The 72089-nt window shown below is 33.0% G+C and overlaps 1 protein-coding gene across 1 annotated transcript; it reads right to left on the reverse strand.

Annotated features, from left to right (window-relative positions):
* Positions 1 to 2584: 2584 nt before the first annotated feature.
* LOC129219390 (putative defense protein 3) lies at positions 2585 to 40440 on the reverse strand. Its single transcript, XM_054853777.1, has 3 exons — positions 40238 to 40440; positions 12391 to 12610; positions 2585 to 2681 (listed from the first exon to the last, which is right to left on the reverse strand). The coding sequence occupies exons 1-3, from the start codon at positions 40434 to 40436 to the stop codon at positions 2603 to 2605; spliced, it is 498 nt and encodes a 165-aa protein (XP_054709752.1). The 5' UTR covers positions 40437 to 40440; the 3' UTR covers positions 2585 to 2602.
* Between the last annotated feature and the right edge of the window lie 31649 nt (positions 40441 to 72089).

A 72089-nucleotide genomic window follows, 5' to 3' on the forward strand; every position in this document is an offset into this window, starting at 1 on the left:
TTAGATCAAAAATTTTGAACATTTGGATTTTTATAAATTATTTGAAAATTTACCATTTTTAACCTTTTTTTTCAAATTTTGCAGCTAATGCGCGATCTGAAGACATAAATATTAAACTTTTAAATATTTTCCCCCATGTTTAGGATGGCAATACACAACGTTTTTTTTTGCTATTAGAAGTTGCTTATCAAAAATTTCCTTTTTTTGGCGCACCCTAATATACAGTCGACTTTTGTTAACTCGAAGCAGTACAAATCGAAAATTCCTTTATCTTGAAGTTTTCATTCGGTACGTCCCAAAACAGTTCAATGTTTTCAATATAAAGTTGTTTCTATGTCTCGAATATACTCCTTTTAAGTCGAAGTTTTAACGTAAGTTTCGTTTTCATTTTATACATAAAAATGCACATAAAATACGAAAAAAAAAGAAGTGTTTTACTTTAACACATTGCTTTGCTGATCACCTTGTGTTACGAGTGTTATTTATTTACAATAGTTATTTGTTAGTGCTCTTGCAAGTTTTTGTGAAAAGTAGCTGATTCTGCTAATTTTTGACGAGACGGATGACCTAAAATTCTATTAATGGCTTAATCTTTGTGAGACTTAACGTTTGGGCAGAAATTGAAAAAGTATTCTTTATTTTCTGGATGCCTCAAATAATCATACATTTAGGATAGAAGACCTTTAAATGCAATGAGAATGAAGTAAAAAGAAAATAAATTTTGCTTACAATAGAAACAGTAGCTAAAACCGATTTAAGAGCTATGGTTTCATAAACAGCAATGATAACGTAGTTAAAGTGACCAACGAACGGGATCATTTTTGAAATCGTTGTTGATGTGGCTTGGGCGGATAGAAAGATAACTGGAATATTGTGGAAAATGTAGCTACGTGTAAATCCTTGTTCTACGAAGCGACAGTGTAAGCTATTCGTGGAGAGTCTGTTTGAGCAGATTCTGAAAAAGATAATGATGAAGAATCTTTACCACCTCCAACAAATTAGCTAGTTACAGATTTTGCAAATATTTCAGTGCAGTACCTGGAAAATTCTGAAAGCGTGGAAAGGTTGAATCGTGTTTACAAACTTTATGAGGCATTAAGATACAATAAAAATAAATAAATAAATAAATAAAAAATGAAAGTAGAAAAAAATAACTTCCTTTTTCGAAGTATCTTAATAAAATGTACTCTCTGAAAAAATATTTTTATGCAGCACTAGTAGTTCATTTTATCCAATTATAATTTATCTATTATGCACTGTTCCTGAAAAAGAAAATACTATAAATTATTTTTGCGAAGACTGGGTAAGGAACTTCCTATAACATGAAGGTTCTAACCCGTCTTTTGCGTCTTCGAGTTATCGAAAGTTATCTGTATATTTGTATATGCATAGGGAAAAGGGGACATATGTGAACAATTTCTTTAATTTCTTATTTTCTCAAAAAATATTATCAATTTCTCAGAGGAAAAGTGTCTTTTCTTTGTGCCCTGGAATTTGTTCTGATAGTTAAAAAAAAATTTTTTCTTTACTTTATGAAACTTTTTAAAAAAATGTTTTTAACTGTTCACATGTGCCCCTATGGGGGGGGGGGGCACGTTTGGACATGCCTGTGGCACATATGAACACGATTATCACGCAGGATAAGCACTATATTTCAATGAAAAGCTCATTCAACGAATATTTGTATAAATCAAGTCTTTGGGTCCTTGCAGCGAATTTTTCTTTACATTTAGAATCGCATTTTTCCTTTTCTTTTCAATGTGCTAATAATGTTTTTTCAATGGATAGTAACGAAAGGTTATTTAAGCGATTTTCACTTTGAATTGATATTTTATACTTCTATACTCTTTTGAGGGCAGGAAAACTACGTTTCACTGATGCTGTCCGTTGCAGGTATAGATAATATCAATGTCGCTTGTCGAAAAAAACTTTCTTTAAAGGTTCACATCAGTTTTTTTACTAAAGAAATTGACTATACTTCGTTGGCAGATTTTCCATAAATCGCATTTGTTCTCACTATTTGCATCGCAACAACTCTGGTTTTAAAAAACACTTGCTCACATGTTAGAAAATGCTATTTGAAGCACGGAAAAATGATTTAAAAAACTGGAACAAATAATTACAAATTTGGCTAAGTTCTTGTAAACAATGTTGGCATTTTTCTACTGATTTGGCAAAAGCTTTGAGCTTGAGAGATCTGTTCTCTGCTCGCCAAGAGAATTCGATATTGTAATTCCGAGTATACCGTTCTCGAATTTGAGCTGACTGACTGTTCTAAAGAGATGTCGGGATCGAGAGATGGATAAGCACTAACTATTATGATTTAGATATGTAGCACAATCGATTATGAATAGTTTTGTATGTAGTGTAAATCTTCCTAACTCTTTTTTTATCTTGGTTTTTAAAGAAAACTCTTGTTGTTGATAGACATTTGAAGAAATAAAACACAATATAGGAATTAAAATTTTACATTGCATTGCTACTCAAATGTACAACAAAACTTCAATAAATCAACCTCCTTTAATAGCATGAATGTGTTTACAGATACAAGTATGGTTTTTTTTCTAAAACAGAATTTTGTCCTTAGCAATACTGCTGCTTTTCAATACTGGTTTCTCACTGGCTCCAAACGTGATACGAGTCCTTCATAGTATTTCGTCTTTCTTTCGAGAATAGTACCTCTAGAAATGAAATATAGTTCATTGCATAAACTATTTAACTTTTAATACAAAATGAAACAACATTACACTACATTACACTGTAAAAAAAATGTGTAACTTTACTCCATAAAATCGGTGGCAGCATAGCCGCCTCACTTCTCTGTAGTAACTTGACTGATATAACTGGTGTAAAGTCACACATCGCTTCTGAAAGGTTACACCATGGTAAAGTAACTATAGCGTAAAGACTCGCTAATTTCTGCGTAAGGTTACACCAGAATTTTCTGACATGTTACATCAGAATTTTCTCTTATGCTTACAGAGAAACTGCTTGAAAGGTTACACATTAGCAAAAATAAGCTTTCATCTCACTTTCTTGAACGGGTACTCATTTTTAACTGTAAGTAGACTTATACTTCAAGTTCACTATTTGATGGTTTAAATTTTCCAGGTATATTAAATGATCAATTAATAATTTCTTTCAGGTTACAATACTTGAAATATCATTATAACAGCATTAAAAAAATCATGATAGAAACCCCTTGTTGTTTGCTTTATTTACAGCTTTTGATTTCAATCATCCGTTTATGCAATATTTATCACGTTCATGTTTTTTCACAACCAATATACACCAACTATTTTTTTATTTTACACTGTGAGTTAGAAAAAATCCTGGACAAGCAATTTTTCATTCAACTTCATTGAAAATAAATAAATTAACGAAACAACCAATAGTAATATGAGTAGACCTTATGTAATCAATAAATTTAATTGTTTTCAAACAGGCCGCCGTTTGCAATTATGCAGAAGTGCAACCGCTTATTGAAACTTCCAGCCATTGGCCGCAAATCAATCTATCCTATTTCCTCCAAGGAAATTGATTTAGACAGTCCAAACTTTTGTGTGATTTAGGACAGACCCCCATAATCCATGGGATTGAGATCCATCCAGTAGGGTGCCCGCTCTACAGATATCATATCAGGAAATCATGTAGGGATCACCATGCACTTTTTTGCACTTTTTGGCTTGCACTCTTGTCTTTCTGGAAAAGTAAACTGGTGCAGAGTTTCTCAAAGGAGTGTTCAGTCTAGATTGCCAAAGAGCTTATTGGCTCACAAAATTACAACATCTTCTAAAATGTTCCACTGGTACACTTTTTGATTCATTTTAACGCCCTCATCCCCCAAAACCAGAGGTTTTTTTTTTTTTTTTGCAGCATGTGCACACACGCCACACACCAAGACTATGGTCCCTATAGGGGTTCTAACCAAGATCAACTTCGGATTTTGTCGATGTTCAGCATTCGTCAAGGTGCATGGAGACCAGTGGTTGGAAGTAGCGCACTGCAAGTAGCGACGACATTTTTTAATAGTTTGTAGTGTAGAGCACTATTTTATATAAGAAAATGTAATGTAGTGAGTAGTTCGATACAAAAAAATGTAGTTTATAGTGATTTCTAAAACCACTTTAAATAAAGTTAAAAAAAAGAAGGTTCAAACGAATCTGACTGGTGCAAATTTTACGCAAGTAATACATCAGCGGATGCAATGCGAAGTAAGACTCATAAAAATGCGAGTTGACCTCAGACATATCATTTTGACAATATACGTTCTATCTCTTTGACGTCATTAGTTTCTTTGACATCGTAATTTTCATATTTCGCAAATACTTGCATTGAATAGAACATGGCTTTGAAGGAAAAGTGCATGAATAAGCGATAACCGCTAATATTGTAATTCGTTAGTTTTCTGGTTGACGAGAATGTCCCGTGCTTGAACGTTTTTGATTTCAATGAGATTATTGTTTCAATACAGTAAAAGCACTTATTATCTGATTCATATTATTATCTGAAAATGAAGATATCAGTGATTTCGCGTGTTGAAAATATCGTGAATTTTATATGAACAGACCGAAAATTGAAAAACGGAAATATTTCACGAGGCTTAAATTTTCGTGATTACGATGGGCACGCAAAAATCGCGAAAATTAAGTGCCTTGCGAAAGTTTTGCGAAAGAAAGTGCATTTACAGTATTCACCAGACATAGAAGCTATTCTGTAAATATTATACGTAGAAGAAGATGATATTGAATTGCTCTGTTCGCCTTACAATAAATACGAGTATTACATAGTGTTATACAAGAGTATGGTAGTGGAAATTAAAATATGAAGAAAAAAAAACAAAGAATAGATAATTTTTAGTAACATTACATGTTCAAAATGTGCATGTACTTTAAATTCTAGGGAGTTTACTCAAACCATAGTGTAAGGTTCCTCCAACAATTTGAGTTTTTTAAACAATGATACTACACACTCCAGAATTCGTGTAACGTTACACCCATTAATACTGGTAACCTTACGCAAATATTTTGCAGTGTACCAAAACTACAAACATTTCCTTTGAAAGATGCTGAAGATGAAAGTATGATACAAATTAGACATTTTATTTTTTGCCATATTGAGTTAAAACTTGCATGTAATGTTGATTTCTATTGCTCATTTATGGAACAAGACATTCTTCTGAGTGTTTCTGTAAGTAGAATTTCTTGTGTGCTGAATGATTAAAAATGCAAAACAAGATGCAAAATTTCTTTATTTATAATTATTATTTTTATGCTGAAAAACTTTTTTTATTTTTAAAAAGAATGAAAAAAAAAAGAGAAAGGACAATGCATGATTTCTTACTGATATAAGTTTAAAAACAGCGGACGAATTTATTTGCGAACTTTGAATGACAGTTGAAGAGTTTAGGAAATAAATAAATAGTTCATGTTTACATTTAAATCCTTTAAATATTAATTACAAATTCAAAAAGGATGTTTCAAACTCACAGTTTTTAAAAGTTTAATGTCATTACATGTGCGGAGTTAGACTTTTGTTTTTAGTAGGGCTAAGCTCCAGGGCCCTCATTTGGGGAATCAGGGGCTGCTAATTATCCCCCCACCCGGATTTCATGGACATATTGAACATTTGTTTATGTATTTTGTTGCTTTCTTTTTCTGATATGTATGAGCATGTACCATATAGTCCAGTTGCAAACTTAGGTTAAAAGACCCTCCGTGGGAAATTTCGTGAGGAAATTGTGAGACCAATTCTAATGCATTCCTTATGGCCTATATAACTATGCCTCACCGGGTGTTTTGCTTGAATTTGTGTCAGACGGCCTGTGTGACGTCATTAATCCAAGATGGCGGCTGCACTAGATATTGATGAAAATTTTCGGTTTTGACTCATTTTTAAGGCATATTATGAAATGTTTTCAATTTTTATTATATATTTAATATTTTAATACTATTATATTCAAATTTAAAAACAAATTATCTTTATAAAATAAATTATTTATTTTGTTATTTTTGATTTTCGATACAGATTTTATGAACTTTTTTTAGTAAACAATAGCAGTTAAAAATACTTTGGAAAGCTTGTACGATAAAAATCAAATTTATTGTTCCAAAAAACCTGTAAAATTATTTGCATACACGTGTTTTTGGGGTTATAAGAAGCATTTTTTTTTTTGTGTAGAAAAAATTTACAACTTCCGTTATTTAATATCGGAAGCAATGGCAATTTTATTATTTACATTTTTGTGCTCTAAGAAATGAATAAATTATTTAAACTCTAATTTTAATTCAAAAATATAGATTTAAAAGTAAACAAACAGGTCTTACTTAAAGTGTCATCAATATCGCTTTGTTGGCTGTGCTTTTCACATCAGTCCTCATCACCTCCACGCATACAAAGTTTAGTGCATGCAATGTTTTAAGATTTGCATTTGCATGAAACAATGCATTTGCCGTTTTCGCAGCTGCAGCGAACTAATATCAAGATGGATTCAGGTGCACAAGGAAGTACAGATAACTGAAGCATAGAAGTTGTATTTCTTTTCCCATCCGAAGTATAACGGTAATCAGGGGCGGATATAGAAAAATCTTTTGGAGGGGGCACGGGAAATTGAATACACCTCCACCCCACCGCCTTCGATGTTTCATAACAGAGTTTTGACGACTTCATTTTTAAATGTGCGTGTTTTTTTTTTTTTATTATTTTTTCCCCTAGGATTCCTTAAGGTCAATGAATCTACTTCTAAGTAAATGAATATTATGCACTAATATACTTTGAATGTGGACGGAATACATCTTTAACATTTCAAGCCATTTAAATACTAAACGCAATATAATGTCACCAAGATGCTAGACAATGAGCGGCTTTACCTAGGAATATTGTCATAATGATTATAACACGAGGGCAAGGTTATTAAATAAACTCATACCTCTCTTGAGTTTTTTAAAATTAATTAAATCATAACTTCATAACATATATAATTTTTACCGAAGAATTCAGAAACTATTTCTGTGTGAATTTCAAAACAATTGCTGATTTGTTCTTAAAGCCATGATACAGTTGAGATAATATATTGATACTACATGCCGTTTCTATTAAAAATCATGGTTTTTCTAAGAATCTACCACACGATTTCTTTCATTTTGCATCTTTTATTAGCTGAAAAAGAAATCTATTATTTCGCAAATAGGTTCCTAGATCAAAATGACTCTTTTAGGTGCGCCTACACATTAAAAAAAATGTTAATTATTGATTACATCAAAGAAGAATCAATGGACGAATCGCGATAATGCGGTCTCTTGAATTTGAAGCCAATGAGTTAAATGTATTCTGCAACTCTGGGCCTCTGACTCCAGTAATAATTCTTTAGCAAACAAAAATGCTTTTATTCAAAATATGCTGTGTGTGTGTTTTGTGTTCTTTTTAATTAGCTACGTAAAAAAAAAAAACGAAGGAAAGGTCAGTTGAAAAGTAATAAATAAAATAGTGAAATTAATTAATCCATTTGGGGGGGGGGGGGCACGTGCCCCCTATGCCCCCCTAAAATCCGCTACTGACGGTGATGGTGAATTCGGGTGCTGCTGGTCAGCAAGACGCCACTAATACCTGATAATGCGCTCTTCAAATATATGGGGACAAAGATGCTCTTGTAGGAGGCAAAATTTCATTTTGAGCCTACTGCTTGGAAAACATGAACCAACGAAGTTCTCTATTATCTGAAATCTTGGCCAGCGGCATGTACAAAGAGCAAATAAATACTTCAATAGCAACTTTATCATTTGCATTAAATTCTTCGGTTGACCCCAGATGACACTGAGCATCAAGAGTATTTTTGTCTGCCGTCTTATAAATTTTTCAAAAAGATGGTTTCCCTTCTTAGCAAGTGAACCTGTTGTATCACATCCTGATAGAGCATGGAGTCCTAATATTTCTTGAGTTTTTTCTGGTCCTAATGCTGTCATAATGCCTTTAATATCTCTCTTTGTGTTTTCTTATCTTTTAATGCTTCCCCTATGCTGATCATTTGGGCTTACTTGTCTTTGCAATTTTATAGGACGTTATTTCAGTCAGGGTCTGAGGTAATGTCGAAAGGGAACGGGATGCTGAAGGTATGCTTTAGCATAATCAATCGAAACACCTAGTTTATGTAAAAAATCAATTATATGTATGCTTCGGGTAACAGAGTACATAGTAAGGCCAACACCAACTTGCAAAGGCATATTTCGGGCATGTCGATGAACAGTTTCTTTCGAAGCTTGGTACGGAGACAGTATTTTATACATGAATATGTGTGACAATCTTTTAGCTTTATTCAGCACGATATTGTCGTGCACCTCAGAAATAGAATTAATTTCGAATCTTCCGTTGCAGCACCATTTAGAAAACTGATCAACTTCGATTGGAACGACATCAACTATCTGATTCTGTTCAAAAGATCTTGTAAATGTCCATTTCTGATCAGATAAAACTTTGCGTAAAATGTTTGCAGCTTCAAAGATAGTTCTCATGTTTTTTCCAATGTCTATAAAATAATCTTATGCATTAGATAGGGTAATATCTGCAGTTTCCTTTAAAGAAACGCGTTGCAACTCATTTACACTTTTTGGGTTACTAAATATAGCGTCATCAATTTCTTCTTGAATAATATTTTTAAAAAAATTTCGCGTTTTATTTTTTCCTAAATTTTTATTTGCAATTGACTGATAATTCATTTCAAGGTCTGCTATTGTATTAACATTTCCCTGAACAAGAAAATCATTTAATGCACACAGGAATTCTACGTCTGTTGCTTTATTAGAAATAATGTCTTGTGACTTTGTTAATACATCAAGATTGCAATTTTTTCATAAAACATTAAATACATGCTTTGCTCAGCAATATTTATGGTGTAAAATGTTCTTTACATGAGGGTTTCCTGGATCTGTGCAGTCACTGAGTTTAATTTTGAAAGATTCATTTTTGTAAATTTCAATGGCTTTTTTTTAATTGCTAACCTGCAGAATCTGTTTTTATCGCCATTAATGGTTTTCTTACACCGCCTTTCCGAGGCAGAAAAACCACTTATTTTTGTCACCAACGACAATTTTGGATCTCGTTGTTGTATACTACAACATTGTCTTCATGAATGGAAGTAGAACAATATATTCAGTAAGTTACCGCCCTATAGCCAGGGCTAAGGCAGAAATATATGAAATACACCGCCAGCTCAGTCAATTCCAGCCGAGGACTGCAGTTTCGTGCTTATTAGCACTCATCAGCCCGGCATAGGAGTGACTGAGCTGGAGGTGGAAAACCTCTTAAGAAAGCCAAGAGTGCCAAACAAACTGGTAGCTAATACAGAATTAGCACTGACCAGACGAGTGACCGAAACAATGGTTCGGTTCGACTCGAATTTTGAAGGCAAAGGCTAGGAATGCAGTCCTCGGCTGGAATTGACTGAGCTGACGGTGTATTTCATATAGAACAATATAGTTTATTCTTATCTATTTCGTTAAATCTCTTACTTCTGTCCATGCTTGCTTTATGAGTGTACTTCTCTTAGCATCCAGCATGCCGTGATGCGGTTTTCATTTTTCAATTCTTCTACGGTCACATTCGTTAATCGTTCTGTAAATAATGCATATACTCTTTGTCATTCCATTCTACTCTCTTCTTGATACATTCTAACACTTTATCATAACCTATGGGTTTAACTAATGGGCACTTCTTAATCTGACAAAAATACATAGTTTATAATTAATTTGTAGCCTTGCTTTTTTCGAAGATGGAAGCAAAAATACTTGTATATGAGTTTCTGGGAGAGAAGACATCGTGAATAAAATATCAGTGATAAGTTAAGGAAAAAATAACCGCACTTGAAGATTTGCAGACTATTAAACAATGAACCGACAAACAATACTTTCTCTCCCTGCAAAGTCCTTAAGAGCACCCCCCAATGTAAGATATTCATATCCGGTCAAAGAGTTTAGAAGGGGGGGTATACAGGTTATTAGAATGCTGTCAAACGATTATACAGTCAAACCTCGAAAACGAACTCAAAGGGACCTTCAAAGTGAATTTGTCTCAAGAGTAGCTCGTTTTATCCGAAAAACAATAGTGTTAGGTGTGTTAAGTGATTTGCAACAGAAGAACGGGGAAAGAACAAATGTAGTTCGCTTTAGCAGTAGTTCGTTATAATCGTGTTCGAATTAACGAGGCTCGACTGTACTAATGTTTAGTGATTTTAGCCTGAAAATTAAAAGTATTTTTAACTGCGAAAGTTCACCCGAGGTACTTTTAAAACAGCTAATTCTATGAGCCAAAATGAAAAAAGAAGATTTGTCAGAATTTTTTTTTAAATGAGTTAATAAACAAAAAAAAAATAAATATTTTGTTTTTAATTTATAATAAGAAGATGGATTGAATATTAATCAAGTAAATTCACCAGGAAATTATCACAAAATACCCAAAAATCAACTCATAATTGCAAAAACTCATTAAAGTCGCCATCTTGGATTGATGACGTCATACAGGCCGTCTGACACAAATTCAAGCAAAACACCCGGTGAGGCATAGTTACACAGACCATAAGGAATAGATTAAAGTTGGTCTCAATTTCCTCACGAAATTTCCCACGGAATGTAGTATGCCCCCCTACTAATAGAAATCTTTGAAATAACAGGCCTGCTAAGACCCCCGCTAAAAATAACGCTAAAGTTAAAAAGATGAAACGAATGTGTATGTGGCAAGTTTGATAGGACAATTAAAACTTGTAAACATTGAAACTGCCACCGTTATCCATCTTCCTTCAAGTTTTACATCAAGGTTTTTTACAGAAAAAAAAAATCGGGTGAATTTATAAAAAGTAAGATATACGAAATTTTTATGTGCAATTTATTGCTTTAAAGGAAGGATATAGTTAGTGACTTCAAAGACAGAATGGAAGGCGTGTTAGATCCCTCGATACTCCTTGGAAATTTTTCAAAACTGAAATCCTAAAATTGCAGTTGTAATCAATCTTCGGTGGCGCTAGAAGAAGAGGGGTCATTGTGTGTCGAAAGAGGGGGATTCAGGAAAAATTCAAAATTTACATTAGAAATCACACTTTCAGGCACCTTTTGGTAATATTAGGGGGTATCCTTGTAAATTTTTTTTTTCATAATTAAAGTCAATTTTAAGCTATCTTTGGTGACTTAAGGAAGCTGGGGCTTCTCCTGAAAATTTTCCGCTATAGGAATAGATCTAAAAACTGTAGACTGTGGGCTATCATTGGGGACACATTATGCTAGTTGGAATAGAGTGGGAGGTAGTGATGCAACGAATAGTGAATTGACTGAACACCGAAAATTCGGCTATAATCAAAGCCAAATAGTCGATAATCTTCATTTTTGTCAAGAAGGAAAACACAGGTTGCATTTAAAACAGTTTTGGTATGGTTAATGGTTAAATATGCATTATAAAAGATTAATAACAAGGATTTGGAGCAAGTTTTTAAAAATTATTACTATAAAATAACACTAAACAAAAAACCAACAGAAATCAAACTTTGAAAATTAAACGAATACCTAAGGTTTTGTCCTTTTTTTCAATTATTCTTCAGTTTTAACATCAATGAATTCTTAAAAAAATAATAATAATTACTCTTAAGAGAGCCTAATATGTTTTTAAACAAAAAGTTAACTGGATACATGACTAGTATGGCTCTCTATGAATCATGATGACTTCAATTTAAATGAAAATTGAAACCTTTAACGAAATTAACCCATTACAAAAAATAAAAATTAAGGTCGATTTTTGAGTGAAAATTTCTTCGCGAATACAATACTTCCTTTTTTGTAAAAGGAAGTAAAAATGGATGGCTCTGAAGAGCATAGTGGTTGACTTTTTTCCAGTATCTCGTATTGTTTCTGAGATAAGAAATCTAATTCCATATTTTGCCCCCAAGTGGGATTGTAAGCGGCTGCATGAGTAGCGCGTGACCCAACAAAAGACCTTACTTTTATGTCGTTCAGAAGTTTTTGGGACGATAACGGAACTCAGCTGGCACACATTGAAATAATTTATTATAAGCAGTTATCAACGCAAGATTATATGCTGTAAATCTTGTGTTAATAACTTTTTAAGCGTTACTGATTTCGTAAAGACATTTGCAGAAATTTTGAGAATTACTCGTATTAAAAATTAATTAGAATTCTTTTGTTTATATACTTAACAAGAAAACAGTTTTCACTTGCATCATACAGAATAACTAGAATATCAACAAAATTTTTACATTTCTATACAAAATTTATACTTAATATTATAAACTTTTGCAAAGACACTTATCAAGAGTTTTAGTAACTCCGAATCAAATCTCTCTCTCTTTGTACTTTTTCACGAACAAAACACTTTTCAAATGCTTATATTTTTTACCTGAAGACAACATCTCCTCTTTGACTTAATGGAGCAACCCAAGCCAGTTGTATTGATGTCTTGGGCTTATTATCTTTATGAGTGACAGCTGAACATTCATCCATGGGATGCAGCCCATCTGCATCTAAAAACCTGCCAATATATCTTCCAGAAATTTTGTCTACTGCTTGCACCATGAAACCTTCAAAAGTTGAATGCGTCGTCAACCTTTGAATGCTAACTACAAAAGAAACAAAGACATAAATATCTAAATAAAAAATGGGGAAATATGTTGAACTGATGTGAAATGTTTCACTAAAATGACATAAACGATGACGTTAGAGAAAAATCACAATTACTTATTGTCCACTTTTGTTTTGATAAGTTGAAAAAGTTTTAAAATACGTACTAATAAAATTACAAATAACATTTGAGAATTTGAGCAGTGGAACATGCTTCTATTGTGGGATACTTTATTTTATTTATTTATTTTTAGCAGCAAACTTTAAAAACGTCTCTCTGTATTATAACATTACGCATACCTCATATTGCAACGTTGTGCCTATATGTGCACATTTGTTATCAATTGCTGAAGACGTGTGCTGATTGCTGCTTAATGCTCGTTAAATTGACGTAAATTAGCGTATTAATGAAATACTATTTACGCAAATTGTTTTGGTATATTAACGTTACAAAGAATAGCTATAATTCGGCCCAATTTATTTCAGGAAAACGAAAAAGAAAGTATTGTTTCAGGTTACTATATAGGTAGGGGCAGCGGCGTGCACAAAAATTTTGGAGTCTGCCACAAATCACTTTTCCGAGTCTCCCTCCATAATATGTACCCCTATATTTCATGCCTAGTTTTAAAAATATTAGGCCCTCTTCAGGCTTGGGCCTGGGCCAACAGGTGTCCCTTCCCCCCCTGTGCACGCCCCTGGGTAGGGGTAATAAGTTTTGTTGAAACTGTCAATTTTTATAAGTATAGACGTTGGTTCTTCTTTTGAGGCACTTACGACTATGCATTAAGAATACTCGCACATCTTCCGTATATCATTGCACTGCACTCATTTTGATGTATCGTAGTCATAAATGCGCGCCATTTTCCATTTTGGACACATAAGACTGTAATGCAACAAGAATTATCTTCCATAAAGCATTTCTTCATTACATGGCAAAAACTGAGTTCCGTTGAATATTGTACAAGTAAAAAATTAAAGTAGCATTTTTAGCTAATCTTCTTCACTACCAGTTAGAGTGCTTAGATTTGCAATTTTTATTTACAGCAAAAGCATATAAATATTAGCTAGTAATATTTTACTAACTTTTGTGTTGATTTTGAACCTACTTTGTACAATAAGCACTTCAATTCAATATAAGTACAAATAAGATTTTAAACGCGACTGGTACCCAAAGAACCAAATTCAAGATTAAATAAATACGTCGTGTCGTTTCTAACGAGGTTTGCAAACAACTCATGTGAGACTTTTGCTGTTAATTGTTTTAAGCCATCAAAGATCAGGGTATTTTTTCAGAGTGTGTTTAATTTAATTGAATAAATGGCAAATGAATGAAAAAAGGGGATCAATTTTGAAAAGAAAAAAAAAAGAGAAAAAGAAAAGTCAACAGTCGGCAGTTCCTAACGTTTCAACAATTTCAACGACTCCAATTACCCCAAAGCTTAAATGGGAATCGTAATTAACGGATCATAATAAGTAAATTATCTGGTAAAAGATGAATGAGGTGGATTAAAAGTAATTTCTTTCATCACACGTTTACTGAAAGGAAGCTAAGCTCATTAACTTATTATTTAAAGCGTTTGACATAAAAAGCAAAGGCATTTGCGCTATATTTCTCCCTTAGATCCGATTCAGCAGCTTGATTTTCTAAACGAATTAACTGAAATTAACAGGATATTAATTAAGAGATTTTTTTTATTTCTGTAAATCGTTAATGATTCAATACTGAGAAAGTAAGCCAAGATTAGTGACCAGTAATTTCTGCCACTTTTTGAAATTACAGTCATGAGCCAAATACGATGCAACTGTAACAACCTCAACTGTGACGTCATATGTGATGACAGTAACATTAACGACCTGGTTAGTCTGACTTGTGGGCAGCATTATGTACTATAGGGTGGGCAGAAAAAAAAATGACGGTACATCATTACTTAGCAGTTGCTTAGCGAAAGTGACAAAAAAATGCCTTTTCTCGTCTTATTTAAGTGTTCAAAATTTTGGCCTGATAGACAAGTTGTTAAGTGGGGTGTCGCCTCTCCATTTAGTTCTTGAATTTTATATAATTTTTTATTTTTTAATTCTTTAATGGAAATATGTGTTCAATTTAAAAAAATTTCTAAGGATTCATTGAGGAAAGGCCCTTTGTTTCTGAACTTTTCCCGAATGTTTTAGCTTTTATTTTTAATACATGGGAACATGTTTTCAAAGAGCGTAAATTATTTAGCGATAATACCAAAAGGAGCTTTTTTCATCTACGTTCAAAGTTTTGACCTGATAAAAAAAATATTCTCAGGGGAGGCCGGGCCCCTAAAATATTGAACTATTTTGACATTTTTTGCTTTTTTTGAAAAATGTAAACATGTGTTCAAACTATCTTGTAGAATACCTATGACCTTTGAATGACTATTTATAACTCCTACTTTGAATTGGCCACTTTTTTTTCAATGTTTCTGTCACAAAAAAAGTAGTGTGAATTAATTGAATGTAGGAGGAGGAGTTATATCGTTAGTGCCAGCGCGAGCCTATATCAACAACGGGATCATACAAGGCGAACTTCCTAGAGATTGTCACTCAAATTCATACTACATGAATGCCAAAAAAGGATTCCTTCTTTTTGGCATCAGAACTTTCTTCAGCTCATCTCTGAACCTAAAGGAAAATATTTTGCGTTGCTAAACACAAGAATACAAATATTAGGGTCTGGTGGGGGAAAGTGGTCAATGGGGTAAAGTTGTCATACATGAAATAAACGGCTGTAACTTGGAAATAAATGCTCGAATAAGTATAAAATTTTTATTTTAGACTAGGGAAAATAGAAATTACATTTTGAATACAAAATTTTACAAATGCCAATATTTTATTTAGTAAAAAAAAATATTTTGTGTGCATATGAAGAACTTGAAAATCTAAATAGCTCTTTTAACTTCTCAGGGAAATTTTGTTTAAGTGAATTTCGAACAAACTGACGGCACGGGAAGCTTCCTACATGTCTCAAGAACACTAACTCTTTAGCAGCTACCTGTATTTATTTTACATAATATTTTAGAGCAATTCAAGTAAGATGGGGTAAAGTGGTCATATAATTAGGCTTAACGTAAATCGTTGCTCTACTGTCACTCAATCTTAATGTACAAAGCAGATATTAATTAAATATTCATTTCACTAAGCATGTATTGTTTCTTTTCTGAAATAAAGTTTAATTTACGAACACATGCGTGTGATACTACTATATCTGTACGTAAACACGTATAATAATATATAGATGCACATGTCCGAATAAATACGTTGCTTTACGTAAATACGTATATGAGCGCGCCGACATGTGTATATACTTGTATATACGTATCCTATACATTTGTATGCAAAAGTATATACGGGCATGGAGAAGCATAAATGAAACTACATGCATACATGAGTCTATATGTGGGTATACATGTCGGCCCGAGTATATACTCGTATATGCGTGTGTACACGAGTATGAACTTGTAAACACGAGTGTAAACACATGCTTTTGCCTGTATATAAACGATTATACATCGGTATTTAGAGTTACAAGTATACTAAAAAAAGGCATTTACATAATTGTACCAATAAATACCTACATGGGTGTCTACAAGAATATTTCTATATAGGTATATATTCGTCTATACACGTATATACTCGCTTATCTTTACAATTATTTTCTTTGCGCATCTGTCTGTTTGTGCGTCTCTAAACCTATTTTCTCCGCACTGGCAATGTCTTCCATGTCAATGCTAGTACCGTTGGATGCAGGACGTCCAGATTAATTCATTCCATTCTGTTTCACTCCTCTAAACCTTAAGGGGACGGATATCCGGGTGAAGAAACGTGAAGAAATTAATAATTTTCAAGCGCAGTCGGTTTCGAGTCACCGCAGGGGACGAACGGGGTTGGCGAGCGAAGCGAGCAGGGACAGAGCTGCCTACTCTATAGCATTAATTTCTGAGCGCTTCTGTCTGTGACTGTAACCCAATTTCCTCCGGACTGGCAACGTCAACCAGGTCAATACTGGGAGACTTAGGGGAAACCATTTCGCCCTGTCTCACCCATCTTATACTCAAGTAACCGGAGATAAGGGGCCGGTTATTAAATCATCAAAAACATTAAAGGCATCAATTGTCACCCTCCGCTGGTGGGGAACGGGGTTGTCGAGCAGAGCGAGCAGGGGGTGGAGCCTCCTGAAATGCGTAACACGTAAATACTTGGACACATACCTATATACTCAAGTATACACGCGCATAAAAGCATCTGATATATCCATAAATATATAATCGTGAATACATGCACTAGTTGACATCTACATACAAGCATTTGATGATGCGCATATACTAGTGTATACACCTAATTTACGTATATACAACTATATGTACTTATATACATGAATACTGGTGTATACAAGTACATATACGCATTAGACATGTAAACGTATATTCATGCATACTCATGTATACCCGTATATGTACGTATGTACACTTATATGTACGTATGTACACTTATATGTACGTGTATACTCGTCTATGTACGTGTATACTCGTATATATTCGTGTACATACGTATATTCTCGAGAGATATACATTCATGCACATGATGTTCGTCTATACAGGTATATATACGTCAATACGCGTAAATCCTCGTTTATACTCTAACAAACACATTTCCACATGACACATATATATTCGTAAAGACTCGTGTACGCACGTATATGCTCGGGTATACACGTATATACTCGACTAGACATGTACATAACTCGCATCTAATGCATAGATGTATATACTCATGTATATACTTGTATACTCATGGATGCACGTATGTACTCGTGTATACATGCATATACTCGTGTTTATAAGTGTAATCATTATAAATAACCAGAATACATAAATAATATGGTTAATCATACTGGTTTTGCATCTTTTTTTAAGTATGACCACTTTACCCCATGCTATGACCACTTTCCCTCACCCCATGGGGGAAAGTGGTCAGAAATACATAGGGAAAAGAAAGTGGTATAAAAGTACTTAAATAAATATTTTTCTTTCGAAAATTCAATGTATTGTGTTCTTCATTAACGTAATGTAAAATAACAAAAAAAAAAAAAGTTTAAATGTTTAAGGAATTTCTTTTATTTGTTATCCACTTAAGTTAAAAAACCTTGATTTTATGACCACTTTACCCCACCAGACCCTATACGTTTTACAACTATTGCACAATGTAACTGTGCTAGCACATAAAAAAAAAATATATATATATATAATTATTAGCTTGTCGAAATGTGAAGCTGGGAAACCCCTGCCATGGATTATTTGTCTCTTTTATATTGAAAATTAATGCCAAAAGATTTTCAAGAAGAAGAAGCAAAAATTAATGCCAAACTATCACCGCATTGAAAAAAATAAAAAAAAAAAAAAAAGAAAGAAAGAAAGAAAACGACAGACGATAACTTTAATTCCGAATTTTTCTGAAAATATTTCTCTGTCACCTCATTTTTGGCCCATTTCAAACAGTCAATATTTTGTAAAAAAAAAAAATGTTGAATTGATGTAATCATGTAGAGACAGTATGAAAAAGTATTGAACTACTATTTCGATTCCCAGACACTTCATTTTTAACCATACACATTTAAAGCCTACGAACAATTTTGGAAGCCTCAGTAGGTAAGTTGCACTCTGTGTGACACATTTCAATACTTTAGTACTATTTTTTTTCCAATATGGCTTTTATTCTTCAGAAATGAAAAAAGGAACAAAACAAAAATTAAAGCTTTTCACATGCCAATATGGTTATCTACAGAATAATTGAATAAGTGCCTGAAACAACGTTTTATGTTACTGTTTTAACCTATTTATTTTTGTAAATACGAAAAAATATACATGCTTTTTATTCAGTTCTTCCAGTACTTTTACGGAACAGCGTTACCTGTGGGGATCATAAAATAGGCAAAAGTTTGTTGTCTGTATTCTAATACAGATTCGAACATGGACGGACACAAGGGAGGGGCGATGGGGCGACCGCCCCTTCCTTGAGTCGAGATGCAGAACTCTTCCACGGCATGTCTTTGATACTGAAGTTGAAAATTGTTTTAGCCTATCTTCAATAGTTTGACGAAGCTCTTGCTGTCTGGAAAATGAAAGTGTAGCACATATCTTATTCTTAACACATTACTGATAGAGATCTGAACTTTGTATAGGAAGTATTTCAAAGTTCCAAAAACTCAATTTTAGAAGATTTTAGATGATATTAAATAGGGTTATAGGGTTCAAGGGCTCTTCTCAGGAAAGTTTGGAAAATTGAAGTACCCCCGCCCAAAAAAAAAAAAAAAAAAAAAGAGGAACTTTAATGGGACACCTTTGATGGCGTTAAGGTAAGGGATGGGGTTTGGTACACTCCTCCGCAATTTTGTAGAAAAGGAAGTCCCTCCCCTTCCCAAAATAACTGAAATGAGACGATCTTTCATGGTGTTTGGAAAGGGGGGGGGGCGGAGGTTTGCGAATTTATAAAAGGGCAAGGGTGTGAAATCAATCGCCCCCTCCTTGAATAGTTTCTTGATCCGTCCTTGGCTCTGAATGTAAAATGCGTTATTTTTATCAAGAAACGTTGCTATAGTCAACCTATTCAGTTGTTCAACATGTCCCACACTGGCAAGGAAACTGACTCAACCACAAGAAAAAAAAACAGCAGTGGAGAAAATTAAGGTTTGACGCAATAGTAATTTTAAGTGATTTAGTCTCAAACATTACAATATTCGCAGTCAACTTATTATGTGATGTTTATTAATTAGTTTTTGAAGTATAGATACATAATGCATACTTTAAGCTCGAAAAATATTCTTCCAAATTATGAAATTTTAATGATGTGTCATTATTGATGAAATCGTTTCCCCCCCGCACCATTTAGGTGAGCTAACTTTGCGGTTTTTGTGTCGAGAAAAAGCACTAAATTTAGATTTTAAATCAATAGCCGGTACGGTTTTCCCAGATTTTGAATTGTGTCACTTTCCTTGCCGGAGTGCGATATGATTCTTTATTAAAAACATACATGATCATAAACAAATTGTGACTAGAGCTATCCAGGAAGGAGGGGGGGGAGCCGGTCTTTTCCCTTAAAACAATTGTTACTGCGATTTTGGTGACTTAGAGCAAACCTAAGGAGTCGTTCACAAATGATGTCACGCTTGACAGGGGTAGGGAGGGAGGGTTCGGGGTTCATGAACTTCGGACAGTTAGTCTCAAGGGGGAAGGAGGGGATTATAAGAAATATGATTTCACATATTTTGGTCCAAATAAAAGCGTTCGTTATAGCAATATGTTCATCGAACATTGCGTGAGATGTGACGAGGGGAGAGGCTAAGGTGAAGTGTAACATCCTTTATGGACAATCCGTGTTTACGTTAGGCTACTGTGTACTGAAGGGGGGAGGTAACCAACTTCGTTTCTGCCTCCCCCCCCCCCCAGAAACGAAGTTGGTTACCTCCCCCCCCCCCCGCCTTGAAAATACTCGCCCTAGTGGTAGTCGTCATCTCTTAAGCCGGACCCAACCGATGAACCTATAATTTTAAAACAGCATTCAAACCAAAGACACTTTTTATAACGCATCGCAAATTATTACATATTTCTAAACATTAATATTCATGCAATACTTACAGAAATAGCCTTGATTTTAATAGTCAATTGCTTTAAATATTTCAGATTGATTTTTTATTATTTTCTCATTTACTTTTATTTCTCACATGTAAATCCTTTCTGGAACAATTGCCCAGTCCCCGCCTTTGGTTCAACCAAGTTTTTTTTTGGGGGGGGGGAGGAGAGGGGGGAAACTTTTGTTCGAATAATGTTTTCACGATTTTTCAAAAATAACTGCTACTGTAGATCTACTGACTGTATATCCGCTCTATATGATCTGAAATTTTGTATAATCCAGACAGATGCATCAAAAAGACCCAACCCGTAAGTGCTACTGAGTCACCCCCCCCTCAAGAAAAGGGAGAGGGAGATGGAGAGAGATATTAAGTCTTCAAAACGAACGCAACCCTTAAGCATTTCAATGCCACAGTTGTGTGGTTTTCCTGTCCCCCCCCCCCCTCTTTTTTTTTCATCAGCGCACTTGCAATTTCGAATATAGGACGTGTTAGTGTTTAAAAGGATATCGTTCAAAATTCAGAAAGCCTATCCTTAATAGAAATGTTTCATTCGGAAAACAAAATACCTTACTTTTTTTTGTAAATACAATATTTTTGTTCTGAAATTTTCAGTTTAAAAAGTATAGATTCCCCGTAGACGACAATTACGCGAAGCTAGAAACGAAAGGAAAGAACACAAAGGCATTTTTGCAAATTTAAATGCCCGCCTAATTTAGGGTTGTCTTAATTGAAAGCGGTAGCGATCACCCCCGCGCTAAACTTTGCTTTGCTTTCGGGAAGGCGTTCCGAAGTCTCTTCTCCTCATGAACGCACAATACCAGTGTTCTGGTCAACTAAATCAGAGTTGCAATTGCCACTCTATACTTCCAGATTTGTTTTGAGATGATACTTATGATCACTACTGTGATTTGCAAGTGCTCGCAAATTATGTCTTTGAGATTACCTCCAATCAGTTGAAAGTGAATAGTTTGGTTTTTCACAACTATCCGAAGCTTTTATAATGTAACCTAAGTAACTCTCTAGCACTACTTTTTTCCTCATATAAATTTATATAGATGTCGCAAAGGCAGTTCTTTTCCGTGAAAGAGACAAATTAATCGTAGTGAAACAAAATAATTTATACTTGCACATTAGAAGAGGAATGAGAATTATATCTACATATACACTTGTCATACCAAATTATACATAGGTTATTTATAAGGCTATTTGTTACTTAAAGCACGTTTAGACTTTTCATTATTAAAAGGGAAAATTACGCATTACATGAAATAACCCAATACAATAAACTTTTATCAATGTTCTTCTCAAAAACTGTATTTCGCGGCGAAAAACAAAAAGAAAAAACGTAAAAACCTTAAATGAGACAGAATGTAATATAAATCCAAACTTTAACGCACATGTCATACATACTTAATTTTAAATAAGTTTGAAAAAGGCGTCCACACAGCATTATATATATAGCATTTTATCTCTAACTTATTTTCTTCCTTTCTCCTCCACCATAAAATATTTCATGCAACAGTTTGAAGAACCAGGATATATTCAAAGAGCGAATTATTTATGCATATTTCTTGTGTAATACCTTTTTGTATCTCATTGAATAAGGTACGAAAAATGTTAATTTATATTCATGAAGGGAGTATTTTCGGTATTCTGCATAGGAAAATAGAGACCTGAGAAAAAAGGAAAAATAAATTAATGTAATAAATATTAGTTCCTTCTTGAAGTATCATCAGCGAATTTCTTAATCTGGAAAATATTCTGAAAGCTAATCAGAACACTGAGTATTTTCGATTCATTTAAATAAGCTGCTTTTCTAATTTTTCACGCTTGACTCATGGAATATAGAAAATGTATGAGAAAAAGTATTGGTTGTGTGTTACAGAATGTGCATTATTCAAAGCAGCTTCGTGTAGAAAAAAACTGGTATCCGACAGTTTTTACTGGTCAAAACTTTCATATTTTAAAGCCTAAAGCCTGCATACCCGGTAGCAGAAACAGCGAGACTCTGCTACGCATGTCGCAAATTCTTGAACTCATTTAATATTAACTAATTTTTAATGAAAATAACGCAATAATACCTGCAATTCATAAAAACTCATATTATTAGGGAAATGTGCAATAGTTTGTTACTTTTTATTGTAATTTTATCAATTTACATTAAAATAATTTTCCAGTCCATCTCCAGTTTTAAATTTAATTTCATCTTAACAGTAGTACATTTTCTGTCCAACCACTTTTTTTCGGATAACGCTGCTGAAATTAAGTTAATTAAGCAGGTATAGAAAAAGGTAAATCACTTATAACAAGTCATGATCTGTATTATATCAAAATCTCAACCAGTTTTTAGCATTCAAAAAAGTGTTAAGTTCTCTATTAAAAAAAAAAAAAAAAAAAAAAACTGGAGTTGGTTTTTCTATTTAAATAAGGCCTTTTTAGCATTATAACATGTAGTTACGTTGGGGGTGCGTGTTAAGGGAGTTAGTTCAAGAGCGTAATTTCAAGTGAACTTTAGCTGAAAAAAGATCAGATTAGTTACGTTTAAATCTGAGCATACGTTAAATTATTGAGTTTCTCATGTAATTTCTTAAAAATGTATGTTTAGTTGGTGATAAATCGAATTAGAAATCATAATTATGAGAACTCCAGGGGAAATAAAATTTTAAATTGTTTAGGGTAAATATATCAAAATGGATCCAACTATTTACCAAAAATATGAAAAAATACAAAAAAAAAAAAAAAAAAAAAACCGATAAAACGACGCAATGATTCCAAGTTCTCAGATTCCCAAAAGTGTGAAGATAAGCTAATTCATTTCCCCTGCATTACTTTTTTGCTATAGATGTGTCCTACTACAAAGGCTAAACTAAAAACTTTTTCAGTAAAGATAAAAAGTCTTTCAATGATAATTGGGTTATTAATGTTAATGCAAAACAGTCAAAAATGTATGTTTCTCGACATTTATCTTATTTTATGTTTTCAGGGTGTCTACATAAAAAATATAAAAACAATTGTTTCTTAAAGATATTTGTTTAACTAAATAACTATATAACAAAATTCTTAGTTGAGTATAGGGTTAACTTTAAATTTAAATCGAAAAGTAAGATTTAGTAAAGAGCAAAACTTAAACTAAGTTGCAGGTTACTTTATTTTTTTGTTTGCCAAAATAATAAGTTGTCTATTTCTCGTGTGTTCATAGGTAAGACCATTATAAGAACGGAAGTTTAATTTTCAAACTTGTTATTAATTTTCATTAAACAACGTAGTTTAATGTGCTTATTATGTAAAATACAGAAATTGGACAAATTTAGTTGGTCAGTTATGATTTGCCTAAAATAAATATAAAGCTTACTGTTCTACTAAAAATAATAAACGAATATGTTTCACAGAAACTATTTAGTATGAAAATAGTAATGCATCCATCATTTTTGAAAATACTTTTCAATTTTTTTATCTTTCGACGAAAGCTTTACTGCATTTTTTAAAGAATGTTTAACACATACGTTGTATAGCTCATATTTATTGCGACTTTACCGATAATAAAAAAAAATAAAATAATCAAATGCATCATAGCAAACATTGTAATGCATCAAAGCTATCTCACAAACTACAATAATACTTAAATCAAACAATGACATGAAATACAATGTTCTCTATATTATTCTAAAGTTAGTAACCGAAAACTGTATCATTAAGTTGAAAATCTCTACTGATAAAGCAAACTAGTACAACAAATACCGTGAACAAATAAGCAATAGTTTATTTACATTGCATTATTTTTTCTTAACAAAGTATATTATTGTCAGAGAAAAATAAATGACGAAAGAAAGAACAGATTTATTTGCTTCAGAGTGCATATCTGGAGTCGTAAGATATTTCATATTGCTTATAACGAAACATCGGTTTAAAAAATGGCGGAGATTGTGTTTTGCATTTCAGACTGGGTTAAGGGGGAAAAATAAAGCAAAAGCATGATTTTTTACTGTAGATCGTTTGTCTTGCGCTGCTATTACTCTACTGCTTTTGAAAGCTGAGCTTTCTTTTTTCCGACAGTTATAAAAGAATGTAACGAAGAGATGAAAGATGAAATCCGCCGTTGACGAGTGGCTTACGAAGGATGGTGAATTTTCTTGACCTAATCAGCCCACTGGGAACATAATCCTTAGATTATTTTAGATGCTCCCATATTTTCGGCTTTCTAACCATTCCTAGATTTTTTTGCTAGCTCTTACGAACCACTTCTTTAAGGTATATTACTCATCTCCTAGCGAATTAGTTGGAATTCAATTTTTGTGTTCACCGGGTTTCTCGTTATGATTTTCTTTTTATGAATGAATGACTGCTTTTGTTCTTGAAGGGGAGATTTGCAGTTATTTCTTTCAATAAGAACTCAATATATATAAAGATCTCGAAATAAGAGAAAAATTCGTGAATAAAAATAAAAAAGATCTCTTCTCGTTATTACGCAAGAATGAGTCTTTGAAATTCGGATGAAACTATTTCTTTCCTTCACATTTTAACACACGTTATTCGCTGAAGTTTAGTCAGATATTTACGCATGAGTTTTCTTGAACATTGAGGAGATATCTTTTGAAATGGAGTAGGCACATATAGGAGCATTTTATATTTAAGACGATACAAGTTTGCTCTCAATCTGAAGAAATTGAACTTCTAAAGTTTTTTTGCTTCAAACACAAACAATGATCAAAATCATTTTTTTAAATACAGAAGTGAAGTAAATAGTTTTGAAATATTGTCTTCCTAAAGAAAAAATACATCCTGAATAATAACACAGAAAATAACGATGGCAGTTAAAGAGATGTAGAGGCTGACTTAGTAAGCACAAACACACACATATTTAACTCCGGCAACAAAAGTGACGCATTTCAAAAATTTGCCAGAAAAAAACGTACTAGTTATTGATTCATGAAATCGGCACAAAAAGTTAGTTTACATATGAGGCAGTGAGAAGCAAAGGGATGTAAGTGGCAAAATTAGAAATTCAGAGATAACCAGTACAAATATTAGGGGGACCTCTCCTCTGTCTTGGGGCAAGAGATAGTACTAGTAGCCCTGATAGCTGCTGCTGTACAGCATGATTTAGAAAAAAATCAATGAAAGCCTACCTAATACGTTATCTTTAAATGCGGTTTATTCAAAATTGGAAAATGTCCACTTACATCCCTTTGCTTTTCACTTACCCATATGTTGTATATAAACCTTATAACCAATATTGACGTATCAATAAAATTTCTTTCATTCGAAGAAAAAGTTTCGCGTAATAATTATTGATTTAAAATATAAATTTAATGCTTCTTTTTCTTACGAAACTGGCGAAGGCCAATATATGAACGGCTATAGTTCGTAGGACATCTTTCGGACATTTGATTTAGCCCATTTAACGTCCTGAAGAAGGCCAATATATGAACGGCTATAGTTCGTAGGACATCTTTCGGACATTTGAATTAGTCCGATTAACGTCCAGAGGATCGACCACAAAAGGCATGGTCCCAGACATCGCCGAAAAATGATCGACTGACATCATTTGGACAACCTGGGGATAATATTTTTTTTACGTCCTGAGGATCACGAAATGCTTAAGTCCTCGGGACCAGGCCGGACATCATAGGGACGAACTGGGGAAAAACACTTCGCGGACATTGAACGGTCCCTCGGATGTCCCTCGATGAGAACGGGATGAAATTCAAACGTCCGGAGGATAACCTAATGTTTTGAGTTAGTCCTGAAATGATGTCAGTAGGACGTCCAAAGGACAAAGTTGTGCTGTCTGGGAAATTAGTATTACATATATGGTGCATGGCTCTGTATAAACCATATAAACAATAGTGACACAATCATTAAAATTTCAATCATTTGAAAAAAAAAAGTTTCACTTACCAATTATTGATTTAAAATCTAAATTTAATATTTCTTCTCGTCATAAAACTGTAACAAAGTTAATTTACATATGTGGTGCGTGATTGTGTATAAACCATGTAACCAATAATGACACATCATTAAAATTTGATTCATTTGAAGAAAAAGTTTTGCGTACTAATTATTGATTTGTAATCAAAGTTTAATGCTTCTTCCTGTCATGAAATTGTAACAAATTTCGTTAACATGTGTGATGCGTGGTTGTGTTTAAACCATATAACCAATAGTGACACATCTTCAAAATTTCATTCATTCGAAGAAAAAGTTTAACGTATTAATTATTGGTTTAAAATCTAAATTTAATGTTCTTCTAGTCACGAAAAAGGCACAAAGTTAGCTTACATATATGGTGGCGTGGTTGTGTATAAAGCACCCAATAGTGAGGCATCATTAAAGTTGCATTGATTCGAAGTATCGCTTACTAATTATTCATTTAAAATCTAAATTTAACGCTCCTTCTTTCCATGAAACTCGCACTTAGTTTACCCAACTGATTGTTATTAAGAAGAAAAAGGTTTAAACGTTAGAAAACAATATATTTAGATTACAAAAATCAACCAGTAAACATTACATCATGAATAATGAGTTAACTTCAATGCTGCGTAAAACCTTTATTTTACGGAAACCAGTCATTTTGTCACGTAATGCCTCATATATTTCATTAAAAATAATACTTTAAAATATTAATAAACACATTTTTTCTGCTTAGCAAATTACAAATTTGTGTGTGATTTCTTAAGCAAAAATAATTCGTCATTACCCTTTAAAATAATTACTTTTCAATGAAATATATGAACAAAAACAAGTCACATGCGGGACAGAGGGGCAATAAAAGTCACGTGCGGGACAAAGGGTTGACTTGTACGTGGAATGGCCCCAATACTGTTTTTTTTTTTTTTATTGAGCAATCACGGTAGTTTATTGCTTTCATTTGACCGTCCTTGATGTCCGGTTCCTTTTTCAGAATGGACCAGGGGCCTCTGCAGCACCGCAGTTCACCGGAGGACGGAGTTGCTCTTATGGTCCTAGCCTCCACTAGCAGCACTGTCCACCGGAATCCCCTCCTCCTAGGTAGTGGCGTCCATGTCCTGCATACACACACGTCTACACACAAACAAGTCCTTACACACAGACACACACGTAACCGCCCAGGAAGAGGAGCAGGCTTGGGAGGACATGTGAGCCGTTTCTAGAAACAATAGCCTCCAATGAGTAGGGTCCTGTCGCAACTCGTGATTGCGAAAAACATAATTCGAATTTTCGAATTCAAAGTGTCAGAATTCTAATTACACACACACACACACACACAAACACACACACACAGATACATATATATATATATATATATATATATATATATATATATATATATATATATATATATATATATATATATATATATATATATATATATATATATATTTTCTTTTCAAGTTGTGTACCCTGTGCTGCCAGGGTGCGATACGTATTCGTATACGCACTTGCATCTCTGTGTATAAACTATGCTTCACGTTTTGTACAATTTTATATATAAGGACAGCTATGAAAAAAAAAAAAAACAATTTTCGTTTTTCACAACTTATGTACAGAATTTATAATCTTATGGAGAGATATATAAAATTCCTTCGTCAAGGGATACTAATTAAAGTGTCATTATAAGTAAAGAAACATACTTTGCTTTTCTAGACAAACCCCAAAAAATACTAGTAAGATGTTCGCGAATCAAACAAATGAATTAAAGCTTTTACATTCCTCAGCGTTTCTTTGTCAGCAAAACTGTGTAAATTTCAATTTTAAAAAGATTGGATTAATGAATCAGCAGATTGAATGTTCTTTCATAAAAGAGCTTAATTACAAAGCGTGACATAATAAAAGCTGTTCTCATTAAAATAAAAAAGAAAGCATTACTGAAATCACAGTGAAAAAATGTTTTCCAATTAATTAAAGACAAACATTGTTGTTACATGAATTACATTTTACACTTTCAAATTTCTTCGAAAAAATGTTTCTTTGAACAAGTTATTTTGTGAAATTTCTAGAAATACAATAAACTTGAAATATTCGAAAGAAAAATAAATCATTTTCTTAGCGTTCCTTATTTTCGTTTCTTTTCTTTTACGAAATGCCTTTCAAAATATCAACTGAAAATATTTTGAACTCTTGCGCTTTTCTTAAAGTTTTTATTTTTGTTTTGACTTTTAGCAACATCTTTTTTTTTTTTTAATTTTTATATTCCGCAAAGTTACACTGATGAATTAAATTTGTTTAGATGGATTAGCTTGATATTTATTTAAGCAATGATACAAACAAAATCAAAGACTTTTAATTAGACCTTTACAGATGTTATTTTTTAAGATTATGACTGTCCTTCATTAATCTTCCCTAATTTGTTTATCTGTAACTGCATCCTCGTAATCTATGATTTGAATCTCAGAATAATATGGATCAGAAATTCGAAAACCAGCAATAGATGGCGCTGCGTGCTGAGGTTTGTTTCCGCTTCGAGCAGTCACGTACGTCAAGTAAGTAAATGCGCATTAATTCAGCTCCATTTTGATAGATTAAGTAAGGCTCTAGTTCAATACAAGGCTGAACGACAAGAGATAACTATATTTTCAGAAGAAAAAAAAATATGTCTGATGGCGTAGGCACAAAATATATTTTGGTTGATCCATTTTTTAATCTATTCATTGTCCTTTTGATATCTAAAAACACTAAATTCTTTAAATGTTTTTTTCTTTTTTTTTAAATACTAATTGACATTTTTATCATATGATAAAATCTGACAATGTGTTAATTTTAAACTTCACTTTATGCTCTTCATTGGAGTCAGGAAGTTATGCAACTGATTTTCATTTAACTCCAAGTGTTTAGAAAACTATAATTATAATTTGTAATTTTTCTAACAAATTCCGTTACGTTCAAAGGAACCAATAAGATTTTTGAAATTAACATCGAGCATTGATACCTCGGTGGTTATAATAGCAAAACTTAAGAAATAATCCAAGTTTCAGTTTAAAAATGTCTAAACTGAGAACCTTAGAATAATGTCTATTTATTTATTTTACTTTACAACAGCACCAATCACTGCCGTTTCTTCCCTGATCAGTGGCAGATCCAGACGTTCATTTTGGGAGGGACGAGTAACAACTGCGTTATATAGGACGGGGGGTGGGATGGCAATTAGGGGGAGGGAGTAATTACAATGTAATGGCAATTAAAACGGGACTAAAGAATTATTTCGTTGCGCTGTCATTCACTGTAACGAGAGTTTAATGTACACAAAATCTTAATAAAAAGGGAAGAATAACAAATAAAAAATGAATAAAATATGTTCAATACGAAAATGAGTGATTGAAGTACTATTGAAAAGCCAATGAAAGTCCTTTTTTCAAGTTTTTGGGAAGAAAATCTAAAGTTTCTTCCCTGTGTGCAGTGGCGGATTTACCATACCGCAAATTTCGTAATCGCGAGGGACACAGCATATAGCCTCCGAAGAGGATCAATAAAGGCATATGAAAAATATTTTATGTTGTTCTGTTTATCTCTAAGGGCCCCCCAAAATGCATTGCGACGGGCCTCCAAAGCTGTAAATGCGGCACTGCTTGTGTGTGAGGTAACATCTTGATGCAGATTTTTATTAGTAACTGGATGAAATAAAATCTGGAATATTTTTGGAGAATGCATTGTTAGAACCATTATATGTTAAACGGTAAGAACCGGTTACACTGCAGTTAAATATAATAAAGTTCATGAGTACTAGATTCACCTCCTACGTTAACACAATGGTGAGTAGCAAGGGTGCCCCGATGGGATATCACTGTATTCCTCCAAAAGTTTATTTATAAAGTAAATTTTGTCTGACGATTCGGCTAATTCGGAGAATGGTAAAATACTGCAATTTTTAATGATGCCTGATGTCTTTTCTCATCAGATGCATATATTAAAGCATTCTCTTATTTTATCATTCGATAAAATTCAAAGTTTCATTTGGCAAACTGAGAACTACTCCTCGCGAAAATTTCAGCCCGGGGTTCCCCTGATAAGCTGATTATTATCATGAACTGCAGAGGATACTAGAAATAAAAATAATAGGAAAAAAATCTTGGATTAGTTCGTCAGTATTAATTATTCAAATCAGGTTGCCATAATTGTCTAGCATTAATACGGGACGTTTCTTCCATTTGACGCCAAATGTAGCGGACTGAAAAAAGAGCACAAGTGACTGACGTAGTGTCAAGGATTTCCTGTTCTTTGTCAGAACTAATAAATTATTGTGTTTTTAAAGTTTGTTTAAACAGCTATCATTTACTTATTACTTTTATCATCATCGATATTATTTACTTTTGTGAAAAGAATTTCTTTTGGAATATACATTTTCATTTCGTCTGTGGGGGATTTGAAAACTGTTTTGGTATAGGAATATGCGAACCACACCATGACACACATGAAATTGAGCATTGTTCAGTCACTAAGATGCTCAAGTTAAAGCACTCGAGTAGAATAACAAAAAAAAAAAAAAGATTTGTAATAAATTCTTGGTAATACGCAGATGAACACTAAAAATGAAAGTTATTCTAAAAACGAAAGTTATTTCATTACAATAGTAATTAAATACGCATATACGTTCAATAATTTTTAAATTAATAAATGAATGTTACACGTTTACTTTCCTAAAAAGGTTAGCAAGTAGAAGCTTAAAATAGCTTTGAAAAATAATTTTGAGGAGCATGAAACCGTAATGGGTACATCATCAAGTAAAAATGTGATGTAACTAAAAATTGCACACCATTCACAGATATTTTCGATCCATGATAAGTTTCATTTTCGAAGATCACGCAATGCGTGAAATTTTTACCGTCTTGGTTAGAAATCAGTTTGCTTTTCTCCATCCATCTTTTATTATTATATATAGAGAATCAGAATTTGATTTTTATCTGGTAGTCACGGAGAAAGCTTACTCGTTATGATAGACAAAAATCGCAATGTAGTGATGAGTAAAGTGGTTCTGACCAGGAATAAATTTTCTTCCGCTAAGTTTTGTTTTCGAACAAAAAGTTATTTCATGATTTTTGACAAAAAAAATAAATAAAAATTGACTTTCAAACAATGGTGATTTGCATGATTTTTAGATGATTGAAAGATGAAACAGAGATATATAGGTGTAATTAGATTACACCAATTAAATAGAAAATACTCTGGAAATTCTGAGTTTCTTTGCTGCAAGGTGTTTGTCAATAGTGCCCTCTCAAATAATCAAAAAAGCGAAGTAACTCAAAAGGTCAGTAAAGAGCTGATAGAAAAGTAATTTTCCGAAAATTCAAACTTTAATATATTGTAGAGTTCACAAGTATATTTTTTATGTTCTTTCCCGTTGCCAGCTGAAAGTGAGAAGAAACATCTGCTGGGTCAGAGATATAGCGGTAAAAATCATAAAAAGAAGCCTCCCGATAAAAGAGTTTGCCAAATAAATAGCTAGGGAGCGAGAAAGTTTCAAATAATGAAAGGATAAATTCAATTCAAAACGTTAAAGACGTAAAAACGAGAAGAAACCTCTAGAGAACAAGTTATGTGCGTCAAATTGCGTTGCTGAAGCTTGTAAGAAACAAACATGAAAAGAGAACACCCCAGAAAAAGAAATATATCTTCAGAAATCATTTATGTAAAACGGGTTTAAATATTGGGACCTATTTGGTATTACTTCACAGGCTTCAACGAAGTGATGCTGCATTGTAATTAACAACATATGTGATAAATTGATGATCAGATCTCAATGATCTTCATCCGACTATAACATGGATGTTCAATATTTATCTATAATTATTCAAAAGAGCTAGGCATTAACTTACGTTTTTATTATATTATGTAGATTGCTTCATTTTTGCGATTTTAGATTTGTATTTTTATTCATCTTCATGGTCTTAGAAATGCTTCGTGATTTGTTTCTTCCTCACACTTCTGCAACAAAACTAATGCTTAGTTGACTTTTATTATAGTCATTAATTCCTAATAATAAGCAGTAACTTCCTACTGCTTTTAAATGCTTTTAAAGAATTATCCTTTAATGTGTGCTGTCTTGTTATTATTATTATTTTTTTTTTTTTGCTTTGAATTCATATGACAAATATGTCCATTCATTGTAAATAATTTTATCTCATTAGCCTTTATTTCTTGATCAGAATAATAAATGATAAGTCAAAAAATATTTTAATTAATTTTACCTCTTACACATAAGTATGACTAATATGGTATGCTCCTCATTTCCTAAGAAATCTGAGTGTAGTGAAGCGGAGTAGGAGAAAATAGAGGCTAACGGGACAAATGAGGCATTTTACGCTATACAATGGTTAATCTTATCATGTTTTTTAAATCTACCTTTTTAGAGACAAAACTATTAAGAGATAAAAACTTCAAATTATAACTTTTTTTTCAACCAGAAATTGCTTTATTTGGATAAAATACATTTTGTCCGATTGAACCCCTACTCTGGGGTCTAATAGGACTTGCTAACAGTCTAATGGGGCAAATGAATAACATTACTGTATATGAAATCATTGACACATTCATTTGTACACAGAAAGAAATAACTACAAAAACCACTATGATACACTATACTCGTAAATATTTTCCAAAAAAATAACGCAAGATGCACTTCGCAGTGTGACATGGACAATGTCAAGCGGAGTAAGCAAAATTTCAGCATCATTCGCTTCATGAACTCGTACAACCAGTCCGGTCCAGCCTGACAGTTTTCGTTTTAATTGTTATGCATGGGTAGGGTTTGTTACGATTCGGCGCGACCGTTTCGGCGCGGCTGTTTCGGCGCGGCCGTTTCGGCGCTGGCCGATTCGGCGCTGACCGTTTAGGCGCCGGCCGTTTCGGCGTCAAATTTTTGCATTCTGAACTTTATGAATTTCAGAAATTTTAGTTCAAAGAAGGAAAAAGATTTCTGGAAGAAGAATGAATTTAGCGCTCTAGAAGCTAGTTAAAATTTATTTTAAAATTTACAGTGGGGAAAAGAGGGGGCATATATGATCCACGTATGTTTTACTGCGATAACATAACAGAAAATATCTTGAAAATTAGCAAATAATGCCAAGACCAGTTCTACCTCTTTGTCGATTTTTTTTTTTTTAAATCAATGCTGAGCCGTTTTGTGTTTCTGTAGTGATTACTTCTTTGTTGTAACAGCTATTAGAAATAATTTCACAAGTCTTCTTCACGTGAAAACACGTTTCAAACTAACCAAAAAGCTCGACTGAACTATTACAAACCCATGTACGGACATCAAGGTAAATTTAGGGCAATGTTTGATTTTTTTTATTGACTAAAATATCATTTATTTTTTAAAGTTAGTTCTAAACACTATTATTTTTCTGTAATCAATTTATAAATTTTTTGTAAATTACTTTTTAAAAAAAAAAGTTTTATTATTATTATTATTTTTTATTATTGCCCTTTTTTTTTTGTTACGAAATAGTCAGTCGACAAGTTTAGTGCTATAGAACAGTTACAGGAACTAAAAAGACACAAAATATTTTATTTTTATTTAAAAAAAAAAGTTTAAAATATTTTTTGTTCATTATATTAGTCTTTATGAAACTTAAAAGCAATAAATAATAATAATCTTTGCATAATCAAGTTTTTTCTTGTCTATCCTGTGTTCAAAGCCCACTATACAACTTAACTTGATAGAGAGCAGGGTTACGTGTGAGTTTCTCAACACGTTAACTCTTTCTAATAAAAAATATAAAAAATTCATCTTATTATTAGTTGACATTTTTTAATTTTTTACAGAAAAGATATTTAAGTAAGTACACAAATTAATGATCAGCAACGAAAAAAAAAATCAATTTAAATTGAATGAGTTTTATATTTACATTTCATAGAAAAATGTCAGTGCTGTTTCCTAACTTATCTACTTCGAAAAATTATGAAGATGTTTTTAAACTTACATGTTATCAACTAATAATAAAAAATAAAACAAAATAAACTTTTAAAAATATTACTTCATAAAACTTTTTACAAAACTTAAAAAAACAAAAGATATCTTGAATTTTGAAGCAATGTTTGGCAGATTTACATGCTGACAATTTCGATTTTTGAACAGGTCGTATTGAAAGGGGCCGCGCTGAAACGGTCGCGCCGAAACTGCCGCGCCGAAATGGGTTTAGCGCCGAAACGGCCGCGCCAAAACGGCGGCGCCGAAACGGCCGCGCCGAATAGTCCCATTCCGGCATGGGGTATTACTGTGAATTTTGCATGATAGTGTATTAATTTTCTGTATTTAACATCTGTTAACCCATGATGCATTTTGGAGGCAATAATCAAATATTCCATCAAATTTTTTCTTGCTGTTGTTGCTTTGTACCAATTAGGCTGGCAATTTGGGGTCTGCTGCTTCACTTCTCCAACTGTACCGTAATTTGGTGTGAAGTCCGACTTCCACAATATGCACATGCAATAAGGACCCATTTATAGGGTAGGCAACCATTTACAGCACAACAAACCATTCACGCAAAGGAATGACAAGGACTGGAGAGAGAAAGTACATCCACGCCCGAGTTAGGATTCGAACCCAGGACCTCCCCATCGGAGTCAGACTCTTCTTACCACTAGACAAGGCGGGCGGCTATTTTTCTTGTTCATATGTAAATACCTGACTTGGAACACATCTAGGGTTCAAAATAAGGGTTCTCCTATATCGTCAACAGTTTTCATAAATGCCAACTAAGTGTCTAAACATTGCCGCCTTTTTGTGCCATATTTTTCAGCAGAAACTCTTAGTGGCATTTCATTCCATTTCATTCAGCACAGTTTTTATTGCCCTTTTCTTCTCTTCAGCATCATATATCTTTTCCCTCTCAATTTTATTTTCTTAACTTTCGAGGAATTTCAAAAATTATCCTTGTAAATAAGTTGATCATAGTAATAAATTATCAAAACCATTAATAAAAGCATTTCATTTTCATTCATTTGCGTTCATTCAACAAAAACTTTATTTAGGTATCACCATGCTGTCATTCTAAGCCTGTTTTTCGATTCCTGTTAAGGGGAGCGAGTTTGACCCACTAAGACTTCAACTTCTGCATTTTTAAAGACTCCGACTCCTAAACCCCCTCTTCCGACTCCTAGACAAAGCTGCGGACTCGGAGGGAAAATGCTCGACTTTGACTCCTATTCCTGTAAATGTAAAGCCTCCAACTCTACAACTCTGACCCAGCAGCCTTGGTTAAAAATCAACCGACCTTAAAATTTACTTAAAGTATTTACTTCTTCTTCGAAAAACGCTGTAAGATATTTTCTAAACAGTAACAGACATTGTTATGTGTATTTGCTATTGTATGAAATGTGAGCGACATTTCACTTAATCTGACATATTTTTCTTAAGTTATTACAAATTTTATCAAATATAGAAGTAACTGTTACAAATCACTTTGATACGAAAACTTTTAAGTTGGATATATTAGCTCAAGTTTAAACTGATATTAGTGATTATTTGAAAAAGTTTTACTTGTTTATGTCTTTTTTGATCTGTCGTTCAACGTTATTGAACTTGCTGTTTTCTTGAATTTTACATTGCAACAATTAAGGTCATTCGAATGTCTTTGAACGTAATGATTCTTTTTGTTCTGTTTATTTCATTAAACTTGTTTTTCCCCGAAGAAGAATGCAAAATGTAGTTAAGAAAAGCTTGCCTTCGTCAAGGCTAATGAATGAAAAAAGAAAATAATTGTTAAGTTTAGCAGAATAAAGGAGAGCCTAATTTAAGGAATCGAGACATGAACGAGAAGCGAATTATGTTAGACAAATGCAGTTTCAGAGATAAATTACCAATGAAATCGTAAAAAAGAACGTAAAAAAACTAAGGGAGGCTTTTTTTAGTTTATTGCTGGTAAGAAAGTTAATAGTCCGCAATCAGTACATTGAATTGGACTCTTGGACCGAATGGACAAGTCTGTGATTAAGTCAGGTACAAAAGTCCGACTTTAATGACTCTTTGGTCGTGGAAAGAATATGTTAATCGATTTCTAGAGCTCGTCTCCATATTTTGAAAGGATTGAGAATGGAGGAATGCAGAGCAGGATTAACTAATCGTACTTATTCAAAGCAGGTAGATATTTTCAAATTTCATTAAAAAGATGTATTTTTCATTTTAAATTTTGTACTTTTTGAAAATATTTTTAGCACGCAATTGAAAATATGTCAAATTAATAAATCTATTTTTTCTGAAAAGATAAAATCAATTTATACGTGTAATTTATGTTTATCTCCAGAAAAACTACAACATTAGTTGTTATGAAAGAAAAAATCAATTTTTGTATGATGTCGGCAATTTGACTTTTTTTGTGGCAATGGTTTCATTTTTCGGAGAACTTAGAGCATGCTATATGCAAATATGACACTTAATTTTTAATTCCGACTGTTAAATTACGCCAATTTTTTTAAAAGTATTTTGACATGAATTTTCAAGTAAAACTATTTTCTTTCGAATTTTACAAGAAACGTTGTTATACATTTCTATTTACGTTGTGATATAATTAATTTAAATTTTCAATGATTAAAAAAACGTAATTTTCGAATTGTTTGTTAATATGATAAATTTGAAGAACTGCTTGGAAGTTGAAGAACGGGTTGAAGTTGTTTTCATGTGAGGTGATGATAAACTCAGAAGGTCAACAAAGGGTACCCAGCATTAACAAAAAGTCCACAAAACATGGATCACTATGTATATTGAGTTAGTTAAAAATGCGAAAGTTCCAACGTGGATGAATATGACAGGTATATAGTATGTACCGACGTGTTATATCAAGCGCTAACAGAGCAATCGGCATTTTGAGCAATTGAAATAATCATTGCAGTAATCATTAGTGAGAGACATGGTAATATGTATGAGGATTGAGGACTGTCTACAGGAAATTAATGAATCGCTGTCTGCTGTGGAGTGGTGTTTTGAACAAAGACTCCTGTAATAATGATGACAAAACTATGACACCCGTAATAACGATGAGAAAATTTCGAACTCCTGTAATATCGATGACCAAATTTTTATAGTACTTAGATTTGAGGAATTTTTGCAGAGTTAGAAAGATAAATTAATTAGCATATGAGAAGTAGCAGAAGGAATGAAAAGTTTAATATAACAAAGATTAGCCTAACAATAGGATTGCTTACTTGATAACTCGTTTAGTCTTCTTACTTATTGCCACGTAGTTTGGATGAATCTTTTCACAACGTTATATAAATTATGCTTACTATCCATACTTAGTCTCTTTTGATCTCTTCTTGTAATTACTAGTAACCCTTTCCATACATCGTTGTTAAGTCTGAAATCTTTTACATGGCTATGGTATATACAAAGCATAAATAAGTAGTCTTTGAAAGATTTTGCAAGTAATCAAGTGGATAAAATTCGATGCAAAATGATCGTTACGTTGCAAAATCAAGTCAGAATTTAATTACTTAGCATTAAAACCTTCTGCAATATTAAAAGTTGTTTCTAATAAGCTTCGACCAATTAATGTGTCGAATTGCTCTAATTTAGAAAGCCTGAAATTAATAAATAGACAATCGATTAGAATATTTTAATAGAATGCTTAACACTGTAACTTAATTTAATGAATTTTGTTCTCTCTTTTCTTATTAAAAAAAAGAAGTTATGTACTTACATAATTTAGGATTTAAAAAAAAAACTTTTCCTCGATAATACATTTGTTTTAAAGATGAAAGCAGTGACTTTCATTTAAATATAAGATATTTTTCCACGAAATGTTCACCAAGAATCAATTAATCATCATTTTTTAATTCCGACTCTTAAATTACTGCAATTTTTTAAAAAGAATTTTGACATGAATTTTCACGCAAAACTATTTTCTTTCGAATTTTTCAAGAAACGTTGTTATACATTTCTGTTTACGTTGTGATACAATTCTATTTACACTGTGATGCATTTACATTTACGTTGTGATACATTTTATCATTATATTGTGGATTTCAAGTTTTCAATTAATCCCTGTGATTGCTACAAATGGCAATTGTGGTAAAACGGAGAGAGACAAAGTCACTGACTTCAAGAAAATTGCAAGAGATAAAAGCGAATTGAATAAAATAGTATTGATTTATCGATTATTGAATGCATCGAAAGTAGATGATGTCAAAAGGGTCCGGGAGAAATATTGCTTGTCAAATATCTTTCTTGTGATTTAGAGTTATAATAAAGCAGAATGAAAGGTACGTATTTTCTTTACTGTTATGAAGTGCGTAAATATTTCAAGTTCCCTAAGTTATATTTTTGTTTAAAAAATATTTACTTTTTTCATGCATTTGATTATGCACTTTCAGTCTTGTTTACTCTAAGAAAATAGCCTACCACAGTGGTTAACTATAAAATTATAAGACGAAACATTACACACTACAAAGCAATTCATTACACACCCTACAAAGAAATTCACTACACCCTGCAAAGCGATTCATTACGCACAAACATCCGGGTGTTTGTGATTTAAAGCATGCAATTCCAAGAATTATCAAAAAGTATACAACAGAAAAATAATTTCGAAATCTGAAAGATATTGGGCTGTTAGCAGGAATCAGCGGAATTTAACTCATGAACCTTAAAGTAAGGAGAGATGTGTTTGGCTTATGCTTTTTGATCTGTTGGTTTGGAAACATAATCTATTTTCCCCATTTATGAGCATTATTCAGACATGTAACTCTATTAGTTTTGTATTTTGTATGTTTCAGTGCAATACCAGTTCGTCTTGTACCTATTCATTTGTTTATGAAACGTACTCTCTACCGAAACTATCAAAAACAAAAATCTAAACAATTAGCGAAAGAAAACTGCATTTTGATTAGCTTAAGCAGAGTTATTTTAAGTATAATTCATCTTACTCAATTTGTGTATCTTTAACACACAAGCGAACTTATAAATTTAAAAGATTAAAATATTGATAAATAATAACCAATAATACATGAAATACACTGAATAACCAATAACGTTCAAGATAGCATTTGATATTTACGGGGGTTACGACGGGGGGGGGGGGGGGGGTCAGAACTTTTTTTTCTTTGAGTATGACTTTGTAATAAGATTCTAAAGTTGGTTGATTTTTTTGCAGAATATCTTTCTACAGCAGATCCCATTTAAAGAAGTCATCAAAACCTGATATATATTCATACATATTAGTTCTTGTTTTAATTCTTGTTCAGGTACACATTTTGGATTATAAAATTAGGTCTCATAGTGTCTAAGCAAAGATCATGGATTGAATTTCTCATGCTATTTATTTTCTTTCATTTAAAACAACATTTAATAAAGCAATAAGATATTTTCTTTATTAAAAACTTTCTTTATATGTACGGAAATATTCGAGAAGATGCTAGCAACAAAAAACAAAGTAAATTGCTCAGATTTAATCTTAAATGCGCTGTTTTTCTTTGAGGATGTTATGTTTACTATTGGAATCCAATTTTACTCTCTAAAATGTAATAAAAATAAATATATTTTAAGTCACAAAACGAAACAATGATGAAACATGATTTCCATATTTCCATTTTGCTTTCCATGGTAAATATAAATGCAAATATAAACTCAATTCTCTAAGCTCTTTTAAGTCATAAAACATTTTAGAGTAACAATAGAAATTTGATACCACGTTTTTTAATGAGTAGATATAGGACTTGAATGATGTGAAATGCGTAGTATTTAAGATGCGAGAGCAATTCCTTTTACTTTAAATACAGAAATGAGTATGGCTTTTATGAAATTTCTATGAAGTATAAGTTTTCTCTAGTTTACAGAAACGAAATTTATGTTTTATAGCTTTGCGCTTGGAACACTAATTCCTTTTTTGGTAGAAAAATATTCTGCAGATAAATATAGAAAATGTAACATTGCAATATTATCAGTCATTCTATTGTTTGTTTTCAAAATGCATTTTTACGTGTGAAACATTAAAGTAATTTACTTCTCATTAACCTGATAAAAAATCAGATTTGACATTAAAGTATAACAAGGATTTAAAAGGATATTTACCATTAATAACTTGACCAGGTTTGTAAGAAAGCGAAGTCTGGAAAAGTGCATAAGGTGCCTCATATGCGAAAGTTAATCCAGGATTTCGCGAGTGGCTGATTGTATCACAGATATCAATTGGAGCGCCTTGGGGATAGCAGCTACAAATTGCGCTTGACAAAACCAGCAACAAAGTTTTGAACAATTCCACAAACTTCATGCTGCAACAGAGATGAAAAACTGCTGAAGTGTTGTAGAAATTTGGCAGAAGACATCGCAACTGGCCAAAACAAATGCTTGTTCTTGATTATTTTTATTTCAGGACTGTCGCTTGTGAAAAAAGGGGCTTTGACCTCGCTTTGAAGTGCTCCTTCCTGGGGCAAAACCAGTCTTATTTTCTTTCTCATAGATCTTGAGAACTACTACTCTTTTTATGTCATTAGAAGATCCGATATATCGTTCTCGGAAAACAATAATAATAAGTCGCATATTGCTAAATAATTGCTTTAAAGAATATATATACGATATTCGCACTCTGCGCTTGCGTTATCAAACACTTTGTTATTGCAAAAAATTGTAGCAAAGTTGATGCAGTTTACTATACCTCGATTGAAACGAAACCAAGTTTTTTTTCTGTTGTCATTGATCTAGTTTCATTGCATAAAATATAGCTGTTATTTAGCTTTGTTTTGGAACGTTAAAATTAGAGTAGGACAGAGTATTAGGATCATGATTGCACAATCAAAATGGCTTATTTTAGAAAGTTACTGATTTAAAAAGAAAATGGATCTGCTCGCATGTTATTGGAAATCAGCGCCTGTAATAAGAAGTTTATTTCCTAGCATTAAAAAAAAAGGCTTATTTAAGACTTTAAAAAATAATCAGATAACTGGGGATATAAAACAGCATGCCTTAAATTTAACTTTTTTTTTTTTCAATTTTTTTGAAGTACCTTTCCTTATACGATTTTCTACAAGTACATTTACTATTCGAGGTAAGCAAAATTTTACATTAAGCTTTACTATAATAGTCTTATTACATTCCTCATGTCCGCTTCAGAATTGCAAAGTGTGAAGTTTTAGGGGAGGATGCTTGCAAAATATAAATAGGTGTTTTCCTTTATTACTAACGAATAAAATTGTTCATAATTTGAGGCAGTGTGAAGCAAATGAGTGAAAGGGCCCAAAATGAAAATTGAAGATAAATAGTAGGCATAGAAGAAGGAATTCTCAGTTGTTTTGTAGCATGAGATGATATTGGTAGACATTTCAGGTGCTGCCATACAGTGTGATATACAGGGTGTAACAGTACAGCGTTTACAGACTTTCAGGGCAGATTGAGTACACCTAGACGATGGGAAATCACATAGCAATTTATGGTCGGAAACGCTATCCTGACGCGGTAGTGACGACACAAAGCGCAAAAAAGGTAATATTCAAATAAGAGGAAAAATTATTAAATAAAAACAAAAACCCGACTGCGTAAAAACCAAAAAAAATAAAAAGAAAAATGTATAAGCCCAGTAGTTTAGAATGTAATAAGTACTACTGAATAACTACTCCGTTGAAATAGTTTTATAACCGTACACAGATAAGACAAATCATAAATTCAAAAGCAGAATAGAAGGATCAACAGTCGGGGCCCATTCCTTTCTGATTCAAGGAACCCCGTAAAATTAGAATGGGCCCCGACTGTTGATCCTGTTATTCTGCTTTTGAATTTATGATTTGTCTTATCTGTGTACGGTTATAAAACTATTTCAACGGAGTAGTTATTCAGTAGTACTTATTACATTCTAAACTACTGGGCTTATACATTTTTCTTTTTAGTTTTTTTGGTTTTTACGCAGTCGGGTTTTTTGTTTTTATTTAATAATTTTTTATTTTCCACTTTTTAGTTAATTTTCATTGACTTAGTTATTGTCATTATAAGACGGTAGATTTCGCAACCTTGTCATTTCATTGAGAGAGTTTGTATAGTGAGGTTTATTAAGTAACTTGCGGTGGTCTAAACTACTGATAATTAGTCCCTCTAGGGACCTAACTAGACTTAAAGCTACATGTGCTTGCTCTTCGGCAAAAACGCGCGAACTAAAGTCAACCACAGCACAGCTATATAAACAGTCTGTATAACTCATGATGACGCGAAATCGGAAGCGTCCCCCCCCCCCCCCCCCGTCAGTCAAATATTTCTCGCAAAACTAAAAAAGCCTCTCAAGAAAGTACACGTCGCGAAACTCAAACCTTTGAATGAAGGCAAAAACAAATGCAACATATGTTAGCGATGAAAATCGAATAAGTAGACTTTCTGTTTTTTGGTGCTTGTTGGATGGGTTTATTTTGATGAGGACTACAATCTGAGTGTCTTGTCTTTGTTACGCATAATATATTTTTTATTACAGTACAGAATACTATAAAGAACACATGAAAGAATTTCCATCACATAGAGGGGAAAGTACATTCGGAGCGCGAGTGTCTTGACCCGCCGCCTCATGTGGGAGAAGCAATCGCTTAGACCACTCGGCCACTGAGACCCCAATTAATAGACTTAGCAAACAAAAAATTCAAGGAGTGAAAACAACCTGCATTTGTCGCACGCAGGTAGTGTGCGACACCCAGCGTGCGCCGATCTCAAACTGACAAAATGGCAACTGGTTTTCAAATGGTACTTTTGATTATTGTCATGTGTTTAGTGACACTCCCAAGGTTAAGACAAATCGATTGACGTAAGAATTACAAAAATTGGCCGAGGCGTTTAACCTGTAGAACGCCACATAGAAACGGGACATATATACATAGACTGAAAAACACATTACCCTCCTTTCCGTCGCGCACGCGCAGTCGGGTAAAAATACATGTTTATTATTTTTTAAACAGCAAAAATGCTGGTAAGTTTTTGTCTGGTGTGCACGATAGACGTCGTTATGTAAACCGAAGAATCAGCTGACAGTGCATGCGCACACGCGGTTTTTGTTGCCGCACTCGCTTTGACGTTCGATCTTGCCGGAGATGTGAGGAGATGCGCCGGAGATGTAAGGCATGCATCACTGCCCCGGGTCGTAATTTCGAACACCTACTTTGATGACGATCGTTGGGCCCTTCATGTTCTTTTTTTTTAGTTTTTTGCTGTACTAATGATTATAAACATGTTTTCTTCTCTTATTCGTTTCTTGTCTTTCTGGTGATTTGTGTCGTCAATACCACGCCAAAAAGCGTACGACCATGCATTGCTATGTTGTTTCCCATCGTCTACGTGTACTCTATCTGCCCTGAAAATCTGTAAACGCTGTGCTGTTACATCCTGTAGAAAGCAAGTTCAACAAATGAATACCAAGGATTTGAATTTGGTACGCGTTTCATTCGAAACTTAAAGATGTTTACATTTTCTCTTCACTTCTCGCTGCCTCATTTGTGAATTGCAATCCGTGGTACCAAAGTTTTTTTTGTTTATGTAACATATTTGCAATTTTGCAAAATATAGCAGAATACCAATTTAGAAATCGCACCTAATGTCTTTTCTTTTGTTTGAATACTGTGAACGTGATATTAGAAAAATTCTAGGTAATTACTAACAACGAGAAATGAAACACTTAAATGATGCTAATAATGTAAAATAAAATAAAACAACATTTCATTACATAAAATTTTCAGATTACTGCAGATACGTGTTTCGGGGCTTCAAGAAACCTCTTTTTCAATGCAATAAAGTGTGAGCTTTGGGATGAAAAGTCATCCGAGAGCTTTTCTGGAATGACTTTTATTTCTAAAGCTCATTATCTAAATGACAATTCAACCTAAAACGGTCAAATGGAAAACGAAAACTTATGGACACAAAATCTATATTTTCTGAAAATCTGCGTTTGAGGATATACGTACTAAGCTTTTGTGAAAATTGAGTACGTATGACTATTTTTTTCTGGAACATGATGATATCATGCATTTATAGTATCTCTCTCTTTAAAGAAAAAATCTTCGTTTTATATTATGTAAATAGTTTTTCTCCAAATAAAAATTGCACATAAAAACTCATTAAAATTAAGTGGATTTAATTATAGTTCACAATCTGTAAAAATCGAAGTATTATATTGATCTAATAACCGGTATACGGGAGAAGAAGTATCTTTCATAATCGAAAGAGCTTTGTCATGAACTGAAAGCACGCAACTCTCCAAGAGGGCTTACCATATGAATAAGCCGTTCTTTTTCTATTAATAAAATTATTCTCAAGGAAACAAAATTATTTCAGAGAAACATAGTCCCATTATTAGCTTACTTTCCCGTAAAAGTGAAAAAATAAAAAAAGTATGAAGGAAACTGAATGTATTGTAAAAATATTGCTAAAAACAAGAAACAGCTAAAAATAAATGCAATAATTCTGTACCTTAGAATCAGACTAACGTAAGTCCACAAATTGAGATTTTTCGTTTATTAGTGCATTTCCGCATCGAGCCATATGAACATAATACCAATAAAAAAAAAACCTTTGTAATAATTTACGAGTGTTAAAAGAGCGTGAGGACAATCCTTTGTAATGATCTAAGTGACCGTTTTTCGGCTCTCCTGTAAAGTTACGAGTATGTGACTTACGTTAGTCTGACTCTGAGGTACAGAATTAAATAAGTATTGAAAAGTAAAGAGTTGTAAGAATGGTTTTGAAATAGAGAAATCAAACGTTTCGGTTGATCTGTCTGTCTCTACCAAATCATTTTAATGGAAGTAGTGCTGTTGGAACAAATTATCTTTTTAAAACATCTTGGCAAGGATATTTCATTAACATGTTTCATTTTTTTTTATTGGAACCAGTTAATTTCAGTTTTAGTAAAAAAAAAAAAAAAACATCAACACCTAAACAGAAATGAAGGTATAAATAAATTCTAATTCCGCAACTAAAAGGTTTTTTATTTTGAACAAACGTTATGTTCAAACCTTTTCCCTCTTCATGTTAAAAGCGAGTATAACTTAAAGTAATTTTTGTCTCGAAAATTCAGAAATTAATATTTTTTGTTAGTTAATTTCAATATTGTATGCAAAAAAAAAAAACATATCACCTTCTCATTGCGTACATTATCTTAGTATCTTTGCATTAGATGCAGGAAAAGGTTATGCTCGTATTTTTTCATTCGATGAATTTCGTTGCTTTGTTCGACAAATGTAGAATTTCCCCCTCCTAAAGTTTGAATTGCCACTGAAAAGGTAATAGATTGACTGATTCAGTGAATTTGAAGTGATTTTTATTTTATCAAAATGAAGCACCTGTAGATAATTTCATTTGATGCATATAATTTATCCGGCTGTAGTTTTTAAGAGAGAAATTTCATGGTGGGGAACATTTTCCTTGTAACTAAATTGTATGACTGTTTTCTTTTATGATTGGACGCTTAAATATTCAATAAAGGGCTTCAATAAAGTGTTTAGTAAATCCTACAAAAGATTAATTAATAGATTGCTGAAAGTTATATATTAAATGCATATTCGGCGTAATTTATCAAAGCTTGACCCAGTAACTATCAGTTAAAAGGTGTAAAATTAGCATTCGTGAAGAGTGAAATACTTCAGAAATGCAATTGATGCGCCACCGTGAACGCAAGCAGGAAAGAATTCTACAGAGATTGTCAATCGAAAATGTTATACCAAATGGTTTAGCATGGGCTTCAATGAAAACTTTACCAAACATTGTCCATATAAAGAAGCTGTTACTGGATATGGAATCGTCTCTTTCGCACCACTTTGGCATGGTATCACCAAATGGTCTTGTTATACGCCTAACAAAGTTAATTTTAGGCTAGTCTCGTTCATTCCTGACTATTAGCAACGGCTAATTTGAGAGACATTTCTTAGGGTTTTGAATCAGCTTTGGCTGTGCTTCAGAAATATTCAGTCTACAGGGAAAGTTCTGAAGTTATGTGAGAAGCTGTTTCTGCTAAGCGCAGTCCAGTAGATCTGGATAAAAGTGCCTCTGGGGATGGTTTCTGATTTCGACGAGTAAGAGGAACCTTCTAAAATACTTTGAAATTATTACACTTTTGGAAGTTGTTATTTTACTCGGTTCCCTTTAAAGCAACCTGTACGAAAGATTTTCCTTGGATAATTTCTGATGTGTGCAGAACGTAATGGTAAAAAATTGCTCTTTATTTATTGTCAGTTAATGTGTCCTCATTTGCGCTCATGGAGCTCGTAACAGATGGAATTTACAGGAATACAACCCTTAGCAACTTGGAAGATTGAAATTCATGTCGTTTTTTCACCAACTAACAGTTTTCTTTTAATATGAAAGAGGTATGTTTTGTTTCCAGAAAATTATTTCAATTGCAGAAAAGGTATTGTTGATATAATTTCCTGCCTAAGCCGACCAAGGGAGAAATTCAATTCATAATAGAAAGTCGAAGTCGTTGTATTCGAAAGTAGACTCATTTTGTTTTGAATAAACTTTTGTTGGATTCCATTATTGTATTTTCAATTTTTTAAAGGTAATGTTTTCTATTCTTCCATGATCGAGGCTTTTGAATCTAACCAGCGACGCTGCAAGCATCCAGCATGGCTTTTAAAGCTGAAACTGTCTTAAAATAACGATTTATTGTAAAATTCGAACGTTATCGAAAAGATCTGACAGTGAAGGACGAGGAAGAGTATCTTCAAAGGCCCGATTTTGTGTTGGTGAAAGAAACCGTTTTTTTTCTTTTTTTTTTTTTTTTGAATCAAAATACAGATTTCAGAAACAATCGGACCACTGAATACGTTCTCGAGACGATAAAAAAAATGCTTCAATTTCGTGACGAATAGGTAGAAAATGTGTAAGATACTAGTTTTGGAACTGTAACTCGATATCCGATTGGTCGGAAAGGAAGAAATAATGTCCGAAGTACTTCACCTTACGTGCACTCTACGTCGAAAGCATTTTGATCGATCTGGGCGCCCTCTAGCGCTTTCTCCCAAGATCCCAGTTTCTTAAATTGATTCCATTGGCCGGGTAGAAATGGATTTCCGACCGCTTTCCTTCCACGAGTTTTCCTCTTTTTTTTCCGGTATTACATATTTCCTGCCGTTTTATCCAATACCCTCTAGCGTTACAAAGGTTGTTATTTCTCAAATATCACCACAGACAGTTCGAGCATGAAAAAATAAGTTAAAGCAAATAGAGTCGAGTGTAGGAACATTTATTTCGAGGTAAAAATTTTCAGCTTTTTCTTGCGATTTTTATTTGAAAAACTGAAGTGTTGCAAGTTCTGAGATGCTAGATATGTGTAAAATTTTAAAAGGTATCCTAAACATAATAGGATCAACCCTGAGGTTAGAAACTATGTGTTAGTCTTGCACTCGAAATGCCTTTGCGATCTCATTTATCAGGTACTTTTTAGCAGTTACTAGAGTAACAGGCTCTTGATTTGGAAAAGGAAGCTAGCTCTTTGGATTACTTACTGGCATTAGTTATAATTTACTTTGATAGTTTTCAAAAAGATTATCAGAACTTTAAATACGTGTAGAACGACAAGATTACCTTATCTGTAAAAATATCAAATGTTTTTAAGCATTAGTTTCGGCTAAAAATTATACAAAAACTTTTTGTATGTATGTAAAAATACGCAATAGTCCAATGAGCATCGTAACTAAATAAACTGAAATAAATAATAGAGAGCTTTTCTTGATTTTTCCACACTCATAGATTCACACTTTCATAATCATTTCTTCTCATAAAGACGATTCCACCATTACGTGTGGTACAAATTGGACTATATAACCCCTTATATATATATATATATATATATATATATTATATATATATATATATATATATATATATACACTGGTATGCAAAAATTAAGGACGAAGTCGAAAAATTAGCATATCACCGGCACGATCTCCGGATCTCAATCCCATCGAGCATGTATGGGATTTTCTAGGCAGACGCTTGGCAGCTCGTACCTTACCACCAGTAACGATTCGGGAGCTTCGATTGGCGCTGCAAGACGAATGGGCAGCAATGCCTCAACAACTCATTGACACCCTCATTATCAGCATGGGCAGACGCTGTGAAAACTGCCTCGCAGTCGGGGGAGATCATATCCCCTACTAAAGACCGGATGTTTCTTGCTGGACACCCATCACAGGGATGTTTCGGCCTTCAGTCGCATTGAGCTCCATGCTACTTTTTCCATAAAGCTTCTTTTTATCCCTCTGATTTCTCTTTTAGTAAGTGTTGCTTATATATATACATTACACATGTCCTTACGTATTGGGGATCTTACGGTATTAAATGTGTTGATTTGGAAAGCTTTTCTACAAAGTTATACTGAGAAAATCGTCTCGTCCTCAATTTTTGCACACCAGTATATATATATATATATATATATATATATATATATATATATATATATATATATATATATATATATATATATATATATATATATATATATATATATATTAGGGTGGTCCTTATTTTTGATGTTGTAGATATTTTACACGACGCCCCCTCAATTTGTTCCATTATACAAATAAATGATCCATACAAAATTTTAAGTCAATCCATGAATATTAACACGTGCCCCTAGGGCCCCATTTTTTGAGTTTCGAAGAAAAAATTGCGGATTTTCTCATTTTTATGTAAAAATATTCCTAGGTTTCATATTTAATGTAACTTTGAACCTCAATAGATGTTGCTACTTCCAGACCAACCATTCTCTCACATTAATTCTGTAAAATTTTACATATTACATAGGGTACATGTACACCAATGGCCTTCGGACTGGTATACCGCTATTCGCGCTCGTTTTAAACCAAGCGGCAGGGGAACATTTCTTTCCACCTATATGGACACAAGGGATTCTAAAGGCCATTAATGAATGGCCTAGGCCATTAATGAATTAATTTTGACTACAACAAATTGCCTCCTCCAGGCTGTGGGGGTGTTGATTTAGAAAAATTTCTGTGTATGTAATAGGTGTGGCAAATAGGGTCACTAGGTTTCCATGCTATAAATATAAGTATTGACAATTATATTTTAATTCGCTGTTCTTTATTATATACTTAGATGTTTATGCATTCTTATAATTTAAATTTTGAAAAATCCTCGATTACCCTACCATAAAAATAAACTCTATTTTCCATATCTAAAATATAAATTAAAAAAAATGCCAGATCTGAATAATGTACAAATCTATACTTTAAACTGTCTTCTATTTCAGTACATAGTCCTTTATTATCTTCAAATTCCTCTTGCAATTCAGAAGATTTAAAAACCGAAAGGGGTATCTATCCTAACCTGTTGAACCTTTTTTCTATATCTGGTCTACCACAACGCAAAAAAGCTTGACAACTATTGATATATGCTCGCATTTCATCAATGTTAGATAAATGCCATATTAGGGACAAAGATGCTGCTCATTTATTAACTGCCTTTGTATGCAGTAAATTTAAATCCAAATTACCTTATGATCAATCGTACATCCCTTAAGAGAGCAAGAGAAAATCTTCGAGAGGTAAAATCAGATTTCATGAATTTAAACTTAGATTTTTTAGTTATTCCCAGGGATACAAAGCTACATCCAGATGTAACTGGAAAAAAACGAAGATAGGCTTACCATGATAGCTTCAGGTACTAATGTTGAACAGCTACTCAGAATTTCCGAGATATTTCTTCAGTTGTATATGATATCTTAGATGATTGCTCTTTATTGCTAACTGTTCAAGCTGTAGTGTTTTATACAGCGGCTTACAATACCGGCCGTATAAATTGTGCATGTAATTTTTTAGAGCAAAAGCTGAACGGCGATATATTGCATTTGTATTGCTATCATCATGCACTTGAAATCGTACTGCAGATTGTCTTTAAAGAAGTTCTTGCCTTTCTTAGTTTAGACTCGATATTTCATTATTTAAACGTTTCAAAATTTAAAAAGTACTTACCACTTAAATTCTAAAAGAAGAATTTTATGACATATTATTGTTCGTAGAAAGCGGAATTAAGAACTATTACAGAGAATTCTCATAACGTGTAATAATGTTTCTTGGTGAAGTCCTCCCTCCAACAGGGATATGTTTTCGGCAACCTGGAGCTTATCTGTGAGCCAGATGGGTGGCAAAAGGAATTTATTGTTTGAATATTTATATATTTAGGAAACAATTTAAATTGACCTTACATGAAGAGAATGCCCGTAAATGCTGTTAAATGTTGTATAAAGATATAGTTTTTCGCAGCAACCCATTCTAGGCCTTTTAAATTAATATAAAGTCTTGTGTCTGAAAAACCTGCTGCGTACAAAATTACGACAAACATGCAGCAGAAGCAGTGATTGAAAAATTCATAAATCACTTACGGTACTTAGGGAATGAACTAGTAGCTTTGTCCGTATTGGATGAAGGAATTAACTTTGAATATAGGAAAAGACTAGTCCAAAACATGCTTGTGATAAGAAGACGTGTCTGATGACTGTATAAAAAATTTCAGATAACAGTAGACGACTTGGAATACTTTCTTAGTAAAGATCTTCCTCTTTATAGAATCAATTACAAGTCAATAAAACTGTTTGATAAGTTACAAACACCAAAAGATGTTTTCCTTTGATCCTGATTCATGGCAAAATGAAAGAGGCTATTTAAAGGGAAGAGATATCGTTAAAATGCTGAAAGTTTGGAATGATACAACTGAAAGAGGAGCACAATTAATCGAAGAATTTCAAAATCAATTTTCCAAATATGAGTCACAAAAGCAATTTAGTATTTTACAGACAATTCAAGACTATCGAGAAAAAAAATGCACACGATTGAGATACATTGTGAAAAGCGTACGATTAAGGTAACGTTTCCAAAGCACTATTTCATTCTTATTCAATGTAAAATCTTTAGACGATATGAAGTAGTTAAAAAGATGAATTTTAGCGCTATTTCGCTGTAAAAATATTTGCAAACATAGGAGAAACGATGTACGGGGTCTGAAGTGAAAACTCGAAGATTTGAGTGAAAATTATCAAAAGTGTTAAAGTTCAACGTCCTAGGGGCACGTGTTATTATTGACGGATCGAGTTCAAATTTTGCACCGATTACTTTTTATTATAGTGCCACAAAACTAGGGGGCGTCACTTGTTGAATTCCGAAAAAAAAATTTCCCATATAAATAAGGACCACCCTATATATATATATATATATATATATATATATATATATATATATATATATATATATATATATATATATATATATATATATATATATATATATATATAAAATAATAATAAAAGTGAAAAATATTGAAAAGACCACACCAAGAGCCCATAGATGCGCATCGCAGCAAAACTAAAAAGCCAAGTAAATATAAAATTAAGCAAACAGAATTACAAAAATTAAACAAATTATAAATAACAATTGATGATAAAAAGGAAAAATGCAAACAGCTATTAAGTAGGAATAGAAAAAGAGTGAATCCAGAGCTCATCAGCCGTGGAGGATTCATTAATTATGGTCAAAAGACCAAAATTTTAACTATAAACTAGAAGAGAATGCTTAAGCTCCAGTACATGTAATATAGAGTAACAATGGGCAAACGCACCACTTGCTAAGCTAAAAACAATAAACTAGAGCTCAAACCTAAAACTAAAAGCAGGGGGTTTTGCCACGACTAATTAGGAAAACAAGTTCCGATAATTAGCCTTCCACGGGACAGTACCTGCCAATAACAAAATTGTCTTACCTTGAAATCCATGTAAACATATCCTGTCCGTTGTTCAGCATGATAAAAAAGCCTATCCATTCGTCAACAAAACATTAAAAATATAAAAACCATGTCCGAAAGACAGTCCAAAGACGTACCAGGTCGCCTGTTTCACACGTGTAAAAATTTTATCCACTACAGTGATTCATAAAAAAATGGTTTGTCACGGTTGTATCATACATTTACACAGTTAAACAGTTTCAAAAGAAGCGAAATGTTCATCGAAGGCTATACTTAAGCAGATGTTTTCAACTAGATTTTTAGGGAAGTTATTATGAAAAAGTAAGTTTTTGAGTACTGAAATTTCTTGCTTAAATGCAGAAATGGTGTTGCAAATTCTTTTAATTCTGATAGCTTGCGAAACAATAATGCCAATAAAAACCTTTTTACTAAGGCAGGAGGAGAAATCTTGTAAACTGTTAACTGCGAAATTGAATTCACGTCTTTTATCATAGATTGTAGTGGAACAATTTGAGTCAATTTGTATGTTGATATCCAAGAAATTAAAGCTATTATGATTAGAATTGGTCTTTTTGAGCGTTAATGAACTATGATAAATAGTTTTGCTGAGTTCAGAAAAATTAGGAAAATTTATACACAAAAGGTCATCAATGTATCTACAACAAAGAGGTGTAGAGGAAGGATTGTCAATTAAATATTTTCGTTCATAATATAAAAGAAAAAGGTTGGCTAATGTAGAGCTAAAATTAGCTCCCATTGCTATGCCATTAATTTGAAGAAAACATGAATTACCATTTTTGAAAAAATTATTGAAAATACAAAATTTAAAAAGACCAAGAAAAAACAATTCATTAAAATCAAGGGAATCCTTGACTGAATTAAAAAGTTCTGAAACAGAGGAAAAAAGTTCAACGAGTGGGATATTGGTGAAGAGGTTTTCAAAATCAAAAGTTTCTAAGTGGTTTATATCAAGCATATTAAGTAAATTGATGACTTCAGCACTATTATTAACAATCCAGAACCAATTCATTTGTTGAAGTTTAAGTTGTTCAAGAATTTTTTGAGAAATTGTTCAAGCTTTACACTCAGATTTTTTCCAATGGTGTTGGTGGCAGAGCAAATAAATCGAAATCCAACAGGTGTTTTATGAAATTTAGGAATTGCATATAAGTAAGGTAAGTTAACAGAATCGGGACGTGGCAATTTAAAAAGTTTGTAAGCAGCAGCAAATTTTTTGATGATGGAGGATTCATTAAGTTTGGAGGCAACATAAGTGGTGGTTTTTTCTAGTTCATTTTTCAAAATATTAGCATATAATTTTTTGCAGCAGATAGAGTAATTAGAACTTGCTTTATCAACAACTGTAAAGACGAAAGCTTTTTTAAAATTATTGATGGCATTATTTTCATCAGCAGAAAGATGGAAGTATGAAGATTCAGTGTTAGCAATATCACGTAAACGTGATTTCAGTTCAATTAAAAAGTGGTGTCTATATTCAAGAAATGCATTGAGTGGAATATATATAATTCTTAGAACTTAAAATAAAATATTCTATATTTAGACAGCGCAAATGCAGCAAACGTGTTAAATGTACATTATATCCCACTAAAAACATTCTGTAAAAAACTAGCCAAATCTCCCTGGAGCTGCTTGTTTATCTCTAAAAAGTAATGAAATCTAGACAAAGTCATGACAAGTCTAAGGTTCTTTACTGCGATTTCTGTATTATTATAGTTAATGCTGTGTGACTTGGCCGTTAAACATTCTTTATACGTTAGTGGGTACAAGTCAATTTTGTTTACACGTTTTCCAAGTGGCAATTTTCCATCGTCAATGGGTAGCGGTTCTGGCGACAGATTGGTAATTGGTGTCATGGAGCACCTGGTTTTGTACCCTTGTGCACCCTTTAACGGTCAAATCACACAATATTAACTATAATTATACAGAAATCGCAGTAAGAAACCTTAGACTTGTCATGACTTTGTCTAGATTTTATTACTTTTTAGAGATAAACAAGCAACTCCATCGAGACTTGGCTAGTTTTTTACAGAATGTTTTTAGTGGGATATCACTTCTTTTTGTAGAATGTTCGAGTAGACAAAAGTTAGATTAGATTAAATTAGAAGATGTGTCCCACTACGCTGCACTTTTGCAATGACAGTCGATGTTTTTATGTACCAATAGTAGAAGGGGACATTACCATATCTCTAATACAGCTGAGACCAGCTGAGGGTTCTTCATTAAATACTTCAGACTTTCGATTTTTGACATCAAATAAAGTGGCCCACCAAGTTGAACATTTTTTGTAAAGGCGGTATGTCGATCTCTAATAGTTTGGTTGGGCTCTTGTGTTTTCTAATCAGGGTCACTCCAGATTTTCGATTAGCCTAGTTTTTATAGTTTTCCCTTTATGTGGCCATTAAACCCTAACTAAACCCAAATTTCACCTTTCTGAGTTTATGGGAAGTACTAGTTCTATTTTGATGATCATGAGTGAGTGAGTGTCATAAATGCGAAACTTTGCTTTCGCTTAACTTCGGAACTAAATGACCTACAGACTTGAAATTTCGGATTTTAAGTATGTGATTATAGCTTACTGGATGACGAAAATTTCTGCGATCTGGTCTCATCAGAAGGTTCTCAAATAGGGGCCTGAAAATGCGGCGAAATGGTTCCAGTAAAGGATGGTATGGCAGTGCTTGCTTCGCGCTCGACTTGGCGGGGGCACTGCCCTGCCCCCCCCCCCCCATTCATGAAATTATTATCTTGATTATTTTTCTTTTTTTGAAAAAATTTGAATTTCTGATAAGTAAAATATTAAAAGATAAACAATTTAAATTAATTAGAATAAAAAACTTTTTTTTAATGAGCTGCAGATTCTATGGCTGTTTATTTACATCTCATTCCTCCTCCTCTTATTCCTTCTTATTTTCCCCGGAAATTTTCGTAACACTAGGTTTTTCGTTGATTATTGCTTTCATTTTTATATCGCATGATTATTTGAGTATATTTCATTCTTAAAAAATAAAAATTATTAAAGCTTAACACGTGAGAAATTATAATAAAATGTATTAACAGAAAATAAAATTGATCAACTTTGTGTTCATAAAAATGAAAATTTGAAGTAGATGCAATTATATATCAGAACATCGAACTATGCCCGCCCTTTATTGGGATCGGGAAGGGGGAACCGCACCCCCTCTTTCGGAAATTAATGCACTACATGTAAGTGAGCGCGGGTTTTGTTGTTTTTTGGGGGACGGCTTCATACCTCCTAACAATAAATTTGTTGCAGTGTTATCCATTATTCAGGATTTCGTGATAGCTGGTGCACCTGATCTAATAGGAACTAAAAATTCTTCCCATGTTATTTGTAAAATTTTACAAAAAACGTTTTCTGATTGCACAGTATTTGACTGTCCCAGAGATTTTTCGCATTTCCCAGCTGTTTGGGAAATGATGTGCAAGCATTTTGTGCCACTTTTGCTAAAGAATTTTGCAGGTTCCGTTACTGAAAATCAATTGAAAAGAAAGGCATTACTCAATAAGTCAATGCGTCGAAAAATATTGAAAGTGTCCTAAACCAGCTTTTCTCAATCTTTTTTTGACCCATGGACCGGCGAAGGCAGTCAAAAATAATCGCAAATCGGTAAGTCCCCTCTTCGCCCCTTTTTTTTTCATTTCATTTTTTTAAAAAAAAAATCTACTCGTGGACTGTTAAAACAAACTAGAAAAATGTTCTTTTTTTCTTTAATTTTATGGCAAATAAATAAATAAATAAATAAATAAGAATAAAAAAATAAATAATTAAAACTCTGGTACCATTAAAAACTTCTAAGTTTAGTGGACGGGTGGGGATATTCTTTTCTTTTTTACAAATTATAATAATTCATATTTAATGCATAGATAAATATATAAATAAAACTTTACTTGGTTCTAAATATTTGTTGGAAAAAATATTTAAAAGTTAAAATTGTAAATTATTGCATTAGTCAGACATAAGTAATAAACAATGGCAAAAAACACAGAAGATTTCGAAATTAACTATAAAATTCATGTAAAAAGTACCGTATTTTTATTGTTTATCATAGTTTTGCTTTTTATTTTTTTTTTCTTTCATTTGAGTAAGGAATCCCCTACCCCCCTTTTTTTTTTAACCTGGGAGAGTGAAAGTTTCTGAGGGCTAGTCCAATTTTTTCTGCTAACCGGTGCCAGTCCCCCGGACTACCGGTTGGGAATCTCTGGACTACATTGTTATTATTGAGCAATCACGATTGCTTATTGTTCTTATTTGACTGTTTTTGGCGTTACGCTGATTTTTCCCACCGCCACCCTCCGCACCATTACCGTGGACCGGCTGGCTCCTCACGATGCTGCTCCTATAGCGAAAACCGTCTCCAGGTTGCATCCATGTCCTACACACACGCGCATACATACACAACTACACACACACACACGCACATACACACACACAAACATATACACATACACACACAAACACATGCACACACAAACACATACACACAAATACACACATACAAACACTTACACACACGCATACATACAGACACCCACACATACACACACACATACACAACTACCCACACATTCATGCATGCTCACAGACACAAACACATATGCCTACACACACATACACATACCCCCCCACACATATTCATACACACACATACACATACCCCCCACACACAAACACACACGCCAACATACACACACGTGATTGCGAAAAACATAATTTGAATTCAAGATGTCAAAATTCAAATTAATTTTTTTGTTTTTGTTTTTATTGCTTTCATTTTTGTATGGATCTCGTCATTTGTAATATTGCCGTATATTTGCACCTGTTTATGTTATGAAAATAAAATGTCTATAAATTTCTATGAAAAATCTCCTAAAAACTAATTAATAACTCCTGAACATGGATTTATTCCTTTTACCCCCCACCTGGCTCAGGGATAAGCTCCAGGTTGCCGAAAACATATGGAGGGACTTCACAAGGAAATATTATTAAAAGTTATGAGAATTCTTCGTAATCTTTCTCAATTCCGCTTTTTACGAACAATAATATGTCATCAACTTCGTCTTTTAAAATTTAAGTGGTATGTGTACTTATTGAAATGTTATAAGTTATGAATGGATGTGGAGATCTTTCACCAGATTTTGATGCGCTTAAGTAATGAAATATCAGGTCTAGAACTAAGAAAAGCAAGAACTTCTTTAAAGACACATTCTGGAGTACGATTTCAAGTGCATGATGATGGTAATTCAAATGTTACATGTCACCGTTCAGTTTATGCTCTAAAAAATTGCATGCACAATTTATACGGCCGGTATTGCAAGCCGTTGTATCAAACACTACAACTTGAACAGTTACCAATAAAGAGCAATCATCTAAGATATCATATGCAACTGCAGAAATACCTCAGGAATTCCGAGTAGCTGTTCAACACTGGGACCTGAAGCTATCACGGTAAGCCTATCAGCGTTTTTTTCCCCCAGTTACATCTGGATGTAACTTTGTATTCCAGTGAATAACTAAAAAATCTAAATTTCAATTCATGAAATTTGATTTTACCTCTCGAAGATTTTCTCTTGCTCTCTTAAGGGATGTACGATTGATCACAAGGTCATTTGGATTTAAATTTACTGCATCTACATAGGCTGTTAATAAATGAATCGCATCGATGTCCCTAATATGGCATTTGTCTAACAGATATGAAAGGAGCAGATATCAATAGTTGTCAAGCTTTTTTGCGCTGTGATAGACCAGACATAGAAAATGGTTCAGCAGGTAAGGATTTATACCCATTTTGGTTTCTAAATCTTGTGAAATGCAAGAAGAATTTGATGATAATAAAAGACTATGTACTAGAAGAAGAAAATTAATTTTAAGCATAAATTTTTACATTATCTTTTAAAATTTTTATTTCAGATATGGAAAATACAATATATTTTTAATTTAATGTAATCGAGGATTTTTGAAAACTTGTATTTTAAGAATTAAAAATTGCATAAACATTTAAGTATATTTATAAATAAAGAACAGCGAATTAAAATATAATTGCCATTACTTATATTTATAGCTTTGAAACCTAGGGACCCTATTTGCCACACCCATAACATATAAGGGAGACCGGGGTTAGTTGTTACAATTTTTTTCAATATTTTTTACGCTAAACTATTTCAGTTATTTAAACGCGTAAAACTTTAAAATGCATCTAGATTGTTTAACATTCATAACATATTTTTTAAAAAATGATTAGAAGCCACTACTCCAAAATATTTCAAGTTTTTTGAATAGATGTAGATTGTAACAACTTACCCCACCACGGGGCATGTTTTTACAGTATATGGGGTTAGTTGTTACATGAGATATATTTTAGTAATGAAATGAATTTTACACATTTTCTGGTTTATTCTGTTAAATTTTAAAACTTCTTAACCACGTTGGAAATCAAAAACTTTTTGGCTTCACAAATTTACTTCATTAATGACTTATTCTAATAAACTATCATCATCATTATCATTGTCCGTGAATTACAATTTTTACAAGCATATAATTTATCAAACTTAGCACATCGGTCACGTGCCCATTTGTCATAATTACGACATTGAAGCCGTTGGATTCTGAGTACGGTTTAGAGCACTCTATGCAGAACCAGTCTTCATCATCTTCACACGAAGGATGCACTGTTTGGACGCACCTTTTTGCAGCATTTTTTTTTTTGCCTTTGTGTCTGTTGATTTATTCTCTGTTAGACACAATTTCCTTTTCGCAGATTTTTGTTTCCCAGCTGTGGCTTGCAAAACATTTTTTATTGGGGTGTCTGTTAAAGTGGCGCTGACCTATGGTTTCCGCTTGCGAACCGTCTTCACTTCTGCACTGCTTGCAGCGTTGGAGAAAGACCTATACATTCGAATAATACATTATTTATTATTATTATCATTGTTATAATTATTATTATTATTTATTCAAAAATACATATTAACAACAAATTAATCATAGAATGAAAGAGATCAGAATTATTATTATTATTATTATTATTACTATCGTCATCCAACTACAGTACTTTATATGAATTAAATCATGCAATTACACAGATCAGAAATACTACTTACCACCGTTAGCACTTTTAATCTTACTGCAGAATCTCTCTAGTGTTACGAAATTCATCGGCTGCCTTTCGTAATGAACTACTTGCAATTACTTCTTTAGCCACATCCAAGTATGTTTCTTTAGGTGTTTTGCCCCTGTCCGTCTTGTTTTTATATTCCCCCGCCATATCACATTTAAAAAGAAAACATAACATTAAATTAAAACTTGCATGGGGCAAGTTATTACTTGTAACAACTAACCCCATCGAAATTGTAACAACTTGCCCCATACGGCGCCACTTTAGTTATTGGCACACATTACTGGTATTATATCTTTGTAGAAAACTTTTAAATATGTTAGCACTTACCTAAAAATGTAGGCTTTCACGTGATATAGAAATAAATTCGTTATCTGCAATGGCTTCGAAAGAAATAGAAAAATAACAGCGGAAAGAAAAATTACTTCCAGACTCTAAAAACCGTTTTTCTTGAGCACTCTCCATGCTACTGACTGCAAGCACTCCAGTGATTGTCAGGGAATGGAGATGGGTGAGTGCTATCATCTACTGCAAGGAAAGTCAGTTTGTCTTGGCGGTTACTTTTAAATTCAAATGTAACAAGTTACCCCGTGTAACAACTAACCCCGGTCTCCCCTACAGGGAATTTTGTAAATCATCACCCCCAAAGCCTGGAGGAGGTAATTTGTTCTTGTCAAAGATCATTCATTAATGGCCTAGACCATTTATTAATGGCCTAGACCATTCATTAATGGCCTTTAGAATTCCATGTGTCCATCTTGGTGGATTGAAATGCTTCCCTGCCGCTTGGTTTGAAACGAGCGCAAAAACATTTAAGCATGTGGTCCCTTCATGGCTACCGGTTGCTATGGATGGACCATCGATTTTACATCGATGGACCATATTCTGAAATTAAAAAAAAACTTATAAATATTTATAACAGGAGATCAATAAACCTTACAAATAACAATAAGTTATAGAAAAGAAGATTTATTTTCAAAATGATTTATTTTCGGATAAGAGAAACTTTAAAAAAAAAAAAAAAAAAACAGCACTCACACAACACACAGCTGTTGTCATCACACCTCGTTCGCCACTTGATATTTTCCCAACCTGTGCAACTAAGTTCTAAGTTAATATCTTCTCAGCCTCCTTTGAACGGTAGGGAATTTTGTTAAATCGTTTTTGAAAACTTTCGTTTGACGCAAGAGAGAGCAAGTTACTTGCTCTCTAATTTGTCAAAGAACTAATTCATCATTTTATTACTGAAAGCAGAAGCTTAAGTCTTAAACTATCAGTAAATATAATACTGACAGACTTTTTGACTTATTTTAATCCGTGGGACATGTTATTTTTCTCAACCTCTTGAAAGGCCCATTCCCCCAATTTTTCAGAAGTAATTCCAAAAACGTCTTCTCTAGGTTCAAAATATGATTCTCTAATCATATTCCTATTTCGGAGGACTTATCTCCTAAATTTCTAACAAGTGACTAAGGTAACAACGAACCAGTTTTTATCTTCCATGTGACTCACTATTTAAAGTTGATTTCAGGACTCTGTATTGTCGACAGAATTAGTTAAAATCTATGCCACTATTTCTGTAAGCTACTGTAGCACGTTACATGCTCTCACTTCTCCACTGGCCATATTTTACTAATTTTTGCATTTTTCTGGAACGGCAAAAGTATTTGAAACCCTATTATTATGTTTTAAATTTGTAATAAATTTTATAAAAAATAATTGAGTTGAAATTATAATAAAATAAAAGAGTTTTCATGAATTACTGAGAAACTTTTTTTTCCTTATTATCACATTTATTGTAACACAATTGAGCCTATTTCAAAGGCAATTGAGCTGAAGTTACAATAATACTTGCGCTTTTCCATGAATGAACCACTTTGTCAGGTGGTTCATTCGTGAAAACACCTAGCGGTTCAGTGATAGCAACTGCGTCATTTTGAACAGTTTTTTGGGTGTTACTGCTGTGACGAATCATGATGAAACATGCAGTATGAGGAATCGTACTGGAAAATGCATTCTTTTAAGTCAATGTTCACGTTTAATTGATCAGTGATATTCAAAGCATGTTATAACTAAATGAAAATCTCAATAATTAGTAAGATAATGGTAGAAATCTTATCTGACCGATTAACAATATGATTAAGTAATTTTAGCTACTTGACGACTTTGCAGTAGACTGATTTCAGACAAAAGAAGGTACTAAAACTGATTACGCGTCTACATAAACTCTGTTACGGGAAATATCTTCGCGGTCTAGTCATGGAACTGGTTCATTGACGGCAACCTTCCCTTACAATATCCACACTAATAATAATATTACGGAGCGAGGCTATGGAAACTGTTTACTTGTGCCCCTAGATGTTGTGTTCACAAGTGCCCCATTGTCTACTTTAGAGCTGACTCGCAAAAATAAAAAATTGTTAATTTAATAAAAAAATTTAAACCTTGTCATAAATTTACTTGAATGTGGTTTGTAATACTTAAGTATTACAATGGTTTGTAATACTTAGATTTAGACTAGCAGTTAATTTTAAAAAAAATTTCACTTGAAGACGACAGTGATAAAATTTTTTCAACACCTGCTAAAACAAAGAAGTTGCTACCACAGAAACATAAAATGGCACATTGCTCTAAATGTTTGTCAAAGAGGCACAACTGGTACTGTCCTTATTTGAGAAATTTTCCTGATTTTTTACTTTAAGTGATCTTAGTAAAACATACCATGTTAATACGTGCCCCATATTCACATGAGCCCCCCTTTTCCTCCATATATGATCATGAATTTTAAATTTATTTTAAACTGAATTTTTTAGTAAACGGAAAATATTTTGTCTTTTTTTTTTCTTGTAAATGTTATGTAACACTAAATTGTTGGCCAATTCTTTAGTAACAAAAGAAATTGAAAATTAAAAATTAATAACACAAATCAATAATTAATTAATAATAATGTATTTAATAATTAACAATGAATTTGCCAACTGATTGTAGTAAAATAATAATTATAAATTTTAATCCCTTGTTAACACTTATAATAACCCTACACTAATATTTATGTTACGGAAAGGATAAGGGAACTGTTCTCATGTACCCCAACATGTTGTGTTTTTAAGTGCCCCGTCATCTACATTAGAACTAACTTTCAAAAATAATGAATTCTTAATTTAGTTAAAAAATTTAAACATTGTCATAAACTTACATAAATGCACGTATAATGGTTTGCAATAATTAAGTTTAGCTTATTAGCTAGTTTAAAATATGTTTTCACGTAAAGAAGACAATGATAAAATTACATCAAAATCTGCTAAAGCAAAGAAGATGTCACCACAGGAACATAAACAGGCTCCTAACTATAAAAGTTGGGTCAATAAGTAGGTTTGGTACTGCCTTTACTTGAGAATTATTCAGGATTTTTTACTTGACGTTATCTAAGTATAACGTCCCCCTTTTCCCCTATATATATCTCTTACAAAATATTTAGAGCAAAAAAACTAATTTGCTGACCTAGTGTAAGTACTTGTGTGATTTGCAAGCAAATATGTTTCCCACATTATCTTTTGATATTGTTGATTTCAGTTTTAAACTTCTCAATTCTAGCAAAACATCCTCTGAATCACTTGCCCTAAATCCTCTGTTTTAAAACTGTCTTGTTTTTAGCATTGCAACGTTTTCTTCAATTTCTTTTAAATACATAAGCACTCAATTGTAAGTCCAAAATGTATTACCTCATTAGAAATTCCAAATAATTGGATGTTTTAAGCTATGGAATGAAAACTACTAATAAGAAATATTCAAAATATGAAGTATTGATTAGATTATAATGAACGCAATGTTTCGGTAATTAAATTGGTATTTAAAGTAATAGTTAAAAATATTTAGAAAAAAAAATCAGAGAAACTACGAAACATTAAAAATTCAGCATGATATTTTGTATTTTTTTTCTTCAAAACAAATGCAGCTTAGGTTAAACACAAGTTTAAAATTATTCAGGAAACAGCAATCAGAAAACAGCATTTAATTAATCACACAATTGTAAAGATTTCGAAACATATAGTTTTTGGATTATTCCTTACTCAAAACTCGGTCAGAGCAATTTTATCCAGACATACAGTTAACAGCTTTGATCTTAAACGCATTTGCTAAGCAGAATTAGAATGCAAGTAAGGCAGTAACTGATGCTTCAGTGTACCAAACAAATCAACAAAAGATCACAATGCTAAGATTCCCTTGTGAGTAACAAAGCGTTGAATATTTCGGCTCTCATTAATCCCTTCCTTTGTCTTCTTCAACTAACTAAAGAGATTCCGATTCTTCGACAAGATACAATGTAGCATACATTTAGAGCTCAATTGTCCGAGTTGCTTTCTAAGTTCTAGTATTTTTACGCTTCAGAACAAAGTTTCTTTTGTCTTTTTAAGAAGGAAACAGGTCTGAGGCACAAAAACAAAGGCTCTAAACTTATTAAGTAAAATGTAAATTTAATGAACCGAGCGATAGCAGTGCAAACTAAAAAGGTTAAGGGGCATTCCAAGGTATTTTTGACATTTATATGGAGTCCGTAACGTGACCTTTTTTGCCATAACTTTTTAATTTACTGTTTGATTAACATATTATTTTATTTTGATCTTTTCCTACCAACACAACAGCTCAAATTAAAAAAATATGCAAATCAAGCCTTAAATTAAAAAGTTATGGCAAAAAAGGTCACGTTACGGACTCTACATAAATGTCAAAAATACCTTGGAATGCCCCTTAAGAGACTATTGCTTTAATAAACACTATGGATACCTTTTATGATCAATTACTTGATAGAGTAATTCTTATAAAGGTTTTCAGTTGTGTTACTTCACACATTAAAATAATCAAATTATTGCATAAAAATATATGAAATAAGAAAATTGCGGTACATGAAATTAGTGTGATAAAAATGAGTAATGTTGAAGAGAAACGTGTAAATTTGAAACTTGTAATTTAAACTGCGCTTTGGGGTTGATTAACTTACTTCAAAACTTGCTGAAACTATACGTTACTAAAAACTGTGTTCAAACCAAGGTTCTGGGAAAAGGGGAGGATTGACCCTTAAATCCCCCTCGCAGCGCCACTGGAGCTATATATTAGCTAGCATATGTATATCTAATGTAACACATGATATTGTATCCCTTATCATATCCTATAGTTTTTCAATATTGGGGACTGGCAAGCAAATAATTTCTTTATCAAAATCCCAAAAGAAAAAAAAAATGCACTGAGTTCTTTCTTTCACAGACGTCATTTTAAGTTTTTGAAGTTAGAGCCAACTACGTCATTTTAACAAATATTGTACCAATGGGGGATAAAACTGGGCGAGATAAGAATCCAAATAAAAAATGAATTTTGCATTAACCTTAAACTTCGAGAATTTCATATTCGTGACCCCATACCGTCATTAGGGCGGTCCACTCCTGATCCCGCTTTGACATAGGCCCCGAAACATCAGTTATTTTATTAACAGACGAAAAAACGGAGGAGGTTCTCAATTCGACACGTATATATTTTTTTTTAACCGACGAAAAAACGGAGGAGGTTCTCAATTCGACACGTATATATTTTTTTTTAATGTATGACCACGCATAACTTTTTAAAGAACAGTCTGATTTTGATAATTTTTTTATTGGAAAGGGTATACCCCGAAGGTGGTCCCATAAAAATTTTGAAAAAAAAATCCTACCCTAAGGGTGGAAAAAGGGGGTTGATTTGTTGTTCACTCACAGATTTTTAATGTATGACCACACATAACTTTTTACAGAATAGTCCGATTTTGATAATTCTTTTTTTATTGGAAAGGTTATACCCTGAAGTTGGTCTCATATAAATTTGGAGAAAAAATTCCTACCCTAAGGGTGGGAAAAGGGGGAGATTTGTTGTTCACTCACAGATTTTTTTATATATGACCACACATAACTTTTTACAGAATAGTCCGATTTAGAATATTCTTTTTTTTTATTGGAAAGGGTATAGCCTGAAGTTGTTCCTATATAAATTTGAGGGAAAAAATCCTACCCTAAGGGTGGGGAAAGGGGGGCGATTAGTAGTTCACTCTAAGATTTTTTGATGCTGAATTGGGTATAACAAAAAAAAAAAAAAAAACCTCACGATGAATGAGATGCAGACTTGTATGTCTCTCGTGTGTACTGTCTTGAGCAGGTAAACGACAGTATCTGCAGAAATGAGTTTTCCAGATATTTGAAGAATTGTGCGCTGGATTCAGTACTATCAACTGGGAAATGTTGGAATTATATTTTTTTTAGCGGAAAACAAATAAGTTAGTTTGTACAACAAAGCTAACGTACAAACAATGATGACAAAATGCAAAAAAAAAAAAAAAAAAAAGATAAAATTGCAGTTATAGCCCTTTACCTGCACACGGTAGTGTAGACCTCTCAATCTCTGGTACTTGTGATTAGGGTTAGTTTTCAGTGCCAGTCGTCAAACATTTTTTATATTCAGGATTTGTATGAAAAAATAGGGCGAAGTTTAGTGATGGTGACATACTATTTTTAACCGACGAAAAAACGGAGGAGGTTCTCAAGTCGACACGTATATATATATATATATATATATATATTTTAATGTATGACCACACATAACTTTTTACAGAATAGTCCGATTTTGAATATTCTTTTTTTATTAGAAAGGGTATAGCCTGAAGTAATTCCCCTATAAATTTGAGGGGAAAATTCCTACCCTAAGGGGGGGGAGAGGGGGTGATTAGTTGTTCACTCCAAGATTTTTTGATTCTGAGTTGGGTATTACAAAAAAAAAAAAAAAAAAAGCTCACAATGAATGAGCTTCAGACCTGTATGTCTCTCGTGTGTACTGCCGTGGGCAGGTAAGCGGCAGTATCTGCAGAAATGAGTTTCGAGATATTTGAAGAAATGTGTGTTGGATTCAGTAGTACTAACAATAAGAAAATGTTGGAGTTATATATTTTTTTCAGCGGAAACCAAATAAGTTAGTTTGTACAACAAAGCTAACGTACAATAGATGACAAAATGCAAAAAAAAAAAAAAAAAAAAAAGAAAAAAAAATGCAGTTACTGCCTTTGACCTGCCCACGGCAGTGTAGCCCTCTCAATCTCTGGTATTTGTAATTAGGATTAGTTTTTTAACCGACGAAAAAACGGAGGAGGTTCTCAAGTCGACCCGTATATATAAGTTCTTTTTTTCATGTATGACCAGGCATTACTTTTCACAGGTTTATGAAAAGGCAGCATACGTTCGTCCTCAATTTCATTTGAAACTCGCTCTCTTATCAGATCTAAACGATGAGCGCGTTGCTCTTCACTCTCATTTGAAAGTCGCTCTCTTATCAGATCTAAACGATGAGCGCGTTGCTCTTCACTCTCATTTGAAAGTCACTCTCTTATCATATCTAAACGACGAGCGCGCTGCTTATCACCTTCTTGCAATAACCTATCGTTATTGTAGCTTCTCATTCTCGACAGTCTTTCCTCGCGCTGACCTAAACTCTCCTGTGAACGTGTTAATGTAATTCTCTTTCTGTTTGCTTCCAACCTTTTTTCTTACTCATTAATAGATTATTCTAAACATCTTTTCCTCATCCGAGCAGCATTTTTTGTAGGCCTACCCATGTTAGTATATAAAGCCTGCTTTTTTAAAATTATTTATGTAACACAACAGATAATTGTTAAAATACGATTATATATATATATATATATATATATATATATATATATATATATATATATGTTAATAGCTAAAGTAAGGTAGGTAGCTATTTTAAAAGTAATCAAAAACATAAGCATACAGACTATAGCCACATTAGTAGCTTATAGCCACAAAAAATTATAAAATAAAAACTTTTTAACAAAAAAATTGAACCGCCGAAAAAACTGAAAAGCAAAAAATAATAAACCATTTTAATTAAACCTTAATAACTAAGTTCTTAAACTGATGTAAGTATACCTAAGTATATATTTTTGTAATAATTTAGAGTTTTTAATTTACCTTAATAACTCAGTTCTTAAATTAATGTAAGTATACCTAAGTAGTTTTGAGTCGGTGCCAAACAATAAATAAACAAAGATCCCTAAATTACCTAAATTTAAAGAAATAACCAAATAAAATTAGCAATGTAATGTGAAATGTCCGGCGATAAACATAAATGTTTCAAAAAATGCTCCCTCCACACGCCATTATTAAATCATGAATACTAGTAGATCGTATACAACAAAAAGTACCTCTCGTTGAAGCTTTGAAACCTTTGGGACCTCGCACGAGAGAGGCAAACAACCAGTGAGAAAAATCTTCAGGATCACGTATGCAATTAACGGCTACAGTTGTTATGCCATACTTACGCTGAATAATACTATGACCCACAAAACCATTTATTTGAGCTTTTAACAAGATGATAAATCCTTCTTCAGTGTGATGAACAATGATATAAACATTTTGATTGTTGTATATGAGGCAAAAGCTCAGTAGCAGCCAAATACTCGACACGTGCTTCTTCGAGACCACTCGACGACGTTCGGGTTTAACTTCGTGAACGCTCGGCATTTTCCGGCGAAGGGGCGTGTCGCCATACGCCACCGCTGCGCCTCACGCTTTACAAAAATAATTAATTTGCTTGTTTGGCACCGACTCAAAACTACTTAGGTATACTTACATTAATTTAAGAACTGAGTTATTAAGGTTAATTAAAAACTCTAAATTATTACAAAAATATATACTTAGGTATACTTACATCAGTTTAAGAACTTAGTTATTAAGGTTTAATTAAAATGGTTTATTATTTTTTGCTTTTCAGTTTTTTCGGCGGTTCAATTTTTTTGTTAAAAAGTTTTTTAATGTATGACCACGCATAACTTTTTACAGAACAGTCTGATTTTGATAATTTTTTTTTTATTGGAAAGGGCATACCCCGAAGGTGGTCCCATAAAAATTTTGAAAAAATATTCCTACCCTAAGGGTGGGAAAAGGGGGTTGATTTGTTGTTCACTCACAGATTTTTAATGTATGACCAAACATAACTTTTTACAAAATAGTCCGATTTTGATAATTCTTTTTTTATTGGAAAGGATATACCCCGAAGTTGGTCTCATATAAATTAGGAGAAAAAATTCCTACCCTAAGGGTGGGAAAAGAGGGAGATTTGTTGTTCACTCACAGATTTTTAATGTATGACCACACATAACTTTTTACAAAATAGTCCGATTTTGATAATTCTTTTTTTATTGGAAAGGTTATACCCTGAAGTTGGTCTCATATAAATTTGGAGAAAAAATTCCTACCCTAAGGGTGGGAAAAGGGGGAGATTTGTTGTTCACTCACAGATTTTTTTTTATATATGACCACACATAACTTTTTACAGAATAGTCCGATTTAGAATATTCTTTTTTTATTGGAAAGGGTATAGTCTGAAGTTGTTCCTATATAAATTTGAGGGGAAAAATCCTACCCTAAGGGTGGGGAAAGGGGGGCGATTAGTAGTTCACTCTAAGATTTTTTGATGCTGAATTGGGTATAACAAAAAAAAAACAAAAAAACCTCACGATGAATGAGATGCAGACTTGTATGTCTCTCCTGTGTACTGTCTTGAGCAGGTAAACGACAGTATCTGCAGAAATGAGTTTTCGAGATATTTGAAGAATTGTGCGCTGGATTCAGTACTATCAACTGGGAAATGTTGGAATTATATTTTTTTTAGCGGAAACCAAATAAGTTAGTTTGTACAACAAAGCTAACGTACAAACAATGATGACAAAATGCAAAAAAAAAAAAAGATAAAATTGCAGTTATAGCCTTTTACCTGCACACGGCAGTGTAGACCTCTCAATCTCTGGTACTTGTGATTAGGGTTAGTTTTCAGTGCCAGTCGTCAAACATTTTTTTTATTCAGGATTTGTATGAAAAAATAGGGCGAAGTTTAGTGATGGTGACATACTATTTTTTCGTGACAAACTTTTCTGCGTTACACTGGTTTCTTCGCTCGCGAGCTGCTTGTCGCATGGCGTTCAGACGATTAGTTCTCTCCTCGGAAGATTCGTGAAGTACCACCATTGCTGAACGGTTACGAGCAGCATCCAAATGCAGCATACGTTCGTCCTCAATTTCATTTGAAACTCGCTCTCTTATCAGATCTAAACGATGAGCGCGTTGCTCTTCACTCTCATTTGAAAGTCGCTCTCTTATCAGATCTAAACGATGAGCGCGTTGCTCTTCACTCTCATTTGAAAGTCGCTCTCTTATCATATCTAAACGACGAGCGCGCTGCTTATCACCTTCTTGCAATAACCTATCGTTATTGTAGCTTCTCATTCTCGACAGTCTTTCCTCGCGCTGACCTAAACTCTCCTGTGAACGTGTTAATGTAATTCTCTTTATGTTTGCTTCCAACCTTTTTTCTTTCTCATTAATAGATTCTTCTAAACATCTTTTCCTCATCCAAGCAGCATTTTTTGTAGGCCTACCCATGTTAGTACATAAAGCCTGCTTTTTTAAAATTATTTATGTAACACAACAGATAATTGTTAAAATACGATATATATAATACGATATAAATAATATATATATATATATATATATATATATATATATATATATATATATATATATATATATATATATATATATATATATATATATATATATATATATATATATATATGTTAATAGCTAAAGTAAGGTAGGTAGCTATTTTAAAAGTAATCAAAAATATAAGCATACAGATTATAGCCACATTAGTAGATTATGGCCACAAAAAATTATAAAATAAAAACTTTTTAACAAAAAAATTGAACCGCCGAAAAAACTGAAAAGCAAAAAATAATAAACCATTTTAATTAAACCTTAATAACTAAGTTCTTAAACTGATGTAAGTATACCTAAGTATATATTTTTGTAATAATTTAGAGTTTTTAATTTACCTTAATAACTCAGTTCTTAAATTAATGTAAGTATACCTAAGTAGTTTTGAGTCGGTGCCAAACAATAAATAAACAAAGATCCCTAAATTACCTAAATTTAAAGAAATAACCAAATAAAATTAGCAATGTAATGTGAAATGTCCGGCGATAAACATAAATGTTTCAAAAAATGCTCCCTCCACACGCCATTATTAAATCATGAATACTAGTAGATCGTATACAACAAAAAGTACCTCTCGTTGAAGCTTTGAAACCTTTGGGACCTCGCACGAGAGAGGCAAACAACCAGTGAGAAAAATCTTCAGGATCACGTATGCAATTAACGGCTACAGTTGTTATGCCATACTTACGCTGAATAATACTATGACCCACAAAACCATTTATTTGAGCTTTTAACAAGATGAGAAATCCTTCTTCAGTATGATGAACAATGATATAAACATTTTGACTGTTGTATATGAGGCAAAAGCTCAGTAGCAGCCAAATACTCGACACGTGCTTCTTCGAGACCACTCGACGACGTTCGGGTTTAACTTCGTGAACGCTCGGCATTTTCCGGCGAAGGGGCGTGTCGCCATACGCCACCGCTGCGCCTCACGCTTTACAAAAATAATTAATTTGCTTGTTTGGCACCGACTCAAAACTACTTAGGTATACTTACATTAATTTAAGAACTGAGTTATTAAGGTTAATTAAAAACTCTAAATTATTACAAAAATATATACTTAGGTATACTTACATCAGTTTAAGAACTTAGTTATTAAGGTTTAATTAAAATGGTTTATTATTTTTTGCTTTTCAGTTTTTTCGGCGGTTCAATTTTTTTGTTAAAAAGTTTTTTAATGTATGACCACGCATAACTTTTTACAGAACAGTCTGATTTTGATAATTCTTTTTTTATTGGAAAGGGCATACCCCGAAGGTGGTCCCATAAAAATTTTGAAAAAATATTCCTACCCTAAGGGTGGGAAAAGGGGGTTGATTTGTTGTTCACTCACAGATTTTTAATGTATGACCAAACATAACTTTTTACAAAATAGTCCGATTTTGATAATTCTTTTTTTATTGGAAAGGATATACCCCGAAGTTGGTCTCATATAAATTAGGAGAAAAAATTCCTACCCTAAGGGTGGGAAAAGAGGGAGATTTGTTGTTCACTCACAGATTTTTAATGTATGACCACACATAACTTTTTACAAAATAGTCCGATTTTGATAATTCTTTTTTTATTGGAAAGGTTATACCCTGAAGTTGGTCTCATATAAATTTGGAGAAAAAATTCCTACCCTAAGGGTGGGAAAAGGGGGAGATTTGTTGTTCACTCACAGATTTTTTTTTATATATGACCACACATAACTTTTTACAGAATAGTCCGATTTAGAATATTCTTTTTTTATTGGAAAGGGTATAGTCTGAAGTTGTTCCTATATAAATTTGAGGGGAAAAATCCTACCCTAAGGGTGGGGAAAGGGGGGCGATTAGTAGTTCACTCTAAGATTTTTTGATGCTGAATTGGGTATAACAAAAAAAAAAACAAAAAAACCTCACGATGAATGAGATGCAGACTTGTATGTCTCTCCTGTGTACTGTCTTGAGCAGGTAAACGACAGTATCTGCAGAAATGAGTTTTCGAGATATTTGAAGAATTGTGCGCTGGATTCAGTACTATCAACTGGGAAATGTTGGAATTATATTTTTTTTAGCGGAAACCAAATAAGTTAGTTTGTACAACAAAGCTAACGTACAAACAATGATGACAAAATGCAAAAAAAAAAAGATAAAATTGCAGTTATAGCCTTTTACCTGCACACGGCAGTGTAGACCTCTCAATCTCTGGTACTTGTGATTAGGGTTAGTTTTCAGTGCCAGTCGTCAAACATTTTTTATATTCAGGATTTGTATGAAAAAATAGGGCGAAGTTTAGTGATGGTGACATACTATTTTTTCGTGACATACTTTTCTGCGTTACACTGGTTTCTTCGCTCGCGAGCTGCTTGTCGCATGGCGTTCAGACGATTAGTTCTCTCCTCGGAAGATTCGTGAAGTACCACCATTGCTGAACGGTTACGAGCAGCATCCAAACGCAGCATACGTTCGTCCTCAATTTCATTTGAAACTCGCTCTCTTATCAGAT

This window comes from Uloborus diversus, chromosome 3 (assembly GCF_026930045.1).
Source record: "Uloborus diversus isolate 005 chromosome 3, Udiv.v.3.1, whole genome shotgun sequence".
In the NCBI taxonomy this organism is placed as follows: domain Eukaryota; kingdom Metazoa; phylum Arthropoda; class Arachnida; order Araneae; family Uloboridae; genus Uloborus; species Uloborus diversus.

Bases quoted from the DNA above. Each gene is read 5' to 3' on its own strand.
- LOC129219390 (XM_054853777.1), bottom strand. From the start codon at position 40,436: ATGAAGTTTGTGGAATTGTTCAAAACTTTGTTGCTGGTTTTGTCAAGC. The intron at 12,611-40,237 runs GTAAATATCCTT...TTTCTTTTGTAG, and splicing joins ACCTGGTCAAGTTATTAATG to TTAGCATTCAAAGGTTGACG. The intron at 2,682-12,390 runs GTAAAAAATATA...TTTCATTTCTAG, and splicing joins AGAGGAGATGTTGTCTTCAG to AGGTACTATTCTCGAAAGAA.